Raw genomic sequence first — 69,060 nt, 5'->3', positions numbered from 1 at the left:
ATCCCCATGGAAAAGAAATGCAAAAAAGCCAAATGGCTGTCTGGGGAGGCCTTACAAATAGCTGTGAAAAGAAGAGAAGCGAAAAGCAAAGGAGAAAAGGAAAGATATAAACATCTGAATGCAGAGTTCCAAAGAATAGCAAGAAGAGATAAGAAAGCTTTCTTTAGCAATCAATGCAAAGAAATAGAGGAAAACAACAGAATGGGAAAGACTAGGGATCTCTTCAAGAAAATCAGAGATACCAAAGGAACATTTCATGCATAGATGAGCTCGATAAAGGACAGAAATGGTATGGACCTAACAGAAGCAGAAGATATTAAGAAGACATGGCAAGAATACACAGAAGAACTGTACAAAAAAGATCTTCATGACCCAGCTAATCACGATGGTGTGATCACTGACCTAGAGCCAGACATCCTGGAATGTGAAGTCAAGTGGGCCTTAGAAAGCATCACTACGAACAAAGCTAGTGGAGGTGATGGAATTCCAGTTGAGCTATTTCAAATCCTGAAAGATGATGCTGTGAAAGTGCTGCACTCAATATGCCAGCAAATTTGGAAAACTCAGCAGTGGCCACAGGACTGGAAAAGGTCAGTTTTCATTCTAATCCCAAAGAAAGGCAATGCCAGAGAATGCTCAAACTACCACACAATTGCACTCATCTCACACGCTAGTAAAGTAATGCTCAAAATGCTCCAAGCCAGGCTTCAGCAATATGTGAACCATGAACTTCCTGATGTTCAAGCTGGTTTTAGAAAAGGCAGAGGAACCAGAGATCAAATTGCCAACATCCGCTGGATCATGGAAAAAGCAAGAGAGTTCCAGAAAAACATCTATTTCTGCTTTATTGACTATGCCAAAGACTTTGACTGTGTGGATCACAATAAACTGGAAAATTCTGAAAGAGATGGGAATACCAGAACACCTGATCTGCCTCTTGAGAAATCTGTATGCAGGTCAGGAAGCAACAGTTAGAACTGGACATGGGACAACAGACTGGTTCCAAATAGGAAAAGGAGTTTGTCAAGGTTGTATATTGTCACCCTGTTTATTTAACTTATATGCAGAGTACATCATGAGAAACGCTGGACTGGAAGAAACACAAGCTGGAATCAAGATTGCTGGGAGAAATATCAATAACCTCAGATATGCAGATGACACCACCCTTATGGCAGAAAGTGAAGAGGAACTCAAGAGCCTCTTGATGAAAGTGAAAGAGGAGAGTGAAAAAGTGGGCTTAAAGCTCCACATTCAGAAAATGAAGATCATGGCATCCGGTCCCATCACTTCATGGGAAATAGATGGGGAACCAGTGGACACAGTGTCAGACTTTATTTTTCTGGGCTCCAAAATCACTGCAGATGGTGATTGCAGTCATGAAATTAAAAGACGCTTACTCCTTGGAAGGAAAGTTATGACCAACCTAGATAGCATATTGAAAAGCAGAGACATTACTTTGCCAACAAAGGTTCGTCTAGTCAAGGCTATGGTTTTTCCTGTGGTCATGTATGGATGTGAGAGTTGGACAGTGAAGAAGGCTGAGTGCCAAAGAATTGATGCTTTTGAACTGTGGTGTTGGAGAAGACTCTTGAGAGTCCCTTGGACTGCAAGGAGATCCAACCAGTCCATTCTGAAGGAGATCAACCCTGGGATTTCTTTGGAAGGAAGGATGGTAAAGCTGAAACTCCAGTATTTTGGCCACCTCATGCGAAGAGTTGACTCATTGGAAAAGACTCTGATGCTGGTAGGGATTGGGGGCAGGAGGAGAAGGGGACGACAGAGGATGAGATGGCTGGATGGCATCACTGACTCGATGGACATGAGTCTGAGTGAACTCCGGGAGTTGGTGATGGACAGGGAGGCCTGGTGTGCTACGATTCATGGGGTCACAAAGAGTCGGACACGACTGAGCGACTGATCTGATGTCATCTGAAGGTAACATATACAGATGACACCACCCTAATGGCAGAGAGCGAAGAGGAACTAAAGAGTCTCTTGATGAGGGTGAAAGAAGAGAGTGAAGAAGCTGGCTTAAAACTCAATATTCAAAAAACTAAGATCATGGCATCCATTCCCATCACTTCACAGCAAATAGATGGGGAAAAAGTGGAAACAGTGACAGATTTTGTTTTCTTGGGCTTCAAAATCACTGTGGACGGTGACTGCAGCCAGGAAATTAGAAGATGCTTTCTCCTTGGAAGAAAAGCTACGACAAACCTATACCCCATATTAAAAAGCAGACATATAACTTTGCAGACAAATGTCTGTATAATTAAAGCTATGGTTTTTCGAGTAGTCTTGTATGGATGTGAGAGTTGGACTATAAAGAAAGCTGTGCACTGAAGGATTGATGCTTTTTAACTATGGTATTGGAGAAGACACTCGAGAGTCCCTTGGACTGCAAGGAGATCCAACCAGTCCATCTTAAAGGACATCAGTCCTGAGTGTTCATTAGAAGGGCTGATGCTGAAGCTGAAGCCCCAACACTTTGGTCACCTGATGCAAAGAACCAACTCATTAGCAAAGCCCCTGAAGCTGGGAAAGATTGAAGGCAGGAGAAGGGGACGGGAGAGGATCAGATGGTTGGATGGCATCACCAACTTGATGGACGTGAGTTTGAGCAAGCTCTGGGAGATCGAGAAGGACAGGGAAGCCTGGAGTGCTGCAGTCCCTGGGGTCACAAAGAGTTGGACATGAGTTAGTGACTGAACGACAACAAAGATAACAGTGACTACAAGAAGTTCATTTCTCTCTTAAAGAAGAAACCCAGGGTTACGTGACCCTGAAGTGGTATCAGGACTCCAGCTGCCCTCAAGGATCAGGGTGTCTCCTTGCTTCTTCCTCAGCAGTGGCTTCTATCTGCAAGGTCACCTTGTCGTCTAAGGTGGCTGCAGGAGTGCCAGCCACCATCTCATGTCATCATCTCTGCTTTGGTGAGCGGAGAAGGTGAAAGTGGAATGGGAGAAGTAGGACTCTTCCTGGTTACCTGGTCCAGTATTATGGAACCTTCCCTGAGGCACCTCCCAATACTTTCCTGCTCTATCTCACTCTCACACTTAGCTGAGAGGCAGACAGAGGTCACCCAATTGAAAGAGTTTGTTGAGAAACAAGCCACTTGACAGGGTCAGCTGTGGGCTGGACACAGATGAGGGAGAACAATGGGAAGCAACTGCTCTGCACGCGGGGTAGAGGCCAAGTTGCGGGCGGGAGGCCCCGTGGAGCTGAGCGGGCCTCACGCAGAGCACTCCCCGGTCAAAGGGCACATCAGGTTTGCCCCCGTGGAGCTGAGCGGGCCTCATGCAGAGCACTCCCCAAAGGGCACATCAGGTTTGCACGCTGGAATTTCTGGGTGGCTTGGGGAGTGGACAGAAATGGCCAGCCCATGAGGCTCGCTCCCAGCAGAGGGGGTGCAGAGACTCCGGAGCCTGGAGACAGCTGTCAGGCAGGTGACGTGGCCCTCAGGGCAGGGCGGCACAGAGCAGGAGGCCTGTCTGTGTGGACAGGCCCAGGGCGGGGAGGGGGGCCAGCGGCCCAGGCGCAGAGCCCAGGACCTCATTCCGGGAGGGGCCTGTGGAGGAGGCCAGCTCTGTGCCAGGAGCTGCCACAGCCTGGGGGAGTGTCTCTTCCTGTTGCCTGTGGGCACTGGGGGCTCACTGGCTGCTGAGCACGGGCCCTCCCAGCCGACGACCCTGTCTCCCTCGCTTGGCCGGAGCCTTTTCATCTTGTCAACACGAGCTCCTGTGTCAGGGCCTTGGGCCCGCGGAGGAGGCTGCTCCCTTGGCTTTCTGGGTGCAGGCCCCTCCCCACCCTGCCTGACCAGCGGTGGTTCTGTCCTTGAGCCTGGCCACTGTTGCACCGTCACCAAGCCCTGACCTGCTGTGATGAGGTCTGCACACAGGACAGGGACACAGCTCACGGGCCGTGGGCTCCTCTTCCAGGAGGTTCCCTGGTGTCCCCGATGGGCTGCCCTGGCGGGAAAGGGCGGGCTCTGGGGACTGGGGGCACGCGGACACTTATGGGGCCCTGGCTCCTTCAGTGCTGAGCTAAGAGCTTAGAGGCATTTGTGAAGCTGTGCATTGACTGTGTTTAAGGTATTTTAACACGAAGGTGATTTTCTAGCAAATAAAGAGTTCGGAGAAAAGTAATGGGACAATTCACAACGATACATGTTCAGTAAAGTTCCTCACAGCTTTGCTCGTGACAGCAGACTTGGCATCGAGTTCAGGGATCGAGGCCGGGTAGGCAGACTGCACCCCAGCTGCGGGCCGGGCGACGCCAGACGTTCAGAAGCACGGGTCCCGCGGCGTGCTGTGGGAGAGGAGCAGGCCCGCGATTCCCTTCAGGCACCGGAGACGCGTGGACGTTGGCCCCACAGTGGGGACGACGGGCGACCTTTATCATCGTGTGTGTCGTCCTGTTTATTTACCTGTTTCCAATTTTTCCTAAAACGAAAATCCACTGCTTGCGTAATAAAAAATACTCGAAGGGATCAGAAAAAGAGTCCCATTGCTCATTTCCCTGAGACAAACCCGGTTGCCATGGAGACCCGGTGGTTGTCAAGGCAGCGATTGGCCAGTGCTGGAGGCGGGTGGGTGCTCGCCTGGAGCCCAAGCCGGTGCAGCCCTCAGACCGCACTGCGGACCCGAACAGCATGGACGGGGCGGACGTGTGGGCCAAGACTTTGGTGCAGCTGATGGCCCAGACGAAGCCCAAGGACATCTGGGAGCTGGTCCCCCAGGAGAACCTGGCCTCAGGGCACCTGGACAGCAGCGGTTTCCAGTACCAGCTTCGGGGGCTCTCGAGGTGCGGCTGGGGGGCCTCCTGTGGGGTCCCTGGAGGTGGGGTGGGGGGGGGCGAGTTTGCCTCGCCACCAGCCAGTGCTGGATGTGGCCTGGGCCTTGAGGGAGGCAGGAGCAGCGTGTGTCTGCCTGGCCTTGGCACCCAACAGGTGGGTGGGCGGGCCGGGAGCTCCCCGTCCCTTCTGGGCAGTGGGGGTGTTGGGGGAGCTGTGTGTCCGTTACCTGCAGCGCAGGCGAGCTGAGTCCCTGCCTGCTGGGCACCTCCAGGCCAGTCTGGGGGCCCAGCCCAGGGGCAGCTGGTGGGAGGGGGGATGGCTGCCCGCCTGTGGCAGACTTTGTTCACCGCAGCATCTCCTCGTTTCCATGGCAGCGCTAACAGCTGGAGCAGGGTGGGTCTCTGCCCTGCCCTGCAGAGGGCCTGAGCGGATGGACCCTCATGGAGGGCTTGGGCCCAAGAAGGAAGAGGCAGTCCTGGCCTGGGCTGTGGCCGAGCAGGGGCCACGTCGGGAGCCCCGGGGACCGTGGGTCCCCACGTGAGCCGTGCCCTCCCAGCGTCAGACAAGCAGCCACAGGCGACCGGCCGAGGGTCTCCCAGGGGCCAGCCGGGAGGGCGCTGGCGGGAGAGGGGGCTGTGTGGACCCCGTGGGCAGCTGTCCTTTGACACGGATGCCCCCGCTCCCCCGTGTCTGAAGCGCCGGGAGTCAGGAGTGCGGTGAGAGTCTGGCTTTCCCAGGTGTCAGGAAGTGACAGCATCGGAGGCTCCTTCCCACCCGTGACTGTCCCGGGAGGAGCCGCTGCTCACGGGCTGGACAAGCAGCCTGAGCACTGGTCGGTGTGTGGTTTTCACAGGCACAGACGTGCCAGCTGGTGGGACGGTCACTAGTGCAGACCCACGTCTCCACGTCCAGCCATGACGTGCCACGTAATTAACAAATAAAGGAGGAAGTTCAGTACCAAGGACACCACATGTGTCCAGGTGCTCCCCAGCCATGCGTGGCAGGAGGCTGCAGGTGGGGGTGTGGGGGGTGGAAAGCCCACCATCAGGGGAAGGCCCGGTGGATCAGCCCGAGGGTTACTCAGCCGGAGAGACGGGGACACAGGGCCTTGGCCCCCGGAGCAGCGCCGTTGCACGTGAGGGGTGGGCACGCAGTCCCGGTGCGCTGGCCCAGGGCCACAGGGCCACCCAGCCTCCCAGCCACCCCCCACGCCGAGTTCTCCCTGCACCCCTCATGGCCCCTCTCCCGGGGGACGGGCTCCCCAGGCCCTTTGTGCAGCCCCCTGCCCTATCCCCTGGGCACCACAGATGGCCCTCCCTCCCGCGGGGTCCTGGTGGTGTCTCCTAGGGGCGCTGAGACCCACGCCGCCGGGACAGAGCAGCAGCAGATGTAGCGCTGAGCCCAGAGGGGCCCAGGCAGCGCGCTTGGCCACCCGGGGCATGCTGGGGCCAAAGGATGGAAGGCGTCTGCTTGGGCTCCTCAGGCTGGGAGGCCGCGGGGGCGCACACACGTGGGGGGTACGCACGGGCTGGAGCCTCAAGGGTGCGTACGGGCTGTGGGGTCTCAGGGGCGCACACGAGCTGTGGGGTCTCGGGGGCGCACACGAGCTGTGGGGTCTCGGGGGCACGCACGGGCTGTGGGGCTTCAGGGGTGCTCACGGGCGGGGGCCTCGGGGGCGCGCACGGGCGGGGGCCTCGGGGGCGTGCAGGGCAGGCTCCGGCCGAGCCCCGCCCCCGGCCTCTCTCCTCCGCAGGCTCCAGTGCGGTCGCTGCCCGGGGGGCTGGGCCTCGGCCCACGTGCACGTGCTCTCCCACCTGTGGTGGGACGAGGCAGGCCGGCGCGGGCTGGTCAAGATGCGGGTCTGGGGCCAGCGGTGCCGGCTGTGCCCGCCCGGCGGGGCCGAGTGCCGCGTCAGCCTGCTGAGCGTGCGGCTCTTCCTGGGCAAGCTGGTGCGGTTCATCGAGCGCAAGTGCTACGCGGAGGGTCCCGGCTCCGACCAGGGCCCCGAGGTCTGCTTCGGCGAACGCTGTGAGGCCTGCGACCTGGGAGTCTGCTTCTTCCAGCAGCCGCCTGACCCCGCCTGGGGGCCCGAGGGCAGGAGCTCCGGCAGCATCAAGGGCAGGTTCACCCTGTACTCCAGCGGCGACGAGGCTGCCCCCGCCGCCAGCAGGCAGCTGCGTACGCTGGGCCGCGGGCTGCTGGTCGACCGCCCACGGGGCTGCACCCCCGACGCCATCGCCGTTCCCTTGTACGCAGCCGACTTCATCAGGAGCCCCATCGCCGAGGGCAGGGACTTCTGCAGCCAGGCCGAGGAGGTCGTCACCATCCCCTTCTCCCTCGGGCACAGGGCCCAGGGGCTGGCGGGTGAGTCAGCAGGCCGGCAGCACATCATCGGCAGGGGCTCCCTCTACCTGCCCGCCAACTCCAAGGTCACGTCCAAGGGTAGACGCTTCCCGGTGAACATCAAAGCCCCCGTCTTCCACGGCAAGGGGCTCCTGCTCAGCGGCGCGAAGGCAACCACAGGCTTCATCTACCAAGGGCTCGGCTGTGTCTCTGAACCCGACGAGGACGGGGATGAGGGCGAGGGCGAGGACGAGGGTGCCGACTGGGGCGCCCCATACAGCAGCACCAGGCTTGTCCCGGTTGGAAGCAGCCCGCGGCCCATGACCTACATCGTCGGCCTCATGGACAACGGGGAGGGCTCGGTCACCTTCCCCTCCTCCTTGACCGACGTGCTCCTGGAAGACGCTGACGCGTTCGACCTGGTGTACGGCTCCCTCACCTTCCCTTTCATGTTCGCCTACGAGGGCAGAGTGGCGGCCTCCTCTGCCAGTGGCCCCGAAGGCAAAGGGCAGGTGGCTGGCGGCGGCGGCCCCCCTGCCGAGGGCCGTGAGCGCCTCCCGGGGACCGACGTGGGCGGCTGGGTGCCCCTCGGCGAGGGCTCCGTCACCGTCCCCTTCTCTGTCTTCAGCATCATCCAAAGCAAGAGCTCCGGGCGCAAGGCCAGGGGCCCTCAAGGCGATGGCCTGGCGCCCCGGGGCTCGTCCAAGAAGCGGAAGCAGCCAGGACCCCGTGCGTCCAGGTTCCGCCCCCCGCCCCCCGGGGACGAGGGCTTCTGCTGGGCCGAGGGCTTCTGCTTTGACCCTTACGAAGAGGTCTGGATCTGGGTCTCGCTGGCCGTCTGCGTCCTCTGGATAATGTACCTGTGCAAGTTCAGCCCCGACCGCTCCCCGTGGGTATGAAGGGCGGTGCCTCCTGTCGCTCCCCTGGGGACCCCCTCCAGGGGGGCTGCCCGGGCGCCTGGTGAGCAGAGACCCCTGCCCCCGGCCGCCCCGACAGCACTGCTTCCATGTTGCATCTCCGCGGTGAGTCCTGGTGTCATGGAAACTCATGCCATGGCCACCCCCCGAGCTGACCGCGTGTGTCCCAGGCACTCTGTATGTGTGTTACACGTCAATAAAACAAGAGTTAAGAGGCAGCAGCCACATAAGTCTCCCGCTGAGCTGAGGGTGTGCAGGAGAGGGTGGTGGGGCACAGGGGCCAGCCGACCCCTGGGGTCCTGGTCCCCCCAGTGACCCTTTCCTGCGGTGCCATTAGATCTCTGGACGTGACGCTCGGGCTGGTTCAGCACAAGCTGCGGAGGGTGGGAGACCAACACCACCTCCTCGGGAAGATGAAAGCCCCTCTGGGTGTGTTTGGAGACCACCCCCTCCCCAGGGCCCCAGGAGCTGAGGAGGCACCTTCCCCGAGGGAGGGGCAGAGGACCACCCAGCATTTTACCAGATTTTGTTCATGGTTCCTGGAACATTTTCATCCACGTGCTTTTCAAGAAGCGCCATCTGCTTGAGGTTCCCTGTGTCTACACCCTGGATTCCCATCTTCATGGCCCAGGATCCAGTTCTAAGGGGCAGGGGTGTTGGGCCATGTGGGTCCCAGGCATCAGGGGATGACCACGGGCAGCTGGGCGGGGTCACCCTGTCCCTCCCCTCACACAGATTGGCCCCAGGGCCCTGGGGTCCGAGACTTGGGTCCCCGGTCGGATGGGAGGTTTGGGAAGGCTTGCCTCATGGGGAGGGGTAGGTGGCCAGACTCTCTGCTGCAGGGCCCTCTGTCCACAGGGCCCTCTGTCCACAGGGCCAGGGCGGATCTGGGAGATTAGACCTCAGGCTGACTCCAGGTAAGGAAGAAGGATGGGGAGGGGTCCCCACAGAGGGGCTGCCTGGACGGAGGGACGGGGGTGGGCTTTGACGTCAGCATCCTGCCCAACGGAACCCCACATGACACAAGGGCACAGAAGGCTCTGGGCCTCGAGGCTTGACACTCACACAGCCGAGCAGAGCCAGCCAGAGCACTGCAGCCAGGCTCCCCCTTTTCTGATACACTAACCACTGGATCAGGACACAACTCCAGAGTTCTGTCTACACCGGGTGAGACCTCACTCCTAGGGCAGGACCCGCCCTCCCATCCTTAGGGTCTGTCTATACCGGGTGAGACCTCACTCCTAGGGCAGGGCCCGCCCTTCCACCCTGAGTGTTCTGTACACCAGGTGAGACCTCACTCTTAGGGCAGTACCTGCCCTCCCACTCTGGGTGTTATGTCTACAACTGGGTGAGATCTCACTCCTAGGATATGACCCGCCCTCCCACCTTGAGTGTTCTGTCTACACTGGTGAGACCCCTCTCCTAGGGCAGGATGCACCACCCTCCTCCCTGGGAAGCAGCTGTTGGGGGGCTGTGGTGCCCATAGCGGTACCCTCTGTCTTCAGACCTATGGTCTCCCCTGGGGCAGCCCCCATTGAAGTGCTGGTCACCGCATGATTTCCAGCTTCTAGATAAATAGAAATTGCTTCTGAGATGCAAAGCTGTCCCTGGATGGCTCAGACCGACCACACAGGGCCGCAGTAGAGAACTTCAGGGCTGGCCACCGTCCCTGCAGACTCAACAAGCTTCCCTCTGGGCACCTGACTTAGAGGCTCGAGGCCCAGTCAGCCTTGGTCCTGAGGGTCTGTGGCCGCTGCCTCTGGACCACCCCCTCCAGAGCAGGGGGCTTACACCGGCGCCCGTTTTCTGGGGTCTCCCGATGGTCATCCAGGCCCCCAGGCCAGCAGTGACCTGCCCACCCTGACACCACTGGCCCGCGCTGTCCTCACGGTCCTGGGCCTGCTGGACCCACAGTGACGCGTGTGCCCCCCTGCCCTGCGGCCGCACGGGGACCTCCGCTCTGCCCTTCCCGCGGCTGCCGCCCCGGGGGGTGCAGAGAAGGGGGTGTGGTCCCCTTACAGCCCCTGGGCCTTCAGCGCCTCTCGCCCTGGGAACCGGCCAAGAGGGGTGTCCCCTCGGGCGTGACCGCTCAGGAGGACCGGAGCCGAGAGCGCGGGGACCCCAGGGCCCTCCAGCGGGGTTGGGGGGACGCAGCATCACGGAAGGCGGGGACCCAGCCCGCGCCGAGGTCCTCCGCATCCGCGGGCTCTCTGCAGCGCTACGGCCCCTCCCCAAGCCCGGGCGCCCCACCCCCGCCTTCTGCCCCCAGCGCCAGCCCCTCCCCCAGCGCCGGGCCCTCCCCCAGGTCGGCCGCCCCGCAAGCCCGGCCGCCGCGCGGTCCTGCGCGCCCTCTTGTGGCCGCTGGCGGGAAGCGCAGCCCTGTGATGCCGGGAAGGTACTTGTTCAGTCGTGTCTGACTCTGCGATCCCACGGACTGCAGCACGCCAGGCCTCCCTGTCCATCGCCACCTCCCGGAGTCCACCCAAACCCATGTCCCTTGAGTCGGTGATGCCATCCAACCATCTCATCTTCTGTCGTCCCCTTCTCCTCCTGTCCTCAATCTTTCCCAGCATCAGGGTCTTTTCCAATGAGTCAGTTCTTCGCAACAGGTGGCCAAAGTATTGGAGCTTCAGCTTCAACATCAGTCCTTCCAATGAATATTCAGGGTTGATTTCCTATAGGATGGACTGGTTAGATCTCCTTACAGTCCAAGGAACTCTCAAGAGTCCTCTCCAACACCACAGTTCAAAAGCATCCATTCTTTGGCGCCCAACTTTCTTTATAGTCCAACTCTCACATCCATACATGACAACTGGAAAAATCATAGCCTTGACAAGATGGACCTTTGTTGGCAAAGTAATGTCTCTGGTTTTTAGTATGCTGTCTAGGCTGGTCATAGCTTTTTTCCAAGGAGCAAGTGTCTTTTAATTTCATGGCTGCAGTTATCATCTGCAGTGATTTGGGAGCCCAGAAAAATAGTCTGTCACTGTTTCCACCTCCCCCCTTCTATTTCCCATGAATGATGGGACCGGATGCCATCATCTTAGTTTTTTGAATGTTGAGTTTTAAGCTAGCTTTTTCATTCTCTTCTTTCAACCTCATCAAGGTGAGTTCCACTATTCCTCTTTACTTTCTGCCATAAAGGTGGTTTCATCTGCATAACTGAGGTTATTGATATTTCTCCAAGCAGTCTTGATTCCAGCTTGTGCTTCATCCAGCTTGGAATTTCACATGATGTCCTCTGCATATACATTAAATAAGCAGAGTGACAATACACAGCCTTGATGCGCTCCTTTTCCTATTTGGAAGCAGTGTGTTGTTCCACGTCCGATTCTAACTGTTGCTTTGTGACCCACACACAGGTTTCTCAGGAGGCAGGCAAGATGGTCTGGTACTCCCGTCTCGTTAAGACTTTTTTCACAGTTTGCTGTGATCCACAGTGAAAGGCTTTAGTGTAGTCAATGACGCAGAAACAGATCTTTTTCTGGAATTCCCTTGCTTTCTCTGTGATCCAGTGGATGTTGGCAATATGATCTCTGTTTCCTCTGCCTTTTCTAAACCCAGCTTGTACATCTCGAAGTTCTTGGTTCACATACTGCTGAAGCCTAGATTGAAGGATTTTAAGCATTACCTTGCTAGCATGTGAAATGAGTGCAATTGTAAGATAGCTTGAACATTCTTTGGGGTTGACCTCCTTTGGGAATGTGATGAAAACTGACCTTTTCCAGTCCTGTGGCCACTGCTGAGTTTTCCAAATTTGCTGGCATATTGAGTGCAGCACTTTCACAGCATCAACTTTTAGGATTTGGAGTAACTCAGCTGGAATTCCAGAAGGCACTGCTGGTACTTGACTGTTCACTGTTCAGTCAGCAGGTTCCTTAAAACCCAACAAACTCCACCCATTGTTGGTATCACCAGCATTAATTTTCATGAATAATGTTGTTTTTTAGTTACATCTGACTCTTGTGACCCTGTGGATTGAAACCTGCAGGCTCTCAGCAAGAATACTGGAGTGGGTCGCCGTTTCCTCCTCCAGGGGATCTTCCTGACCCAGGGATTGAACCCGTGTCTCCTGCCTGGCAGGGGGATTTTTTACCACTGAACAAAGAGGTAAGCCCTCATGAATAATTAAATTTCAGTTAATTATTTAATAATTCATTCAGAATTCACTCCACTACTCTTGCCTGGAAAATCCCATGGACGGAGGAGCCTGGTGGGCTGCAGTCCATGGGGTTGCTGAGGGTTGGGCACGACTGAGCGACTTCCCTTTCACTTTTCACTTTTATGCACTGGAGAAGGAAATGGCAACCCATTCCAGTGTTCTTGCCTGGAGAATCCCAGGGATGGCGGAGCCTGGTGGGCTGCCGTCTCTGGGGTCCCACAGAGTCGGACACGACTGAAGCGACTCAGCAGCAGCAGAGAGAGGTCACAGGACACAGCAAGGGCACACAGAGCCCTCCTCTCCTCAGGCTGTGTGGGCAGGTTTGGAGGCCACACCCAGGCAGGGGGCTTGACCCGGCCGGCCCTGGTTAGCTGGTGACCAGGAGTGTCTGTGCCCCTCCTGAGGACGGGATTGGGTGGAGAGTGTGGGAGATCCTCCCATAGATGAGGGCTGGGGAGGGTGATCTGGGAGATCTCCTGTCTCAGGACCTGCCCTGCAGGTACCCGGTGGGTGGCTGGGCCCCACTGGCCGCTGGAAGATTAGAGGACAGACTTTGTGTCTGGGCCCCACCCCCTTAGCGTGTGCAGAGCAGCTGCATGAGCTCGCCCTCCTCAGGAGAGCCTTCCTTCCTGGGCCGATGGGCCACGAGGACCCTGACTCACTTCACGTGTGCGGACCTGGATGTGTAAACTCACCAACGTGTGATAGGATGCGCCGCTCTGTCTCAAAAACATTTGTGCATGAGCTTTGACTTCTAACATCGTAACCGTCCTCAGAGCTTCTGGAAGGTCTGTCTCTGGGGTTATAATCCTGAGCTTGGCTAGAATGACGTTTTCTCTTTCTTTCTTGGATTAACTATGGATTAATTTTCATCGACAGTTAGGAACACGTCTGTTTCATCGTCCACACGTTCTCATCAGCCAGGCAGTCTGGCACTGCTTTCTAGAAAGTCTAACAGCTCTGGTCAGAACTGAGCTGGTGAGCGTGGGGTCCCCTGCCACGCGGCCTTGAGTGGACTGGGCGGGACAGATGGCCTTTCCCAGGAAATAAGAGAAATTTTCTAGCCTCTGAGGGCTGGGCTTGCTCCCGGGGCCCTCACAAGAACCGCACGCTCGGTGCACGCGATTTGAACTGATCCGTCCCTTTTCACTACGAAAGTAACATGAATGACCCTAACTCCCAGGAAGGAGGGCTCAGAACCGCTTCCGCCGTGCACTCCCGGGCGCCGCTGGGGCATCTGCCGTTTTTATCCTCAGTCTCTTCTCTGGGTTATCATGCAGTATGCTTACCTCTAGATAAAACAAAATGGGATTTGGGGCGTAGTCTTGGAGATATTGGGGGTGCAGTTCCAGACACTGCGATAAAGTGGATCACATGAATTTTGTGGTTTGCTAGTGCAAATAAAAAGTGTGTGTACACCATAGTGTTGTCTAGTAAGTGTGCAATAACATTGTGCCTAAAAAAATGTACATACCTTAATTAAAAAGCACTTTTTTGCTAAAAAATGCTAACCAGCGTCTGAGCCTGGTGGAGGGTCTGGCCTTGATGTTGCTGGCTGCCGACTGATCAGGGTGGTGCTTGCTGAAGCCTGGGCTTTGGAACTGGACGGCAGTCAGCATTGCCTCCCTGACACCAATGCTTCCTCTGTAGAAAGAGAAACCGTTGTAACCGCTGACCCGCAGGAGAACTTCTTCCATGACTGGAGTCCGTCCTCTCCAATCCCTGCTGTTCTGTCTGCAGAGCACAGGCACAGCAGATTTTCCGTAATCCTTGAGGCCCTAGGATTTCCAGGTGGCAAATGAGCACTGGCTTCAACTTCCCGTCACGAGCTGTATTAGCCCCTAACGAGAGGCCGCCTGTCCTTTGAAGGCTGAAGCCAGGCCTCGTCTTCTCCTCACTGTGAGAGTCCTAGATGGTGTCTTCCTCCAGTGGAAGGCTGTTGCCGCCACATTAAAAATCTGTCGTTCACGTGCCGCCCTCCCGAAGTCTCAGCTGGAGCTTCCGGAGAACACGCTGCAGTCCCTACGGCTGCGCTCGCTGCTTGCCTTTCCCTTCTCTGTCATGGAGACGCTTCTTTCCTTTCACCTCGTGAACCAGCTTCTGCTGCTTCACACTTCCCTCCTGCAGCTTCCTCGCGTCTCTCAGCTCTCGCAGACTCGAGGAGAGCTGGGGCCTTCTCGAGATTAGGCTTTGGTCAAGGGTGCTGCCGTCCAGGACGGTGCAAAGACTTGGCGACCGAACAGCAACAGAGCGAACGCTGTGGCTGGTCCGACCTGTCCAGACCGCCGCACCTTCCTCCAGACGCTCGCCTGCTCGCGCAGCAGCGCTTTCGGTTGCCTCTGTGCTCACAGCACGGCCACCCCTCTGGTGCAGGACGCCTCATTCTCACCATGTCTCGGGTTTCCATGTGCCTTCCTCACTGAGCCTCTCCGTGTCCAAGTTCCGATGTGAAGTGGAGAATTGTGACTCCCTTTCAGTTAAGCACGTGGAGGTTTTTCGGGCTGGTTGATTGGCCTGGTTTCAATATTGTTTGGTCTCAGGGGAAAGGGAATCCCAGGGAGGGGGAGAGAGCGGGGGATGGCCGGGTTGGGGAGTCAGAGCATACGCAGTTTGTGGACTGAGGTCGCCTCTGATACGGATGCAGTTTGTAACGGAATTATGTTACTATTACAAACAACTAAAATACTGATAGGAAGGATCCCGGCCCCGGACCACCATGACTGGTGTAACAGGGACGAAGCAGGCACACTCGCAAGGATGACCGAAATGCGACGCACACAGAGTGAGCCCATGCTGCTGGCAAATGGCCCCGACAGACTTGCTGGGTGCAGGGTCCCCACAAACCCTCACTCTGTAAAAACTGCAACACCTGTGAAGCACAGAAAGTGAACTCTGCCACTTACTCTCAAGAGGACACGTCTGTTCACCAAGTAGCCGAGTCTGCCTGCCTGGTCTCCTGGGGTTTTTCACTCCCATCCCAGCACGAGCCCCACCTGGAGCCCGGCTGGCTGCAGGGGACATAGAGGAGGAGGGCATGTGTGTCCTTCAAGCCCAAGTAAACCAGGAGCGAGACCCCCGAGATGCTTACTTTAGGAGAGGAGGAGAGCAGGGAGCACACGGAGGGAAGCTGGCGCCGGGACCCCCTGGCGCCGCCACAGCCCCGGTACTTCAGCGCCTCCTCCCTTTCTCCTCCCGTGCCCACCCTGGGCAATGCTCCAGGGAGCAGACCACCCTCTTGAGGGTCCCCCGGGACTCAAGGACATGTGAGCCCTGGGGAGCCTGTGCACATGGCCCGCGGGACCCAGGGAGGCTCTGCTGGGCTAGGTCCCTCTCCTTGCCGGGTGTGTAGGGTGGGAGCTCCCTCCATACGGGACGTGGGGGCCTGACGTTCCTGGGGCTCTGCCTGCCCTCAGGCCCCCTGTGGGGGTTGGTGGGGGGCTTGGGGCCCGCACACCACACATCTGGCTGCTGCAGCTCCGTCCCCTGACCTCAGTGGAGGGTCCACTGGCGCTGCCCGCCTCCTGGGGTCCAGGTGGGCAGACTGCCAACCTAGCCTGAGGCCACAGCTGAGCCTGTGGAGGGGTCCTGGGGGCCCGGGGCAGGAGCTGGAGCTGGAGAAGGGGGCAGGTGGCAGGCGGGGAGATCCTGTGATCTCTGCGCTGTGGCCGCAGCCCCCAGAGGCGCCCTGGCCCCCCCACTCCCAGGGCGTCGCCTGCAGAGGCCCCGGCAGCCCTGGCCTCGCCCTTGCCGGCCGCAGGCCCCTGCTCGGGGTAGGAGGGCGGGGGCGGGGAGAGCCGCGGCCGAGCCCCTGGGGGTCAGGAGCAGACGCAGCTGCTGCCCCCGTGGGGTGGACTCGGGGAGGGCCACCAGGGGGCGGCCTCGGCCTGCGTTGAGCCGCCGGGGCGGGGCTCGGCGACGCCCCCTCCCCTCAGTGTGTCCCTGGGCCGGGGGTGTGGGCTGCTCCCGCTCGGGGCGCGGGGCGGGCCCACTCCTGAGAGGCTGGGGTCTCTGACTGCCGGGCCCTCGGCCGCCCCGGGCGCACCTCACGGGGGTCGGGGGTCGGCGGGGAGACTGGGCAGCGACTGGCGGCCGCAGGCCCCGCCCACCCCGCCCGGCTTCCAGCTCCTTGCTGTGGACCCGGGCTCCCGCCCCCCAGCCCGGCAGGAATCACTCACGGCGGCTGCCAGAACTTCCCAGGTTTGGGCAGTGCCAGGCTCTTTATTTCTGCTAATTTTCCTTTAGTTTTTGAAAGGAGTCTCGTCCAACCAAAACAGGGCGCCGCTTAACCACCGGAAGCCGTTGCACTGTCTTGATTGCGCGGCCCGGGGGCCCTGGACCCCTCGCCTTGTCATTTATCTCTGTTGGCCTTCTGGCTGTTCCTCGCCGGGTGATTCTGTAGGCAGTTATTCACGGCGTGTCTTAAGCCTCTGTCAGTTGCCGTCTCACAAAGGTCAGAGCCTCGCGGCAGCGTGACTCCCAGTGTGTGTCCCGGCAGCACAAGGCCCTCCCGGAAGCAGATGCTGGGAGGAGTTTGGGGGGCTCGGGGGGGGCTCGGGGGAGGGGAGGCTCAGGATTTGTTGGGGACACACCTGGAGAGGGCTCGAGACAGCAGAGTTGGGCAGGAGGGGGGCCCTGGGGCTGCCTCGGAAAGGCACCTCTCGCTCCAGAGCCACGGGCTCGTCTCTGCCCGCGTGCTCACTGCCCTCCGCCTCGCGGCGCCTTGTCGGACAAGCCCCTCAGGGTTTTTCCAGGTGGTAGCCGGGGCTTAGGCGTTCTCTTCCGTTATTCTGCCCTCTGTTCCATGGTGGGATGATTCCAATTCCTCTCCCTTCTGGCTCTCTTGCCTTTATCTGAAGTTAAGCCCATCACTGAAGTTTTTATTTCAGACGGTGTGCTGTTCCCGTGGCGACCTTCCTTGTGTCTGGCTCTGCTGGGGCCTTTGGAGGTTGCCTCCGTCCACTGTCTTCTTGGGGGCGCAGAGGGGTAAGGCCCCTCCCGTCAGGATGAGGCTCTGCTAACAGAACCCGGGGAGGCACGAGACACCCTTGGTGGGGACCCTGCGACAGCGCCTGCGGCCTCAGGATGACCTGGGCCGGCTCTGGGGGCCTCTCCAGCGATGCCCTGCTTTTTAAGGCATCATTCTGCGAGTGTCTTTCAAAGCTGCTGCCGTGAGAAGCCCAGCCTGCACACATTGGCTGGGAGGGATTGGAGAAGACATGGCCGCTGGTGGGGGACTTGCGGGGGGGACGCGCTGAAGCCTCAGCGCAGGGGGGGCCTCAGCGCAGGGGTGGGGCCTTAGCGCAGGGGGGGCCTCAGCACAGGGAGAGCCTCAGCGCAGGGGGGCCTCAGCGCAGGGGGGGCCTCAGCGCAGGGAGAGCCTCAGCGCAGGGGGGCCTCAGTGCCCGGGGGGGGGCCTCAGCGCAGGGGGGACCTTAGTGCAGGGCTGGGCCTGGGGCAAATTGCAGTGCTGGATTCACACACGCTGGCGTTGACCGACTAGATCCTCTGAGGGCGAGGGCGATGTGCCCACGTGGGCCTGAGAAGCAGAGTCAGCCCCTCCCATGGGGTCTGTGAAGGCCTGTCCGTCCCATGGCGGCCGGGGGTCCTGACCGGGCCGCTGCCCATCATCCCGGCCACTCTGCTCTCTGCCTTCTTGTCACAGACGGTGCTGCACCGAGTGGGGCTCCTTTGCTAGAGGCCCCTGAGCCCCCCCCCGTGTAGCACCCCGGTTCCCCCACCCTAGTCGAAACTAACCTGAGAGAGTCCTGGCGGGGAGGGCAGGGCTTTGTTCTGGGGTCCATGAGCAGGGAGGTGGGCTGTGTCTTTACACAGACATCCCCACACCTGGTGTTCGGAGTCTCAGCCCTGTTTGATCAAGTTCCAGCCTCTCTGCTCTTCCCTGTCTCCGGTCCTCAGGTCCCCCGTGAAGGGCTCTGTTGCATCTCTTGGCGGGTGGGGGGCAGGCAGGCCCTCGAGACAGGGGAGGAGGGGTCTGTGCAGGTGGAGAGGGGTCCCCTGTGCTCGTGCTGCGGGAGGGGGCTGGGCTGAACCCGAGGGGTGGGTGCGGGGGGCTTGCCCGCCTGCCTGAGGGTCTCTGGCCCGTTGTATCCTCTCCTGTTTGTGTGTAGGAATAATCACTGTTGTTTATGGATTTTATGAAGTGAAGTGAAAGTTGCTCAGTCGTGTCTGACTCTTTGCAACCCCATGGACTAGTCCATGGAATTCTCCAGGTCAGAATACTGGAGTGGGTAGTCTCTCCCTTCTCCAGGGCATCTTCCTGACCCAGGAATGGAACCCAGGTCTCCCTCATTGCAGGCGGATTCTTTACCAGCTGAGCCACCAGGGAAGCCCAGGGGTTTTCTGAGACGTGCTTCTAATCGATTGCCCGTGAAGGGTGAAGTGTGGTGACACAGGCCCTGCCACCACTGTGCCCGCAGCCCTGTGGCCTCCCGGGAGGGGTGTCCAGGAGCTGAATCAGACTGGCGCTGCCTCCCCTGTGTCCTGGGCAGGCATGCGCACCTGCGGGCGGCCCCACGGCCCTGCTCAGCCGCCCTCGGTGACCGCCCAGGTGGGCGATCCCAGCCCGCCCACCCTCCTGGCCTCACGCCCGGGCCTCCCCTGCTCCTCGGGGCCTCTGCAGCCACTCAGGAAATTCTCTCCCAGTCATTTCCACCCTGTGTTCTAACGGGTTTCCCCACCGGAGGCTACAGAGGATATGGCTACTTGGTACAGCTGTTTCTGTAACAATCAGCACATACTTAAAGACTTTAAAGAGCTCAGATGAACTTCCTTCCAGCTCTGGAGTGGGTCTGCAGCTGAAATTGAGGTGTCCTCAGGGCCGTTTCCAGATTCCAGGGGCCATGAACCCTTTGCTGTGGTCCCTCTGGTCTGTTTCCAACTCTCATCTTCTCTGACTCTGACCTTCCCACGTCTGAGAGGGGGTTAGCAGTCAGGTAGGAAGGCCAGAGGTCCCAAGCAGCAGGAGGAAATAAACTGCAAGGGGAAGACTCTTTTCTTTCCCTCCTCTATACAGAATTAAAGAAGGCTTCTTTTAATTCTGTGTTGTCATGACAACAGTTGATTCTGCCGGAACTTAGCCTTGAGCTGCTAATGCCTCAGTAAACCAATGCATTTTTCTTGTATATGTCTGTTAGTTGCTCAATCGTGTTTGACTTTTTGCCCGCCAGGGTCCTCTGTCTATGGAATTTCCCAGGCAAGAATAGTGGAGTGGATTGTCATTTCCTTCTCCAGGGGATCTTCCTGACCCAGGAATTGAACCCAGCTCTCCTGCATTGCAGGCAGATGCTTTACCTTCTGCGCCTAAGCTATGTTAGTGAGACTATGTATTTGCTTTGGAATCTGCCTTTAATCAAATCGGTTCTGCCTAAGACTAACCTTTTTCTCAAGCCTTGAGTTGATAGTGGCTCAGCAAACCAATGCGTGTTACTCATGGAAATGTTAAACGATGTTAATGGAACTAAGTATTTGCTTGGAAATCCACCTTTCTTCAAGACACATGTCAGTTGTCTTATGGCTGAAGATGACTCTGCTTGTGCCGTTCTATCTCAAAATGCACGTTGTGGGAGAGGGACCCTGGGCAACTGTTTCAGTATTGAGCTGTTTCATGTATCTGACTAGCAGCTTGCTGCTGTTGCTGCTGCTAAGTCGCTTCAGTCGTGGCTGACTCTCTGCAACCCCATAGACGGCAGTCCACCAGGCTTCCCCGTCCCTGGGATTCTCCAGACAAGAACACTGGAGTGGGTTGCCATGCCTTGCTAAAAACTAGCAAGGGGGCACTCTTTCTGTCCCCTTCTGATGACTATCTCAGAAGCTGTCCCTTTTATACTTCAACAAAACTTTGCTACACAAAAGCTCCGAGTTATGAAACCTTGTCTCTGGCCCCAGATCCAAACTGTCTTCTCTGGAGGTCACCAGTCCTGGCTCAGCTCATGGCTCGTGGCCGCAACCTTTCACCTCCCACTTTTTCCCAGCTTTCAGTTCAGTTCAGTTCAGTCGCTCAGTCGTGTCCGACTCTTTGCGACCCCATGAATCGCAGCACGCCAGGCTTCCCTGTCCATCACCAACTCCCAGAGTTCACTCAGACTCACGTCCATCGAGTCAGTGATGCCATCCAGCCATCTCATCCTCTGTCGTCCCCTTCTCCTCCTGCCCCCAATCCCTCCCAGCATCAGAGTCTTTTCCAATGAGCTTTATTGAGATATAATTAATATAACAGGTTGTGTAAGCTTGCGGTGGTGATTTGATGCATGCACATGTCATGAAATGATTCCACAATAAGGTTAGCGACCATCTCCATCACCTCACATAGGTACCTTTTTTTTTTTTTTTGTGGGGATAACATTTAAGACCCACTCTCTCCACAGCTTCCAAGCACGTGGTGCCTTCCTATAACTAGAGCCCCCAGGCTGGGCGTCAGTCCCAGAGGTTCTGAACTTAGAGCCAGAATTTGTCCTTGACCAGCATGTCCCTGCTCCCCCGCCCCCAGCAGCGGGTAACCATCAAGTCTCTGCACCCTTTCCCACCCTGCCCACGTGTCAGTGAGGCCACAGGGCTTCTGTCTTTCTCTAGCTGGCTTTGTTGTAGTTGTGCAGTCACTCAGTTGCGTCCGACTCTTTGCGACCCCATGGATGGCAGCACTGCAGGCCTCCCTGTCCCTCACCGTCTCCTGGAGTTTGCTGAGACTCGTGTGCACTGTGTCGGTGGTGCTGTCCAATCATCTCTCCCTCTGTCAGGCTTGTTTCAGTTTGATGTTGTCAAGGCCCAGCCCTGTCATCACAAACGGCAGGGTTTCCTGCTCACGGCTGACGAGTTTGTACGTATATATGCCGCGTCCTTGCTGCCCATCCATCCGTCTGCAGACCCTTCGCTGTTTTGTGATGATGCTGTGGTGCACACAGGCGCCGGCGTCCCTCTGAACCAGTCAGCTGCCTCCTCCTACAAGGACCCGGCTGCTGACGCTGGTCCTTCCGGAATGATGCCCTGTCTCAAGACCCCTAACTTAACTCCCTCTGAGAAGTCACTGGGTGTGAAGGTCACAGGCTCACAGGTTCTGGGATCAGGAGGTGGACACTGAGGAGGGCAGCGTCTCGCTGACCACGGTACGGGTCAGGTGGCCCCGAGCACTCTGCACAAAGTCTCTGTCTCCCCAGGAGGAGAAAAGTCTGCTTACAGTGCTGGGTTGCATCCTAGACCACGGCCTGCTCTCTGCGGGGACCACTCGGCTGCAGCCCAGTCTTGTCACTCACTGCTCCCTGAGTGGGGCCGGGGGGGGCTGACTCCCCGCTCTGACCCCGCAGACTCTCATCCTCTGCACAAGGGTGGGGCCTGCGTCTTCCTCACCCGGACGTGTCCACAGATGCCCCTCGGGGCCTGGCCGATCCGTAACCCCCCTCCCACATCTCCCCTGCCCAGTCCTGCCAACCTCTTGCCTTCTAGGGCCCCATGTCAAGCACCCTGGACCCCACTCTGATGGCCCCCCGTCTGCCCCTGGGGCCTGCTGCCAAGGCCCTGGGACCCATTCCCTCCCAGGAGTGGGGGCCCCTCAAGGGCTCCCCCTGGACTGGGATCCAAGAGGGAGTGCTGGCGGGGGAGGGCCACGTGGGTTGGTGGCTGCTGTGGGTTCGGGGTGGCTGGATGGAGCCCATCAGTCAGAGGCCGACCTCCCTCCTCCTGCCTGGGCAGAGGGGCCCACGGACCGCTCAACTGTGCCAAGCGTGGGTCAGGGTCCCCCAGGGAGGAGACCAGCAGACCCCAGTGGACAACACTCGAGACCGGGGACCCCAGAACCTTGGGTGGGAGAAGTCTGTTGCCCCCACCAGGACCCAGCATGCACCTCCCTGGGGGCAGCGTGTCCCTTCAGACGGGCAGCCTCCCTGCCCTAAGCCTTTTCTATTGGGATGAAATTCATGTTCAGTAAAGTGCGCACCCCCAGGGCCCAGCTGAGGACCGTGTGTCGTGTAACCTCCACCCAAACAAGACCTGGAGTGTCCCCACCCCACGTGGCCCCCAGGCTTCTTGGTGCTGGGTCCCTGCCCAGAGGGGACCAGGGTCCCACTTCCGCCGGGAATGGCTGTGCCCCTTCTGGGATGTCACCAATGGCACCTGCAGGATGGGCACGTCTTCGTCACCTCCCTGCCTCCTTTCACCACACCTGCTGGTTTCGAGGCTCACCTGCATTGATACACATATGAACAGCTTGGTCTTTGTTATCTCTACTATTTTACTATCGGATGTACCACGACTTGTTTATCCATCTTCTGTTCTGGGGCAGCTCTGGTGATACCAGTTCAGGACCTTTTGTTGTTCCAGAAAGCCAGGGACATTTCAAAGATTAATGCAGTTCCATCAAAAAGAACCTGGTTTGAAAAGGATCTCACTGGTCAAATCTGTGAGAATTTGAGCATCCGGAAGAGGGATGCTCAGGGTTGATTGACTGCACGCAGTTTATGTAAATCCACGAATCTGTGGTGATACTCAAACGAGAGAAAGCATGAGAAGGCATATAGTGCAGAAGTGAAGCCAACTCTTTCTTTTGATTACTGGTGTCATAAGGGACAATGTAACACTGCCCTGCTTTCTGCTCCCACTAGAGTCAGTCTAAGTAAATCACTCCAGTCATGAGGAAGGCCCACTTGGAAAAGGGACGCTGTCTAATGAACATGGAAGGGGGACAGATTAGCAAGTCCCCAGTGTCAGGTGCTGGAAGTGAGCCCTGGGACAAGGTAGGGGTTTGTGATCGGACCCTCAGAGGGGTGAGTACTGGGGACCTGCGCTCCAGGCATTGTGAGGGGTGTGTCTCCTGGACGCTGGCGGGTGTAGGCTCAGTCTCACTCAGAGGGCGCCCAGGTGCTGGTTTTGGTGGCAGGCCATCCAGCCTCTGTGTTTAGGTCAAGCCCCTTGCTCCCTTAGAGACAGTTTCTGTCTTTGAGGAATGAGACAGGACGGGCGAGCAGAGCAGTGAGTGCACTCGGCCAGGGTACTGTCCCCAGGGCTGGTTTTCCCGAGAGCTGCGGGAGGGGACCTATTTGATGTGAGTCTCGGTCACACAAACCTGCTCTCACAGGAACCGGGGACAGTCGAAAAGGGACTTGGCATTAGCTGGTGTTCAAGAGTCTTTATACTTTTCTGTTAAGTACAGTAACTTAATTTTGGCTAGTCTGGGAAATGCTCTTATTTTTAAAGATGAATGCTGAGGAAAGAGGCATGGTAAGCACCAGCCACCTCTGGGAGGCCTTCCTCCTGAAATTGGCCCTGCTCTTGGTTTGCCAGGTCCCAGCATCACCGCCCCATCCAGGGGACCCTCCTCCAGGAAGCCCCCAGGGTGCCACCCAGGGATCTAAGTCAAAGACCAGCCCCGTGTGAGTGCTTCTCTTCCCAAGTCGACAGCCCCTCAAACCCTCACCCGCATTCCCGGGTCCAAACAGCTCTGAAAAGCACAAGTTTTCTTTGTAACTCACATGGCAGCAAGACCCTGTCATGTTCTACTGAGAGGAAGTGGTAGAAAGATGACCATGTTATCAGGGGGTTTCTGGGCTGAGGGTTGTGGTCCTGCCAGAACAGGGTATGCTCCGAGTCCCCCCCAGGCCGGGCAAGGAGCCCAGGGACGAGGACCAAACCCAGGGACGAGGACCAGCCCAGCAGAGGGAGGCCCCAGCCCTGGAGCTGTGCCTGGCAGTCCCTCAGCTCCCGGACCCAACTCAGCTCTGGAGGACGAGCAGCTGTGGACTCAGGGCCACAGTGACTATTCAGAGTGTGTGGTTCTGCTCAACATCGTTGAATCCGGCAAACCCTTCCATGGTTTAGCAGACCAAAGCTCAGTTAGCTAGCGGGCCTTGTCCCGTTGTGTTCAGATAAGTCAGAGCCGAGCAGCCATGCTGCTTTGGAGAGAGCTGACCGCCCAGTGCAGGGGCCCGGCTCTCTGAGGGTGGCAGGAACTGCACAGAACCCCTGCAGCGGGCGTCGGCCCCCACACGATGGCAGACGAGCCCTCACTCCGGGCCACCCCCGCAGTCCAGGCAGCCCAGGGGACCCCCAGCCCTTGGGCCGCATGGCCTTCCTCAGCTGCTCCAGGTCCTGGGGGAGGGAGAGGCCTTGTGGACGGAAGAGACTCTCTGTGTCTCCTCCAGGCTCTGCTCCCATTTTTCTGTGTCTCAAAATCTCCTCCAGAAAAAAAAGAGTAGGTGTTTGAAATCCAGCCCCTAAATATGCTCTGCACACATGGAAAATTGCAAAAGGGCAGGGCGAGAGGAGGGCTCGGTCCAGAGCGCCCAGGTGTGGCCCCGCCCCCTTCCTCGGTCGCCGCCCCCTTCCTCCGTCGCCGCCCCCTTCTTCCGTCCCCTGCATGAAGCACCGTCTGGTCTCGGGTGTAGCTCAGCTTTGGGGACAAAGATCAGTGGCGGAGAGGCTGCGGCTGGTGAAGAGCCTTGTCTCCATGCCACCCTGGCTTCTGCCACGAGGAGGAAGGTCAGCGGGTCACTGCAGCGGGGCGGGCCCTGAGGACGGGGTTCCGCGCCAACACGCCCGTCCCCCAGACGGTCCAAGCAGACGTCTCTGTTTATCCGTGTTGACAGCGCGGAGCTCTAAGCACATCATCAGATGAAATTACCCTGGAGCAGCTTGGGGCTTTTCACGTCTTAGTGACGGGCTTCTATTCTCCAGCTATTTTTAGGGCCATTAATCACCACATTCCCCGCGTGTTCATCAGTGGAATGTCCTGAGTCACGAGCTCTGATGGACAGCTTGCAGGGTGGCCCAGGAACGTGCGTCTGCAGGTTGGTGTTGCGCCGGGCCTTCTGTGGGCCCTCTCCACGGCCATTTGGCTGAGTCACGCACCTGTATTTGTGTCTGATTCCGGACCTTTTCTGCTGGATATCCACTTGTGGTCCAGTCTACTGAGGACAGCTCTGGAAATGCCGTGGATGTCACGTGGCCATTTGTGTTGGCGTTTTTTCCTTTGGTTAAGTCTCTGGAGAAGCTCCGACAACCCCTCCCTGTCCTTGCCAACTGGATCGGGGGTCAGAACAAAACAGAACCCAAACCCAACTGTTGTAGAGTCCAAATCTGTACTGTTCACTACACAACAGCCCAATAATTGGGGAGATGAGTTGTGGCACAGAACAGCGACTTTACTCAGAAAGCCAGCAGACGGAGACAAGGTGGACCAGAGTCCCCAAGAGCGTCTCGGCGGACTTAGAATTCAGGACCCTTTTATTCTGAAAGGGGAGGGCGTTTGGCTGCTTGTGGTGGGCTTCTTGCTATGGGACTCCTTTGTTCTCGCAGCTGCCCACATAGGTCAGGTCACGATGTTCCTGTAAACCTCCAACAGGAAGATGTTATCCTCTGTTCTGCAACTCTTTATCTCTGTATGAATGAGAAAGTATTATGCCTGTAAAGGTCGGAGGCTTGAGAGTGGGCTGACCTGTGTATTTCAAGCTGTGGCCAACATTGCTAACTCATAGCGAAGGCGCCGGAACACAAAGGTTAAAGACCTGAGGTGGAGTCGGATCTGTCCTCCCCGTTATATTATCTGCAGAGACAGCACAGCCGGGCCCCAGCCCCCTCCCGGGAGTCCTGCCCTGCCAGCGAGGTGCCCTGGTGGCTCCCACTGTGGGCATCCGGTTGGCTCCCGGTCCTCCTGTCTTAGCCTGGCCTCTGCTGCGGGCTCAAGCCCCCTTCTCATCCGGGGTCCCGGGGAAGTCACAGCCCCCGCTGGGGGGACAGGCAGGGGTGACACTGAAACACTGAGTCCCAGCCCTACCAGCCTCTGCGGCCTCCGGAGACTGTGCCTCCAAACCCAAGTGAGGAAGAGGCTGTGTCGCTTCCTGAGATGATGTGGTGGTGAGTGAGGACTTTGAAGGGACTTGGGGAGCACACGGCTTTACACAGCTTCACGTCGGGCACTGTCCTTAGGCTGAGCTTTTGCAGACATTTTGATCAAAGATGAATTAAATTGTGTTCAAATTTGCCCAAGTCCCCACAGTCCGGAGATTTCTTTCTAACTTACTGGAAGTTAGTAGCATCATGTTCACTTTTAGTGTGTGTACATTTTACAGGTATGAATAAAAATGGTCACAAAACATCCACTCATCTGAGATTTTATTGGGCACTTACATCATGCTAGAGACACAAAACCACGTGGGGGCTGGGCGGCCACAAGGGCGGTGCGGGGCCGCAGGGAGCTGTGCTCTCAGGCCGCCAGCTGGTCCCCGGTGCGCAGGGCGGGGGTGCCCAGCGGGGCTGGCCGCGGGGGCGCCTCCTGGGAGCTCTGCAGCATCTGGTTCCTTCTCTCCAGCTGCCGAGCCCACTCGTCGCGGAGCCTGGGGGAGGCCGTTTGGGCTCAGTGAGGACCCAGCACACCGGGCTGCCCGAGGCCCGTGCCCGGTGCCGGCCCCGTCTCATCTCCTAGGGCCACGCCTGCCCACCAGGAAGGGCCCCGTAGGCTCCTCCCAGAAGGGAAAGTGCAGCCGGGGGCAGGCAGGCCCCTGCAGGACCAGAGGCCAGGACGCAGTGCCCTGACTGGCCTGCCCCACCCAGCACCACAGGTGGGCCCTCAGGAGCTCGCTTCCCGGGTCAGGGGTCTGTGGTTGGGACCACAGCACGACTCCCAGTGGTGACCCGGGGGAGACAGGCCCGCCGAGGGGTCAGGCCCCCGTAGACTGAACATGCCCTTGGGCCCCATGTGAGCAAGGGGTTTGGGTTGGAGGGAGCGGGCTGGGATGGGAGCCTGGCCTGGACCCGCCTCCGGGACTGCGGGGCAAACTGGTGGGAAGCGCCCACACAGGGAGGAGGGCGCCTCCCCCGAGCCAGTGGAGAGGCCAGGACAGCCCTGACCGCCTGGGGATGAGGGCGGAGCTGCTGCTGCCCAGGGGCGGGGCTGGGGGTGGGCTGAGGCCATGTCACCAGCACGTCTCCCCTGACAGGTGAGGCTGTCAGCCCCGCCCAGGGCCTCAGTCACCGGTGAGGCAGTGCTGACCCGCAGCCTGCTCCTGGGACCTTCTCTCATGGGCTGAGACCCAGAATGTCCTGGGCCTGATGGCACATGAAGGACAGGGAGGAGGCCACGGAGACCCAGCAGGGATCCTGGGCCAGGAGCCCTTCAAATGAGGGTTCTGTGCCAGGACCTCCCCCCCAGGAGGCCAGGGGAGGACAGTGGCCAGCTCTGGGGGCCACACGGTGTGGACAGGAGGCGCCGCAGCCGCACATCTGTGCCGAGTGGCCAGAAGCACTGGATGGGGGGGCAGCATGGCAACCAGACCTCTGGCCCCTGGCAGGGTCAGTACCCAGGCTGAGCCCTCCACAGTAGCCAAGAATCCGCCTTTCTAGCCTAGCTCGCAGGGCAGCAGCTGCTGGTGCTATTTGGGGACTAAGGTTGGGGCCACTTTGGAGGTTTCTGGCCATCTGAGACTTTGTCTTGGTGCAAATTATGTGCTAACATTCCCTCTTAACTGTCCACTTCGCAGGGTCACCTAGGACACTCCCCTTAGCACCCACGGGCCCCTGCGTCCACTCAGGAAGAAGGTGGGGTTGGCTTTGAGTCTGTAAGTCAAGCACGTGTGTGACAAGGAGCAGGATGGACTTGCTGATTGGTTGCATCCAGCGGGAGCAAATGTCAGAAAACAGATGAAATCAGATGAACTCTGCAGGGCAACTTCCTACAGGGCCCTCAGGAGATTGGGAATGAAGGGATGGGGTGATGGAGGGATGGGTGATAGAGGGAGGGGGTGATGGAAGGAAGGGGTGATGGAGGGATAAGGTGACGGAGGGATAAGGTGATGGAGGGAAGGGGTAATGGAGGGAAGGGGTGATGGAGGGATAAGGGGATGGAGGGAAGGGGTGATGGAGGGAAGGGATGATGGAGGGAAGGGGTGATGGAGGGAAGGGATGATGGAGGGAAGGGGTGATGGAAGGATATGTTGATGGAGGGATGGGGTGATGGAGGGAAGGGGTGATGGAGGGAAGGGATGATGGAGGGAAGGGTTGATGGAGGGAAGGGATGATGGAGGGAAGGGGTGATGGAAGGATATGTTGATGGAGGGATGGGGTGATGGAGGGAAGGGGTGATGGAGGGATAAGGTGACGGACGGATGGGGTGATGGAGGGATAAGGTGATGGAGGGACGGGCGAGGGATGGATGGGGTGTTCTTCTCTACCACTACTGAACAGTGATGTGATGCTGAAGCTGAGTTGGCATGGCTGATGTTCAGTGGTTCATACCCACTCCTCAGGTGACACTGATCTGAGGGTGGGAAGTGGGTGGTGGCGGGGTCTCTAGACTGCATCCTGAAGGCTGGCAGCCCCGGTACAGGTGTGTCTCTGTGCCCTCAGGTTGCTGGCACCGAGCTCACCTGTCCAGGGCGCTCCTGCGGATCCTCATGTCCTCCTTTTGCAGTTGTTCCGTGTGAAGCTTGATTTTTTTCTCCCAAAACATCTTTAGCACGTCGGCATCATAGGTTACCCTTCCGTGGTACTTCATGGTGTAGCTTTTGCTCATGTTCTGGATAAAGGAGAATGTGCAGATCTGTCATGCTGTGCTGTGCTGGTTTGAGAGCTTACCGATAAGAAGGCGGCTCCACCCCAGACGTTTCCCTCACCCCCTTGCACCTTCCTGGGGGTCAGACTGTCAGGGGGCTCACAGAGCATTCAGACCAGTGGGCTTGCCGCCTTCTGGACTGGTTTCCTAGATTAGGGGAAGTAGCAGTTGATGGTAAATCCCATTTGGGGCCTTTGGGCATTTGGAAACTTAAGTGACAGCAACTCTTCTCTGCTTCTCATGTGGGTGATCCCAGGTGGAGATGGCTGGGGGGTGTGTGGTGCCCACACAGCAGCGGCCCTGCCTGAGCCCCGAGTGGCTGCTCTGTGCGTCTGACCCCAGGACGGCAAAGCACGATGGAAGTGACTAAGGCTAAGTGAGGTCACCAGGGGCCCTGACCCGGAGGACCGGTGTCCCTACAGGGGGGTGGTCGGGACACAGACCACAGAGGGACACCCCGCGAGGACCTGGGACCCACCAACGGGTGAGGCCTCAAGGGAAGCCGCCCTGCCCACACCGGGTCTTGAGTTTCGCCTCCAGGATGGCACACGTCACCTTCTGTTCCAAGTCTGTGGTGCCTCCCAGCTCGTCACTGTGCTCACCGTGTCTCCAGCGTCCTGATGTCCGCCCTGCACACCCACCCCTACACGCCTTGTTCTGATGCCCTGGTGCTGGGTCTGGGCCTCCTGGTGCACTTTTGAAATACACACTGAACAATGCGGGACCCTCACCCTCTCCTTGGGGAACCCACGCTCTGGGCCACAATCCACCTGCCCTCCTCACCCAGGACGGGGTGCCAGACAGCCAGGGACGGCCCTGCACCTCAGGACCCCTGGAATCCCACAGGCCTGCCCACCCTCCGCCTGCCTCCCCTGGGCCTTCCCACGGAAACCACGCTCCCTCTGCCCCGCCGCCCTCCCCTGGGGACGGTGAGGGACAGACTGTCCGACGAGTCACAGCCTCATGTGCTGGACTTGCTGCATCACGTGCTTCCTATCAAGGCCCCTCATTCCAGGATGCAAGGTGGACACTGGTCCAAAGAAGCCTCACGGGAGATTCCAGACCCCCTGTGGACCCCTGAGACCAGGCAAGGTCATTCCAAAGGCACCCCTGGCATAATTAGGAACTGAGATCAAGGTAAGATCCCGGGGACAGAAAGCGAGGTTTTTCATCTGGAACTGGCTGTTGTTAAAACCTCCGACCGTGGGGACTGCAGGACCAACCAGGCTCCCTCCCAGCAGAGGAGGAGCAGGTCGGGGGCAGCAGTGGATGAAGCCCCCCCACCCAATGGTGGCTTCTCTGCTACTCCGTGCTTCTAACCACGCCATGAAGAAGGGGCCCAGTGCGGCCTGCCTCTGCAGCTCAACTCTTAAGGCACGTGTGGGCTTTCAAACCCCCGAAGCTGGTCAGACTTGACCTTGAGAATTCAGTCTCAAGCACAGGTGTTTGTCCTGAGCTCACGTTTGTGGTGTGGGTTGTATGGTTCCCGTGGTTGGCGTGGCTGGGAGAATCCGCCCCCAGCAGGACCCTGACCCTGCTGAACCGGCTGCCGTTTGTCACGGGGTTTCTCGAGGGGCCAGAAGGAAACTGTCACCCTGGGCTCAGGCCCACATGCCAGATGCTCTTGTCTGAAAGGATGGAGAGACGACTTTGGTTAGAGAAAGTCTGCATCTGCGTTTGGTGGGAAGATGGTGAGATGCACAATCTGGGACCTTTGTTAGAAGCTGTGGGTACAGGATGCCTGGCCTCTGGTCCTCCAGGCAGGCAGGTCATTTGTCTGCGTCCGGGTGAGGGGTCGGCTGAGCAGAGCTGTGTAAGTGCTCGGCTCCTCGAGGCCAAGGGCCAGGCCACGTGTGGGACTGAGGCCACGGGTGTGGAGACTAGTGGAGCCCCTGTGCAGAAGAGCCTCCCTGAGCCCCCAGTAGCCTCAGAGTACAGGGTCGGGTTTCAGCACCATGCCCGGGCAGCCTGAGGTGCGAAAGGAGCTCCCGTGTGTGTTGCACGCTGCATGTGTGTGTGTGGGTGTGAGGGCCGGGGAGCCACCTCTGGGGCCTGCACACTGGCTGACCCTTGGGACACAGGGCTGGCTGTGGGCACAGCTGTGGGCAGCTGCAGCCAGAGCCGGGAATCTGAAGGCCACAAGCCCTGGAGGAAGACCAGCCCAGGCCCACGTGTGCACAGCGGGAGCCAGGGGAGGCTGGCTCAAGGCCTGAAGATCTTCCTGTGGAAGCAGGTAGGGGCCGAGTTCCCTGTTACTTGGGGGCCGGGGCGCAGGGCAGGAGCAGGGGTGCCGGCGCGGGAACCAGGAGAAGAGAGGGAAACGACCCGCCGCCCGCTTCGGGGTCCAAGAGCGCTCGGGAGACCAGCCCTCTGCACTCGGGCACAGGGGGCTTATGAGAACTAAAGGAGAAGCTGCAGGCTGGCCGCAGACCCGTTAGAAACAGCTCTAAGGCTCTGGAGCTGCCTGCTTGCTGGATCGGCGTTTGCAAGGCCGTGTGACTAACCCCAGTGCCCCGAGCCCAAGCCTGCACCTGCTGGGGTGTGATGGAGGAGCAGGGAGACATTCGCAGGCGAGAAGGGCAGGGGGCGGAGCCGGCAGGGTCGAGGGCTGGGAGGGCGGCCGTCCCGACCCGCGGGGGACGGGGTGGGGGACAGGCTAGATTTGGGGGCAAGAGCAGCCCAGCCGGGGCCAGGCTCCACTGTGACGGTGAAACTGCAGGATGCCCTGGGCCCCAGGGGAGACCCCTCCTCACTCACGGACTCCGTGTGGCCACCCCCCTCGGCCTGGGGGCAGCCCCTTCCGAGCCCCCAGGGATGAGCCCTGCTCCGCAGTCAGGTCTGCACCGTGAGGACCCCACCCCTTCTGACCGCCCAGCAGGGCCGGTGTCCCTGCAGGAGGTTGGAGGCTGCGCACGTGTGAGCTGTGTGGGAGGCGGCAGTAACAGCTCCGAAACCAGCAGTGCTGGGGGCCCAGATGGTGCAGAAGGAGGACCCTGAGCTCACCTCCTCCCACAGACACTCAGAGCAACATCAGTGAGAGTGGCCAGAAAACTAGCAGAAAGGGGGACCCAGGACTGAAGACATAACAGACCCACAGCCAGACAGGCAGCCGTGGTGGGGACACAGCGTATGGAGAGCTGCAGCCTGCGGCCAGCAACTCACCAGTGGGCTGGAGTTCACAGTCGCAGAGGTTCCCCCAAGGAGCAGGTTGGTCTGAGCCCCTCGTCGAGCTCCTCAGCTTGGGGTTCCTGCAGCAGGAAGGCGAGCTCCCAGAATGTCTGGCTTCCTTTCAGGAGAGCTGGAGGGCTGCGGGAACAGACTCTGCTTGCCAGGCTGGGGAGACCCGGGGTCGGGTGGCAGTCTGCAGGAGCCAGGGTCAGACCCCCGGCTGATCCTGGGGTGCCTCTGGGGAGGCGGGGCCCCGTGGACAGCCCTGGGGCACAGATGCTGGCAGCAGCCCCTGTGGGAGGCTTGTGCTGCCAAGTGGGCACCAGCGCTGGCCGGCACCGCGTTGGAGCCCTCTCCTGGCCTCCGATGCCAGCGGCTTAGCCAGCACGAGCTGTCCGCACCCGTCCTCTCCTGCCCACCACTGGCTGGGCACCATGCGCTTGGGGAGCTAGCCCTGCCCACAGCAAGTCCAGGGGCCAGCGCCAGCCCTGGGGGCTCCTCTGCCCCCACATGTGGCTGCTCTCGGTCCATCCTGAGTGCCCCCAGGTCAGCACGTGGGGGGCTGGCCTTGGCCGCCAGTGGGCCGGCCACTGTCCCATGCCCCACTGGGGCCACACAGCTCACTGCTCAGAGGCCTGCCCTGCCCTTCAGGGAGTCTGCCGCAGTCAGCCCCCCATGACAGGAGGGTCCTTGCAGCCCACAGAGGGGCCCTCCAGCAGCATGGAGCTCTGGGGACTGGATGGGGCATGCCGTGGGCCCCCAAGGACATCTCTCACCTAAGGCCTCTCATCCAAGACTGGGAAGAGTAACCAAATAGCCCAACACATAGAAACGAACACAGAGAGTTAGGCAAAAGCAGGGCGCAGAGGACCTCAGGGAAAGAACTAAACAAGGTAAGGGTCAGCCGTCTACCTAGTAAGGAGCTCATGGTTACGCTCACAAAGATGCTCATGGACGCAGAAGAAGGATAAACAGTGAGAACTTCAACAGGGAGATGATGTAAAGAGGAACCAAACAGAGCTGAAGAAAACAGTTGCTGGAAAAACCACCAACACGAGAAGGAATCAACCGATTCGATCATTCCAACAGCAGAGGAAGGGGTCTGTGATCTGGAAGACGGAGTGGTGGAATCATTGGAGCTGAACAGAAAAAGGAAAAAAAGAGTAAAAAATGAGGCTAGTTTAAGAGACTTCTATAACAACATCACATACAGGGGTCCCAGAATGAGAAAAGAGGGGAAAAGGAGCAGAAAACTTCTTTGAAGAAATAGTTGCTGAAAACTTCCCTGACTTGGGGAAGGAAAAGGACAGCCAGGTCCAGGAAGCACAGAGAGCCCTAAACAAGGACAACTCAAAGAGGCTGGCATCAGCACATTATAATTAAAGTGGCCAAACTAAAGATAAAGATAGAATCTTAAAAGCGGCAAGAGAAAACCAGCTAGTTACCTACAAGGAAATGCCCATAAGACCATTAGCTGACCTTTCAGCAGAAACTTTGCCAGAAAGAAGTGATGCTATATATACTAAGTGATGAAGAAGTGATGCTATATATATTAAGTGATGAAGAAGTGACACTATATATATTAAGTGATGGAGAAGTGACGCTATATATACTAAGTGATGAAGAAGTGACGCTATATATACTAAGTGATGGAGAAGTGACGCTATATATACTAAGTGATGGAGAAGTGACGCTATACATACTAAGTGATGGAGAAGTGACGCTATACATACTAAGTGATGGAGAAGTGACGCTATACATACTAAGTGATGGAGAAGTGACGCTATACATACTAAGTGATGGAGAAGTGACGCTATACATACTAAGTGATGAAGAAGTGATGCTGTATATACTAAGTGATGAAGAAGTGATGCTATACATACTAAGTGATGAAGAAGTGATGCTATACATACTAAGTGATGAAGAAGTGATGCTGTACATACTAAGTGATGAAGAAGTGATGCTGTACATACTAAGTGATGAAGAAGTGATGCTGCACATACTAAGTGATGAAGAAGTGATGCTGCACATACTAAGTGATGAAGAAGTGATGCTGCACATACTAAGTGATGAAGAAGTGATGCTGCACATACTAAGTGATGAAGAAGTGATGCTGCACATACTAAGTGATGAAGAAGTGACGCTATATATACTAAGTGATGAAAGGGAGCCTAAACCAAGATTACTCGAGCCGGCGAGGCCATCGCTCAGATCTGAAGGGCAGAGAAAAAGCTTTACAGACGAACAAAAGCCGAAAGATTTCAGCACCACTAAACTGGCCTTACAAGAAATGTTAAAGGGACTTCTCCCTTTAAGTATGAAAGAAAAAGAAAAAAGACTCAGTGGTAAAGGCAAACATTGAGTGAGAGTAATGGAACAGCAACTTATAAATCTAGTAGGAAGTTTAAAGACAAAAGTGTTAATGTCATCTATGTCCATCATAAGTGGTTATGGTGTAAAATGAGATGTCAGCAAGCTAAACGTGTGGGGGGTAATAACGTAGGGTGGTTAGAATGCATTTGAACTTGAGGTCATCAAATTAAGTAGTCACGTATTTCTACCGGTTGTTATATATGAACCTCATGATAACCACACATCAAAAGCCTGTAACAGACACACAAAGAAGAGAAAGGAATTCAAACATGACATTAAATAGTCATGAGGTCACAAGGGAAGGAAGCAAAAGAAGCAGCAGCAAAAAGAACTGCAAAAGCTATCGGAAAACAACTAACAAAATGGCAATAAGCACATACCTATCAATAGTCACTTTAAATGTCAGTGAACTAAATGCTCCAGACATAGAGTGGCTGAATGGATGGAAAAATAAGACCCACGTATGCCGCCTGCCAGATGCTCACTTGCGCTATAAAGACACACACAGACTAAAGGTGAGGGGATGGGGAAAGGTATTGCGTGCAGACGGAAATGAAAGGAAATCTATTATATCAGACAAAACAGACCTTAAAGCAAAAACTGCAACAAGGCATGGAGAAGGCAATGGCACCCCACTCCAGTGTTCTTGCCCGGAGAATCCCATGGACGGAGGAGCCTGGTAGGCTGCAGTCCATGGGGTCGTGAACAGTCGGACACGACTGAGCGACTTCACTTTCACTTTTCACTTTTCACTTTCATGCATTGGAGAAGGAAATGGCAACCCACTCCAGTGTTCTTGCCTGGAGAATCCCAGGGTCGGGGGAGCCTGGTGGGCTGCCGTCTATAGGGTCCCACAGAGTTGGACACAACGGAAGCGACTTAGCAGCAGCAGCAACAAAACATAAAAAAAGTATATTACATGATGAAGGGGCCAATCCAGTAAGAAGTTATAACAATTGTAAATATGTTTGCACCCAACATGCTGTTGCTGCTGCTAAGTTGCTTCAGTCGTGTCCGACTCTGTGCACCAATAAAATGGATAGCTTAGAAGAAATGGGTAAATTCATAGTGTTAATAACATACAATCTCCCAAGACTGAATCAGGAAGAATTAGATCAGGCTGACTACCGGTAATGAAATGGAATCAGCAGCAATAACAAACAAACCAACCACAAAAACTGCTGACAAATGAAAGTCCAGGGCCAGATGGCTTTACAGATAAATTCTACAAAACATTAAAGAGTTGACACCTGTATGTCTCAAACTAGTCCAGAAGATTAAAGAGGCAAGAATGCTTCTTAATTCATAATATGATGAAGTCAGCCTCACCCTGATACTAAACAGACCCCACACAAAAGAAATGGGTCAATATCCCCTCTGGGAATGGTGAGGACTCCGAGGAGAGCATGGCCCATGGCCAGCCTGCCCGCCACTGCCCTGGGGCCTCAGTCTCTCCTGGTCGCAGCCCAGCTGCACACACGAGCGTGGCCCTGGGCCTCTGTGTCCGGCACACACGAGCATGGCCCGGGGCCTCTGCAGGAGTGACTTCCACACGTTCACGTCCAGGGTAAGCAGAGCCTCGGCCTGCCTGGATGCAGGGCCACTTCATCAGCCTGGCCTTTTCCTTTCGCCGGCCTGCTGACCTGAGTCCAGAGGGAGTGGGCTTGGTGGAGGAACCGCTCCTTGTGAAGGCTGGCCTGGGCTCCAGCAGGCTGCAGGAGGAGGGGGCCGCCTTCCATTGTGAAGGCCCTTGGTCTCTGGATGTGGGCACGCCTGGTGTGCATCTCCCCGAGCCCTGCGCTGCCCTGGGAATGCCGGCCGTCTTGGGGCTCAGGGAGCAAACAAGGGGGCTGTCTCCCCTCCCGGGACAGCCCTCCACTCTTGAAGTTTAGCCTGTGAGCCTTTGCCTAGCCCCCCTCAAAGATGCATCACCCTGCTGGGGGCTCCAGAAGGTTCTGGAACCAGGCCCAGGCAGCCAAGGACAGGGACCAGGAGCATCTTCCAAGTGCTTCTTGTGACGTCACAGGGGTATTGCTGCCGGTCGGGAGGCAGGAGCGAGGCCAGCCTGTGAGGGCCGTAGAGGTGGGATCTGAGGGGGCGGGCGGGTGACCACTTTGTGGGGGCCCTGTAGACCAAAGAGGCTTAGAGAGGCAGCAGTTTGTCCCCAAGGGCCGAGTCCTCCAGAGTCAGGGCAGCCAGTGATTACGTGGCAAAAGCTTGGGCTGACGACATGGGAGGGCTGGGGGTGCTGAGCGTGGGGGCATCCACTCCACAGATGGCCTCTCCTCCGGGAGGACGGGGCTGGGCGCTGCGCTCATTCAGACCCGGGGGGAACCTGGCACTTTAAGGGGAGCTCGGCTGCTCCTCTCTCTGGGGCTTCCCAGAGACATGGGGTCTCAGAGCTCTCACCCCAGGGAAGCCCAGCTCAGCAGGGCAGCCCTCCAAGTTCTCACAGAGCAGGAATGCAAGCAGACGGACAGACAGACAGACAGAAAGAAGAGGCCACCAGAAAGCAGCGGGTGGTGGACACAGACCCACCGCAGTCGGCCCTGGGGTGGGAAGCAGGGTTAGGGAGGCCGGGGACGGGGTGTCCGGAATTCTGAGTGGGAAAGGCTGCGGACAAAGGTAAATAGACCCCAGCAGACGCACATGTGACCCAGCTCCCACACGTGCCCACGGCGGGCTCACCCGCATCAGCCGGGGCTTCCTCTGCGGTCCTTCCCGGCTGCTCAGGCTACTCCTGCGGGCGGGCGTCCTCCTGTGTCCCCAGCGCCCGGGCTGAGTCTGCCCCTCCCCTTTATACCGGCGCGGTGACCCGGGGCCTGGCGCTCGCTCAGCACTGGGAAAGACGAGCTGCCTTCCGTCCGGTGGCCCCTGGAGGCGCGATGGGCCCCGAGGGCAGTGGGGAGTGTGCCCGCACTGGCTCCTGCAGGGATCGAGTCAGCACCGCTTTCTCCTCTGGTGGCCTGCTCCTGGGACCCCTGGAGGCTGAGGTTTAAAAGAAACAGCTGTCATCAAACCCCCTTTATCCTAAGATGTGTGAGCGAAAGTCTCCAAACAGTACAGGATTAGCTCTTAGTAAAGCAGCCAGGCGTAAGTAGCATTTTTCTTTTTTAAAACACTTTTGTTTTATATTGGAATATAGTTGATTTATAGCTGTGATGGTTATTTGTAGTTTCTGCTGTATAGCAAAGTGATTCAGTTATACACATACATATATCCATTCTTTCTCAGATTTTTTTCCCATGTAGGTTAGATCAGAATATTGAGTAGAGTTCCCTGTGCTTTACGGTAGGTTGTGTCTAACGGAGTGTATCTGCTAATCCACAATTTCTAATTTATCCTCCCTTCCCCCAGCTCTCCCCTTTGATAAACATAAGTTTGTTTTCTATGTCTGTCAATCTGTTGCTGTTTTGTAAATAAATTCGTTTGGATCACTTTAAAAGATTCCACATATAAGTGATACCATATTCGTCTTTCTGTATTTGACTTCCTTCATTTAAGGTGATAATCTCTAGGTCCATGATGTTGCTGCGAATGGCATTATTTCATTCTCTTTGGATCCACTTTCTAGAGTAATGAAAATAAAAACAAAAACAAATAAATGGGACCAATTATACTTAAAAGCTTCTGCACAGCAAAGGAAACCATAAACAGAATGAAACAGCAGGATGGGAGAAAGTATTTGCAAATGATGCGACTGAAAAGGGATTAGTCTCCAAAGCACACAGCAGCTCAGGCAAGCGCAACATCAAAAAACCGAACAACCCACAACAAATGGGAGGAGAACCTGAACGGACACTTCTCCAAAGCCCGGGTTTGGCGGAGGTGGCAGTGGCGGAGGGCCCCCCAGACCTGTATATGTTTTCTGTTTTGAAAGGACCCTGTTTGAAGGTAGAAAATGGCTGCAGTCAGCCGTGTCATGTGGTTTGAATTAATGTAACACAGGGAGCTTTTCCAGGTGGCGGTGGAAGCGTCGCGGATGCGCAGAACAGAGTCTGCATCCTGGGCAAGCAGACATCTCCTCCTCCTCATTTTCCACCCGAAACTGGCCCGTCCTCTGACGGGTGTGTCTGCCTGCTCTGAAGGGCACAGGCTGTTCTTCAGAGATCGCCGCTGCCGCGTTTCCGAAGCCTGCTGTTCCACAGTCAGTGTTAGCCATGGAAGGAGCCTCCGTGGAAGGGGAAGCTTCCTCTGTTAAGCAAGATTGCAAAGAGAGATGCGATACTAAGCACCTGTTTTCCTACAGATTCCCCGTGGTGCCTTTGAAAATCTGAAGGAAGAACCATCTAATCCAGGGCGGGAGGAAGCCCTGGACTCAGGACTTGCTGGCGAGGGTGAGACCTGAGCACTCTGGAGCGGCTTCACCCTGTGTCCCTGAGGGTCACTGTGACCCCACGCATTCGTGGCTGAGTCACAGGAGCCTCACCTGTGGACGTCACCTGTGGACGTCATGGTTGCCAGCCGCTGGGGTACAGTGCAGATTCCTGCACAAAGGTAGCCGGAGTGTTCTGCGTGGTCCTTTGGCATCTGGACCCTCGCCCGTGTCTGAATGCCCCAGAGGCAGAAATGCCCCACAGCACATTCCCCCACAGCAGGAATGTGGCAGCAAACCCGTCCTGGGGATGGACAGGGTTCCAAGTCCCCTTCTTTCTACCTCTCCCCAAAACCTGGAGTGGAAAAATCCCATCCCTTCTTAAAAAAGTGGAATTCAAAAAACAAAGCCTTACCTGCTGCTTAAATTCTCTGGGTGATTGCTTTTTTTCTGCTTGTAATTCCAAGCTAGACCCCAAATATTTCTTTGTAAGATGAGATCATTTCAACCTGCACATGCTGATGAGACCTGTCTGCTCCTGGCCAGGGTGACAAGGAATTCGTGGTGGAGCAGGGGCTTGGCCATGTCCTAAAACACGTCTGTCCTAAGGCCACATCTTCACCTGAGTTTTCAACAAGACTCAGTACCGGTCGCTAAGGCTCTGCTTCCTCCTGGGTCCTGGCAGCCACGGCCCACCCCTGAGCCAGCAGCTGACCCTAACCCTCCACGCACACTGCCTTGGCGACGGTGGGGGCAGGGCGTTCACTGTCTTAGTTGGGAAGTTTCCTGGCGCACGTGTGTCAAAAGCTAACAAGCTGTACACTTTAAACGTGGGCTACTTATGTCAACAGTATCCCAAGAAACCTGTTAGAAAACAACAGAAAACGTCCATGGGAGCGGATCCAAGAGGTAAGTGGATGAGTGGAAGCCTGAGCCCAGCATCGATGGGCACGGCGGGGGCTTCTGAGTTCATAGGGAAGAGAGAGAGGGACAGAAAGAGAGAGAGGCAGGCAGACAGACGGCTCACGCACAGGGACTTTCACACACTCTAATGACCAAACCCAGTTCCCCTGGAAAATGAACAAGATTACTGTCTTTATTATTATTTCACTTTCGAAGTCTACTGGTTTTGTAATTTTCCATTCCACTTCATTAAAAGGCGTTACGTGATAAAAGGCTGGGAAACCCCAGCTCCCCAGGCTGAATCAGACTTGAGGCAGGACTGTGTTCAGACGGGAGTCCTTTCTCTAAGCTGGCCGCAACCCACACTTATGAGAGGGCGGGCAGGCGCGGGGCGCTCGGGTTTGTGGGTCCACTGCGGGCGCCCAGGGCCTGGGTCCGGCTTCTCCAGAGGTGACTGGACTGCAACCACCTTCTCCCGAGCCAGCCTCCCCGAGTAGCCGCTGTCCACGCTGGAGCAAGGACCCCAATGGTCTGACCCTGGGGCAGGGACCTCAGCATCCCAGCCTGGTCTACAAGCCGAAGGCGAAGGGAGGGCCTGGGTCACAGACTGAGGGGAGAGGGGCTGGGGGCAGAGCTTACCTGCTGAGCGTCCCCGGGCAGGGGAGCCAGGTCTCCACTCACCTGGGTTGCTATTTGAGGACGAGCAGGGCCCAGACCACAGGGTACCACTGCTCCAGGTCCCTGGAGAGGGCCTGCCCCTGCCTCAGCTTGCTGGACGCTGGTGATGTCCAGCAAGCGTCCTGACGACAGGGGGTCACGGGGGTGACTTACGGTGGCACACTGGGGAGGCAGGTGCTTTCCTGCCAGCTCACAGGGCCCAGCAGTGAAAGGACGGGAGCCGGGAACCACTTCACCGTGGACCTGCATTTCACCTGTTAGAGCAGGTGAGCCGACTGCTCAAACTGCATGGGCTCCCCAGGAGCCGGTTAACGGGGCGGGGCGGGGGCGCACACCTGGCCTTGTTTTTCACCAGCCACGCGGAGCTGCACTAGTTTTGTTTTTCAGGTGAAATTTCATTTTTTAAAATGTACTTTATTGAAGTATAGTTGATTTATAATGTTGTATTAATTTCTGCTGTACAGCAGTGACTCAGTTGTATACATAAACATTCTTTTTCATATTCTTTTCCATTATGGTTTAATCACAGGATGTTGAATGTCATTCCCTATGCTACACAGTAGGACCTGGTTGCCAACTCATTCATTATGTATATAATTGCATCTACTAATTCCACACTCCCACTGCGTCCCTCCGCAGCACCACCATGGGCGGCTGCGAGTCTGCTCTTCATGTCCAACAGTCCGTGTCCATTTCACAGACCAGTTCATCTGTGTCATGTCTTAGATTCCACCATCAGCTCAGTTCAGTCCAGTTCAGGCGCTCAGTCATGTCCGACTCTTTGCAGCACCATGGACGGCAGCACACCAGGCCTCCCTGTCCATCAGCAACTCCTGGAGTTCACTCAGACTCACGTCCATTGAGTTGGTGATGCCATCCAGCCATCTCATCCTCTGTCGTCCCCTTCTCCTCCTGCCCCCGATCCCTCCCAGCATCAGGGTCTTTTCCAATGAGTCAGTTCTTTGCATCAGTTAGCCAAAATATTGGAGCTTCAGCTTCGGCATCAGCCCTTCCAATGAATATTCAGGACTGATCTCCTTTAGGATGGACTGGTTGGATCTCCTTGCAGTCCAAGGGACTCTCAAGAGTCTTCTCCAACACCACAGTTCAAAAGCATCAATTCTTCAATGCTCAGCCTTCTTTATGGTCCAACTCTCACATCCATACGTGACTACTAGAAAAACCGTAGATTTGATTATATGGACCTTTGTTGGAAAGTAATGTCTCTACTTTTCAATATGCTGTCTAGGTTTGTCATAGCTTTTCTTCCAAGGAGCAAGCGTCTTTTAATTTCATGGCTGCAGTCACCATCTTCAGTGATTTCGGACCCCAAGAAAATAGTCTCCCACTGTTTGCATTGCTTCACCATCTATTTGCCATGAAATGATGGGACCAGATGCCATGATCTTAGCTTTTTTGAATGTTGAGTTTTAAGCCAGTGTTTTCACTCTCCTCTTTCACTTTCATCAAGAGGCTCTTTAGTTCCTCTTCACTTTCTGCCACAAGGGTAGTGTCATCTTCATATCTGAGGTTATATATATTTCTCCCAGCAGTCTTGATTCCAGCGTGGGCTTCATGAAGCCTGGCATTTCGCGTGATGTACTCTCCATGTAAGTTAAATAAGCAGGGTGGCGATACGCAGCCTTGACGTCCATGTCCTGGCTGCTGTAAGCAGCCCTGCAGTGAGCATTGGGGTGCGTGTGTCTTTCTGAATCATGGTTTTGTCTGGGTATGCGCCCGGGGGTGGCACTGCTGGGTCATACGGCAGCTCTACTTTTACTTTTCTGAGGAACCTCCATACCGTTTCCATAGTGACCACACCAGTTTAGAAGCTGCGTTAGCTAAGTGACAGAATGTTACCCTCTCTCCCTGATTTGTGTTCAGTGGTCCTGAAAACAGACACAGACACACGTGTACACTTGAAGGGGGCCCTCGTCACAGGCTTTTGGGACTAGAAGGGCTTGTAGGACCAGAGCGCCCTCACTCACCAAGGTTTTCACGAGCCTTCTTACAGCGTGGATCTGATTTGGGCCTGAGGGTCTGCATTTCTGAGGCCCTGGGGGTGCTGCTGCTGGGGTCACAGTTTGAGGATGGAGACTGTAACTGACTCCTCCATGCTGGTACGGGCTTTCACAAAGGCAGAGCACTCGTGGGCAAGGGGCTCTCACGAGGAATCGTGGGCTCCTGGGTTCACCTGGGCAGAGGTGGACAGGCTGGGCAGCCCATCCCGTGGGGCTGGAGTCAGTCCAGCCCCTCCCTTCTGTGGTAGAAGCACCTGCATGGGTGGTAGGGGTTGGCCACCATCCAGCCCCAGTGGCCTCTGTGACAAGGGCGCTCTCCCACTTTTCAAGCTCAGGGTCCTGCCGGCAAAATTGTCATCATGTCTGAACCCGGGTCCATGGTCCAGATGTCTGTGGCCCCCAGATTCCTGTGTTGAAATCCTTACCCCAAGGGCAACAGTGTCAGGAGGAGGGCCCTCCAGGAGGAGGTGGGATCTTAGGTGGAGCCTCATATTGGGATCAGTGAGAAGGCAATGGCACCCCACTCCAGGACTCTTGCCTGGAAAATCCCATGGACGGAGGAGCCTGGAGGGCTGCAGTCCATGGGGTTGCTGAGGGTCAGACACGACTGAGCGACCTCACTTTCACTTTTCACTTTCATGCATTGGAGAAGGAAATGGAAACCCACTCCAGTGTTCTTGCCTGCAGAATCCCAGGGACGGGGGAGCCTGGTGGGCTGCCATCTCTGGGGTCGCACAGAGTCAGACATGACTGAAGCGACTTAGCAGCAGTAGCCCCATAGCAGAGACCCCTCCAGGGAGCTCCCTCCTCCCTTACGTGAGGAACCAGTGGAGGCTGACGGTCCTCAACCAGGAGGTGGTAGCAGAGACCCCTCCAGGGAGCTCCCTCCTCCCTCACGTGAGGAACCAATGGAGGCTGACGGTCCTCAAGCAGGAGGTGGTAGCAGAGACCCCTCCAGGGAGCTCCCCCCTCCCTCACGTGAGGAACCCGTGGCGGCTGACGGTCCTCAAGCAGGAGGTGGGCTGGCACTTGGTCTTGGACTTGGTCTGTGGTGCTTTCATTACTGCAGCTCCCAAGGACCAGGACCCTGAGTGGCACATGGGCAGTCTCTGCAGATGGAGAGGATCAACAGGCTCGTTATCATGTTGCTACACTGAGCACTGGGCTCCACAATCACCACAGGTGGTGGCTGCAGCCGTGAAATTAAAAGACGCTCACTCCTTGGAAGAAAAGTTATGACCAACCTAGATAGCATATTCAAAAGCAGGGAAATTACTTTGCCAACAAAGGTCCATCTAGTCATGGCTATGGTTTTCCCAGTAGTCATGTATGGATGTGAGAGTTGGACTATAAAGAAAGCTGAGTGCTGAAGAATGGATGCTTTTGAACTGTGGTGTTGGAGAAGACTCTTGAGAGTCCCTTGGACTGCAAGGAGATCCAACCTGTCCATCCTAAAGGAGATCGTCCTGAATATTCATTGGAAGGACTGATGCTGAAGCTCCAATACTTTAGCCACCTGATGTGAAGACCTGACTCATTGGAAAAGACCCTGATGCTGGGAAAGATTGAGGACAGGAGGAGAAGGGGATGACAGAGGATGAGATGGTTGGATGGCATCACCAACTCAATGGACATGAGTTTGGGTAAACTCTGAGAGTTGGTGATGGACAGGGAGGCCTGGCGTGCTGCAGTCCGTGGGGTCACAAAGACTCGGACACAACTGAGTGACTGAACTGCACTGAACACCGAGTACAGACAAACTAGAGGGGTGCTGAACGATGGAAACCAGTGCTGATCAGACCCTCAAAATCAACCCGTTTCAAACTAACAGCCCTACTTTAAAGGCATGGATGATGTTCTGCTGAAACTAAATTCTGATGTTGAGTTTAATCACCAGTGTGTCTTCTGGCTTCTTTATGTCTTATTGTGTCTGCCTGGATATTATGATTTCAGATACACAAATCATCATTCAAGTCTGTCTCATTATCATCAGTGCTATTTACCATTTTTAATAGCTTGTTCATTTTACCAGTGGATACATCCTACTCGTGGGGCAGTCAGCCGAGTGATGCACCCCAGATTCTGCGCTGAAGGGTGAAGACATCCGCTCCAAGGAGACTTTGCTGTCCTGTTTACTGCTCTGAGACCCATGACGCTGGTTCCTTCCTGACCCACCTGTCTTACCAGTTCTCAACCGGGTGTGTTTATGGGGAATGCTGCTACTCCAGGCTAGAAGGCCCCTTCTCAGGCCGTCCTGGAGTGAGCAAGGTGGGGTGAGAGCCGGGAGGACTGCCCCAGGTGCTGGGTGCTGCTGTTTGGCGCCGGGTTGGGGATATATCACCAAGGTCAGGAAGCTGAGCAGGAAGTGGGGCACTCATCCAGGTGGACGTCCAGCTCCCATGCGCTCAGATGAACTTGTCAATGACAGCAAAGCTCCTGCCTGAGTGCCACTGCGCTCTGCTCCACGTGTTCACTAGACACACATCCGTCAGCTACTGCTGTGTGACAACCACTCCCCACTTCCGCAGGCTTGCAGACAGGGCCACCTCCCAACTTCCTTCCCCACTTCCTCCACCTGGACCCCTGAGCCCGCATCTCATGTCGCCCCAAGCAGCTCAGTCCCCCCATTTGCTCCTTTTCAGTTTCCTTTGAGGCTGAGCTGTGTTGGGACCAGACTGATCTGGTTTGTGGGAGTGTTTTCTGCTGTGATTTCCAAGAGCGTTTTTGGCTCTGAGCTCCAGGCCTCTGCCCTGCTGGGATGGCTGAAGCAAATTTAAGGATTTACTTTTATCAGGTTTGTGACGTGGGGACTGGAGCAGGGGGGCTTTCAGAGCTTGTCACGTGCATTTCTAGGGGATCTGGATTTTGTCCAAAAAGAGATTGAAGATCCAACCAGCTGGTCATGGGTGTTACCCTGAGGTCTGGTTCTGGGCGTTTAGCTCTGCCCATCCCCAGGACTCACACACATAAGACGCGCATCTCCCTTCCAGAATGTCCCTCCTGATGAGAGAAAAGGAGACTCGTGCGTGTCGACTCGGAGGAGGAGTAGGGGTGGGGGGCGGCCTCCCATGTCACAGGCTTCGCTGGGTGAGCCCCAGGCGATAGCAGCGCTCTCCCAGGCACACAGCCAGCTGCGTCCTTCCTGGCCCGGGACGACCCTGTGGATGGCAGACACCTCTGGGTGTGGACCTCAGAGATGGAGGAGGGTGAGTCCATTTTCATCGTAAACTTTTGGTCACAAAATTGCTTAACAGGCATGCGTGTTACTTTCCTGAGATAAAAACTACCTAAGAAGTGGGAATTCTAGAACAAAATCCCACACTTTGGAATATGCTGCAAATGTCTTGGAAGACACCGTGAAGTGTGACCTTGGCAGGTGACCCGTGTTTCCTCCTCCCCCCTGGTCTCTCTCCCCCGTCTCTCTTTTTCATTCTGTCTGGCTGAGGAGGAAAAATCTATCACTTTGCCCCTTGTGTCCTCACGTGACAGGGCACGTCCTCCCTTGCCGCTCCAAGCTCTTACACACGCCAAGACCCACGTGGTGTTTGACGGGCTCCCGCTTCAGAATTCACCTGGCATTGTTGGGTGTTTGGGTGATTTCAGTCTTCCGCCCCTCGTTGTTGCCCTGCCAGTGTGTGTTCTCAACTCTCCTCTTGCCTCCCGGCTATTTTAGTTTTTGGCAGAGTCCTTCAGATGGACTTGGTCTTGTGGGGATGAAGATGTTTTGGGACCAGACGCCTCAGGAGAGACCCCAGCAGACACCACCAGGGGAGGAGAGCTGGGGTCTTGGTGCAGCCATGGCAGGAAGTAAGGCTGAAACCAAGCAGCTGAGAGGAGAGAATCGGGACCTTTGGGGTAAATTGTTGAGATGTTGGTTGCCGTCTTCCATCCACCTGATGATTTAAACAGTAGAGTAAATGAACACATGGGTTGCCTCATTTAGAGGGACGGGAAGATGGGAAGGTGGCTGGGTTTTGGTTCTGAACCCATGTGGGTCTGGCTGTTGGCTCTTATGCTGAACTCAGGGCTCATAGTTAACAATCATTGTGTCCTGTTCTGATCGGGCGCCACCCTTTCAATCTGGGAAAGGCAGGGCCCATGGCCCCATGCGAGGGGCATCCCTGGGTGTGATGTCCCCGCTCTGAGTGCCCGGCCGGCCTCCTGGTCCCACCCTGGCCCAGACCCCTCTGCTTCTTATGAGCACACAGCCTGTTCACCGCTAAGTCCTTCACAGCCTGGCCACTACTGCGAATGGTTGCCACCTGTCAGCTCCCCTCTTTTATCACTGGGCAGCTCGTGCCTGTCCTTGGGTGCCCAGCAAGCTGACCATGAATGTGCACCTGTCTAAGGTTGGTACAGCCTTTAGTGGTGGGGAGGGGCTGACAGGTCAGTTACAGGAGCACAGATTCAAGTGCGGGGCCAGGCTCAAGACAGTTGTCTCCTTTGGACCAGAAGGGCTGGCCCTGTTCCTCAGGGGAGACCAGTGTCCTTTACCGTTGCAGCGTCTTCTGATCTGAGGGGACTTGGACCCTCTGCTGCCTCTTGGGGGCTGGAGAGGACCAGCAGGAGGCTGGGTCTGGGGTCTGTCTGCCCTGTGTCCCCCTGGGAGGGCGGTGGGGTCAGTCCCTGCTTGGGGTGCCACTGGCTGATGAGCCTCAGTGCCTGGTTTTACTTTAAAGGAACATGAAAAAGTCAGAGGCTGACACTGCCCTCCACTCTCTTGTGTAAGTGGGGTTCACGCTCACCATTGTTTTTCCTTGGGGGGAGACACAGGCAGCCCTGGGAGCTGACCGGCTGGTGTCCAGTCATGGGCAAGCACAGCCATTAGCGCCAGCCGATGCCTGGCCCGGCCGTCCTGACCACCTGAATTGGCCAGCATGTCCCATGAGCCCTTCAAGTGCATGAAGACCCCCCAGACTGCTGCCTGTGTTGGCTGCGTCCTGACTCAGGGAAAGAGTGAAGGGATTTTAGGCCTTGCACGTCCTTCCAAGATGGAGTAAAAGCAACCAGTTCACTCTCACACTGAAAACAACCACAAATAAGGGAAAAGTGTGAAACTAGTTTTATACACTGGGCACCAAGTAGTGAGAGGCAGTGGCCTCTGGGAGATGGAGAAAAACGAGGTGAGACCTACAGTTGGCACAGCTCTTCTCTTTGCCCCCCAAGAGACTGCAGGCCCTGGAGGAGGGGGTACTAACACTCACCTGGGGGAGCCGAGATGCTCAGACACCTGCAGAGGTTCCTCTGGAGTCTCTAGTGGAATGTTGACTGACATGTGCAGGTGAGGAAAGAAGTGTCAGAAGGATGAGTGCAAACGACTCTGAGACTCGCCTTGCCTGAGACTCACCTGGCCTGAGCATGTTTCCCACTGTCACTGGCCAGGATCATATTGGATAAAGAATCAGCAGCTTATGAGAAACTATAAATGAAGACATGAGCTGGTGAAAAGTAAAACATGGGGAAAGATACACTGGGCTGACACTAACCAAACAAAACCTGGACTTGCTCTGTTGACATCAGACTCCCCAGTAGAGACCATGACAGTCACTGAATACTCACCTATCAACAGCAGAAAACTCATTTCCAAGTGCACATGTGACATTTACAAAGACAGATTCTCTCTTGATTCATAAAACAAGTCTAAATAAGTAGAAAAAAGATCAAATCACACAAAGTATGTTCCATGACCACGATGGAACTAAATTAGAAATCAATATCACAAACTTATTGGAAAAATTCCAAAATTACTTGGAGACCAATAACACATTTATAACAACACGTGAGTCCAAGGAAAAATCATAAGGAAAATTAGAAAGTATTCCGAGCTAAACAAAATTGGAAATCAACACATCAAAGTCTGTGGAATGCCACTAATGCAGTACTTAGTGGGATTTACAGCACTAAACACCAGTTTGGAACTAAGGAAACTCTCAAATCAATGACCTTGGCTTCCACCTTAGAAAAAGGAAAAGGCATATTAAATACAAAGTAAGCAGAAAAAAGGAATAACAAAGACCTATAGGGAAAATCAATGAAGTAGAAAATAGAAAACAATAGAGAAAAATTAATGAAAATCAGGTTCTTTGAGATCAATGCAGTTGATAAATACTTTGTCAACAAAGGTCCATCTAGTCAAGGCTATGGCTTTTCCAGTAGTCAGGGTATGGATGTGAGAGTTGGTCCATAAAGAAAGCTGAGCACCGAAGAATTGATGCCTTTGAACTGTGGTGTTGGAGAAGACTCTTCAGAGTCCCTTGGACTGCAAGGAGATCCAACCAGTCCATCCTAAAGGAAATCAGTCCTGAATATTCATTAGAAGGACTGATGCTGAAGCTGAAGCTCTGATACTTTGGCCTCCTGATACAAAGAGCTGGCGCATTTGAAAAGACCCTGATGCTGGGAAAGATTGAAGGCGGGAGGAGAAGGGGACGACCGAGGATGAAATGGTTGGATGGCATCACTGACTCAATGGACATGAGTTTGAGTGAACTCTGAGAGTTGGTGATGGACAGGGATGCAGTCCATGGGGTTGCAAAGAGTCGGACATGACTGGGCGACTGAACCGAACTTAACTGAAAGAGAGGAAAGAGGAAAGAGTATCAGAGAGACAGACATCACTACAGACGCTACAGATAGGAAAGAAATGTTACGATCAACGGAGATTCTACAGCTTGGACGAAACGGGCAAAATCCTTGAACGACACAAACATGGACGAGGTGTCTTGCTCACGTGTAACCCTCCTTGATGGCTTGGTGGGTTGATTTCATTTCCTGTAGACTGAGTGTGTGGTTGTGACCGTGTGATTTCATGTGAGTGTGAGGCGAGAGCAGGGCAGCACCCCGCCACCCCACCGCAGGCTGTGATTCAGACCCAGTGCCTCCCCTGCTTGCTCAGCTCTCAGCTGAGAGTTGGTTTATCTCAGACCTGGTCCTTGGAATATTCTAGTGTACTGACCTGGGTTTGGGGCCATGTAGATTCTCCTCATGTGCAAACTGGCTTCCCTGCGGCTGAGGTGAGCTGGGATATTTTTGCTTTTGTTTGTGTTTAAGCAAAAGTACAAGTGCATCTGATGCTGGGAAAGATTGAAGGCAGGAGGAGAAGGGGACGACGGAGGATGAGCTGGTTGGATGGCATCACCAACTCAATGGACACGCTTTTGAGTAAAGTCTAGGACATGGGGATCAGACAGGGGAGCCTGGCGTGCTGCAGTCCATGGAGTCGCCAAGAGCTGGACGTGACTGAGTGACTTGGCATGTGCACGCACACAAGTGAACACACTTAGCTTCTGTCCAGGTTCTGACTTCCAGCAGAAGCTGATGAGCCCCGGCAGGAGGGCGAGGGGACTGGAAAAGGGGTCCCTTCTGTGAGCGGAGTGTCAGGCGGGAGCAGCCCAGGTGCCCCGGGTGAGTCCTCCCCCACATCCTGCCCCTCTAGGGAGCACTGTGGGAGCTAAGACCTGGTTGCCTGGAGGCCACGGGCATCTGGTGTGTGTGTGTGTGTGTGTTTAGTTGCTCAGTCGTGTCTGACTCTTTGCCACCCTTTGGACTGTAGCCCGCCAGGCTCCTCTGTCCACGAGATTCTCAGGCAAGAACACTGGAGTGGGCTGCCGTGTGCTCCTCTACTGGGCACCTGGACTTGCTTCCAGCCCAGGTATGCAGTAGGGGAAAGCATGGCACTCTTGTGGGCTCGGGGAAGGGACCCGGGCCCAGCTGTTCCCGCCTACTGTCTGGTCACAGACCACGGGGTGGCTGTGGGCTGGGCACACCCTGTTTCTGCTGGGATGGCAGCTAGGCCAGGCCCTGGCTCCCAAGATGCCAATCTTGTACCATGCAGTGCCCATCCATGCCACCCTGCCATGGGTGCCATGACTGCGTGTGGACAGACAGCAGGCGTTCAGTGACCTCTTGTCGCTGGCCTCACAGTCTCGGCTCCGATCTGCTGCCTGCACTGAGGCCCCGTGCTGGGGTGACAGTGGAGACCCCGTGTCTGCAAGGTGTGAGGGGCCCCATCACCCTCTCCCAGCCGCCCACCTCGCTTTTCAACCTGCGTAGCAGGTGTGCCATCTGTGGTGCTTCCTGGGAGTCAAGTTTTCCTTCAGAAGCTCACCTTGCGCTCCCGGCCCCGCTGGGCCCCCCCAGACCCCTGGCCCTGCAACCTTCCACCCCTGCGGCCCCCCCCGGACCACATCCCCCCACCCCTTGGCCTGGCCTTCTCCCGGGAAGTGGCTCTCTGATCTCAGTTCCCATTTCTCAGGCAGTGTCAGATCTCCCACTGAGGGCTGGTTGGGAGGGGGCTCTGGCCCCCGCCCCCCACACCCTGGCTTTGCGCCGTGACCCTGGGTAGGGGAGGAAACTGCATCCTTACAGAAATGGTGCATGGTGGACTCTGGGGACGGGGTTGCCCGCAGGCCCAGGTGGGCTGTCACGACACTTCTGGCCCTGGGTGGCAGGTCCCGGAGTCCCAGCCTGTGTGTGTGGTGGGCTCTGGGGACAGGGCTGCCTGCAGGCCCGGGTGGGCTGTCACGACACTTCTGGCCCTGGGTGGCAGGTCCCGGAGTCCCAGCCTGTGTGTGTGGTGGGCTCTGGGGACAGGGCTGCCTGCAGGCCCGGGTGGGCTGTCGCCACACTCCTGGCTCTGGGCGCCTGGCTAGGACCTGCACTTCTGGGCCAGGGGTCAGGTTAGCGCCGGCCCTACTCGGCCTCCCTGCGCACCCTGGTCTGATGTTTCCCACTCAGTTCAGCAGGGCAGGTGGGCGGGAGTGGTCTGTTGTCTCCTCTCAGCTGCTCCTGGGCCAACACCATGGCCTCCATGTTGGGGCCAGAGCACTGGGGCCAGGGAGAGGGTCTGGGGGGCCCCTGACCCTTCCGGATGCCCTGCGGCCATGGCGGAGTGTGCTGGGAGCCCTCAGAGACCGTCTAGGCCCACCTCTCCTGGACCCTGAGCCGAGTGAGGCCCCGGGTCCCTGGGCTTTGATGTCCAGAATGGAGGTTTCTCAGAAAACCCCAGGCTTTGGAGGTGGGGGCCCATTGGCAGTGGACCAGACATCCTACTCAGGAGCACAGTGGCCCGTGGAAGCAGTGGTGACCAGGCATCCCCCTCGGGAGCACAGTGGCCCGCGGAAGCAGTGGTGACCAGGCCTCCCTCTCTGGAGCACGGTGGCCCGCGGAAGCAGTGGTGACCAGGCGCCCCCCTCGGGAGCACGTGGACCCCCCCGGCAGCAGTGGTGACCAGGCGTCCCTCTCAGGAGCACAGTGGCCTGCGGAAGCAGTGGTGACCAGGCGTCCCTCTTAGGAGCACAGTGGCCCGTGGAAGCAGTGGTGACCAGGCGTCCCTCTCTGGAGCACGGTGGGCCCGCGGAAGCAGTGGTGACCAGGCGTCCCTCTCTGGAGCATGGTGGCCCCTCCGGCAGCAATGGTGACCAGGCGTCCCCCTCGGGAGCACGTGGACCCCCCCGGCAGCAGGAGTGACCAGGCGTCCCCCTCAGGAGCATGTGGGCCCCTGGCAGCAGGGGTGACCAGGTGTCCCCCTTGGGAGCATGGTGGCCCCGTGATAGCAGCAGCTGCGTTAGGCTCTCAGCCTGGGGCCCTGGCAGCCTCTCCTCTGGCGGGTCCCCCATGAGGGCCGTGCCTTGACCAGGCCAGCTGGCTTCATCTGGGAATGTCTGGAGTCACGCGCAGGCCACTCTGTGACTCAGGACAGCCACATTTGCCCCTGGTGGGGGACAGGGTGGCACAGGCTGCCCAGTCTGAGGAGCTGCTGACTCCAGAGTGGGTTTGCAGTGGGCGCATCCCACAGCCTCCGACTCCAGCAGGTGGATGGTACCGGCCACTGTGGGACATTCAGCCTCCACCCCGCCAAGCGGATGGTCAGCCCCAGGTCTGCGCCTGGGCACGGGGTAGGACCCTGGCCGCCGTGTGAGACGCTGTGATTAGCTAGCTTTTTCTCACCCAGTGCCTGGTTTAATGGCAGAAGCAAATATTTTGGTTGAAGCTCAGAGTGAGGCAGAGAAATTCATCTTGAAGTCATGCTGCAGAAAGCCACCCACACCGAGGGACGTTTGGAGGAAAACACGGCTCATGGAAACATTCCCAAGCGAGTGCTGAAACCACTTCAAAAAATGCATTCATGTTATTTTTAGAGTTTGTGCTGACAACTGTTTTATGTGAGCAGAGAGGGAACGCCATAGACATTAACAAAATGCTGTTTATTTTAGGTTTTTATTGCTTTTCTGCTCAAAAGAACACCATGAACTGAAGGAGTAACATGTTACTTGTCCCTGGAATGCTGTAAGTTTTCTTGTGACGTCAGAAGCTATTTTGGTTAATGAGATTCCCAGCTTGTCTCCAAGGAGAGGTGACTCCTCCAGGGCCTCCCGTGAGAGTCTTGCCTGCTGCCCAGCCCCCGCACCCAGAATCTGCAGACTTCCCACTTGGCTCCTCAGGGACACGAGCTTGTTCCCCGAGTGCTGCGTGTGCAGTGTCTGGATCTCCAAACTGGATGTATATTTCTCTGGAGAGGATCTGGTTCCTGCAGGGGCTCTGGGCCTGAAATGAGAACCAGGCCTGTGGCCCTCGGCCCCAAGGTGGCTACAGACTCTCCAGTGGGATGAGAAAAACAGCCCCACATCAGACTCAGAGGCCGAGGGACGCTCTCTGGAGGGGTTCTCAGCCCCCTGGCCACGTTCCTGGTCTAGAAGGTGGGGGGCTCCCTTGGTCTCAAGTTATTGTGTCAGATCATGAAGTCAAGGCAATCAAGAAGCCCGAGGGGCCCCCAGCCCAGTGGCTCCTCCAGGCTCTGCCTTCAGGGCACCAGAGCAAGGCTGAGGCAGGTGCCTTGGTGGATTAGATCCCCTGGCTCTTGATTGAACTGTGTGTGTGTGTGTCTGTGCGTGAGTGTGCTTGTGTTTATGCTACTATTAGACTCAGAGCAAAAATCCAAATGAGGGAAAACAATGGGAAATTGCTAAAGTGCACCTAGGTCCTTCCCTCGCCCCACAGGCGTCTCCACGGGCTGACGGCCCAGACGGCCAGGTGCTGGGGCACAGAGCTGCAGCCGCTTGCTGAGGGGGCAGCCCTTGAGGGCTGACCTGGTCCGGCCCCTGGGAGCCTGAGAAGAGGAGAGCCCGTCTGGACCCTCAGGGCCCATATCACCCGTGTGGCCGGCTCACTGGGCTGGGAGGCGGGGGGCCTGGGAGGTATGGACTGGTGCTGGTGTGGGCTCTGGGAGCTGCGTGTGTGCGCGTGCACGTGATGTGAGCATGCCCCCTGCGTCCTTCAGCCTCGTTCCTGTCACCTGCACCCGGGGTCTGGTGTTGCTGCCCTCAGACTGTTCAGACCCCGAATGTGCACCCAGGGATGGGGAGGTGCACTCCCCGCTCCGACGGGAGGCTGGCGGCTCCCTCTTCATGGTGTATGGATGGGGCCGGTAGTCGGAAGGAAAGCAGAGTTGAGAGAGCAGTTTTGCTGAAAATTTTCAACTTGTTTAGAAGCAGGAAATGACGACTTGGGGGAAACCAGGTATCGCGGTATCCGAGCCTCAAGTGAGAGTGAAGCATTTCATCACACACAGCACGACACCCACCCCCATGTGTACATGTGTGTGAGACAACACAGGCGGTCCCTCCCAGTCCTCGCCTGTGTACAGGTGTGTGTGAGACAGCACGGGCCGTCCCTCCAGGTCCTCGGCAATGTGTACATGTGTGTGTGAGACAGCACGGGCGGTCCATCCCGGTCCTCGCCTGTGTACATGTGTGTGTGAGACAACACAGCTGGCTCCTCCCAGTCCTCGTCTGTGTACACGTGTGTGTGAGACAACACAGCTGGTCCGTCCCAGTCCTCACCTGTGTACATGTGTGTGTGAGACAGCATGGGCGGTCCCTCCCGGTCCTCGCCTGTGTACATGTGTGTGTGAGACAGCACGGGCCGTCCCTCCAGGTCCTCGGCAATGTGTATGTGTGTGTGTGAGACAGCATGGGCAGTCCGTCCCGGTCCTCGCCTGTGTACACGTGTGTGTGAGACAACACGGACGCTGTGTCCTGGTCCTCGCCTGTGTACACGTGTGTGTGAGACAGCACAGGCAGTCCTTCCAGGTCCTCCTGGGGCAGCAGCACCCAGGCGGGGCTGGGGGCTGTGGTGGCAGGTGTCGTGCAGACAGTTTAACCCCAGCTCCACGTGGTCCACCTCAGCCCTGGGACGAGTGGGGTGGCCGTCCTGGGAGGGAGGCTCTCTAACAGCCTTGGACTCTGATTACAGGCCCCCCAGGGGCTTTGACTGCCCCCAGCAGCCCCACTCAGCCCCCTGGGATCCCACCCGTGGGTCTCCTGTGGGTGGCATGGTCTGAACAGCTGCAGTCCATGCTTCCATTTTCAAAAGAAAGAAAAAATCTCAGTCATTGTCACATCTTCGTGGGTGTCTGACTTTCTGAATAATCCACTGGATCAAACGAGAAATCACAGGAAAATTGGAAAACAAAGTGAAGTGAATAGAAATGAAATGCAACATTTCAACAAGTACAGGATGAAGTTAAAGTAGTTTTAGAGGGAAATTTCTGTACCACATTTTTATGTTTGAAAAGAGAAAAATCAGAATCAATGACGCAACTTCAACCAGAAGAGGCTGGAAAAATTGAGTACATTTATCTTGAACTGAGTAGAAGGAAGAAAATAATAAAGCCAATATATTGATTATATTTAGAAAACAAGTAAACGGTAAAATCAGAGATAGACAAAGAATTAAAAAAATCAATGATCACAAATGCTGGTTGTTTGAAAAAGTCACACAAGTCGCTGCACTTGCAGTGGAATAACCAAGGCAGAGCCTGTTGATTTTACCCCAACTGCGAACTTCCTGCCTTCTTGTGGCTTCTTTGTCTGTGGCTGTGGGGTATCTTTTCTGGTGGGTTTCAGTGATTTTTGTCAATGGCTGCTCAGCAGGTAGTTGTGATTTTGCTGCTTTCACGGAGGCAGTGAGCTCACATCCTTCTGTATCACTGTCTTGGCTCCATTCTCCCAAACTTGCTGTGAAGAGGGGGCCCTGGGGGACTGCGGTGTCTCTGAAGGGCACGATGGAAACTGGACTCAGCTGCCGCTGCAGGAAGGCTCTCCTGCTGCCACAGACAGACGTGAGGGTTCTCTGCAGTCACTCTGTCCTGAAGGACCTGCGTGTCCTTGGCCTGATTTACCTTCCTCACATGATGGTAGCTTGTTGTCAGCACGAAGGCCACCTTCAGAATCCTCCTCTCCCTCAGGTGCTGCCCCCAGGCCCCTCCCATGGGTGCTGCCCTCATCTACCCGTCCTTCCATCTGTCTCTCCACCCATCCATCCTTCCATCCTTCCTTCCATCCTTCCTTCCATCCATCTGTCTCTCCATCCATCTCTCCATCCATCCATCCATCCATCCTTCCTTCCTTCCATCCATCCATCCTTCCTTCCATCCATCCATCCATCATCCCATTTGTGGATCCATCCATCTCTCTATCTAGCAATTATGATTATTTACATGCCCTTTTTGGTCATAAGTGACTGTCTTTCTCGGTTAAGTGCTGGGTGATAGAATGGATGATTGATCTAACACGCTTACTATGGGTAATTCCCCTCAAAGAGCACATTGAAAACTTCTTAAAAACAAAATCACCTCAGCAGTTTGGCCAAAGATAACAGACAAATGTGCTGATTTTGGGGGAAATTAGACCCCCTGCCGAGGGCCAGTGCCAGCACGGAGTACTGCACAGATGAGGTGGAAAATACGATTAGAGTGGAAAACACCTCCTCCTGGAGGAGGCTGCAGCTTCTCGCCTCACCCTTGCACTTCTTTTTTTTTTTTCCTTTTAATTTTCCAAGGCGACTTGTATTTTTACTCTAGGGAGTACAGACCACTATGGAAAGTATTGACAAATGCACTGCATTAAAATTAAGCACTTGTGTTCATACCCTGCCCCCATCAAAAAGAACTAAAGAAGGTATTCAAAGCAGCATCGCAGGTAAAAGGAAATGCGCAGTGCGGCGAGTCTCAGCGCCTCACAGCAGGCTCGAGCCTGGGAGGCGGCTCTGCTGCTGTTCCGTCACTAAGTCGTGTCGGACTCTGTGGCCCCACGACCGCAGCACACACTCAGGCTCCTCTGTCCTTCACTGTCTCCTGGACTTTGCTCAGGTTTGTGTCTACTCAGTCTCACCACTGCATTTCTATGCAGTTCTGGCGAGTTAGTGCCCAGGCCGGCCCCTGCCCTGGGACCAGTCCCGTCCATGCGGTGGACTTGCAGCTGAGCCTCCACGAGTACCGAGGCTATGTTCATCTCTGTTCAAAGCCCAGCCCTCAAGGGCGGTGCCTCTCGGTGAGGAAGGGGCCTCTGTGTGGCTGGAGGTGGTCCTTTCAAGAAAGCCTCCACCAGTGTCATAAACAGCAGCGGAAGGCTGCCTTTTACACACACTCCTGTCCTCAGAACGCGCCCTTGGCTTTTCCACCTTATTAGTCATGAATGAAAACACACGACAGTCTAGGATGAACAAAGTGAAGCTACAGAAACAAAAAGTAAAAGAATTAAGAAAACCAAGGTCAAAGGCAGTCTGGAATTTCCAAGCGTATATAAATTTTTTCTTTTCTATTGGTTGCTGCAGGAAACTGTGAAGCACATAAAAATCCACAGGAAGTTGGGAAGATGTCTCATCACCAGCCCAGCAGCAGTGCTGGTGCTTTTTAAAAAGCTGCTGTAGACTGACACACATATGAGGGATCTGACACACATATGAGGGATCACAGCGTAATATGCGCCTGGCGGGAGGCCAGCCTGGAGTGAGCCGATCCTACAGCAGGAAGATCCTGGGATTGCCCCAGGAAACGTGGTCCCGCATGCTGGGAGCTTCTGGTAGCCTCGGGCTGGGACCCCTGTGCCCCAACTGTGCAGGCGACTCTCCAGTGATGACATCCAAAGATAAATGAAGGGTCCAGGTGTCCATATCATCAGTCTGAACCTCCCTCCCAGGGCGGTGGTTCCCAGGAGGCTGCTGTCCCCTGCGCCCGTCCGGACCTGCCCACGCCCTTCTTGGCCCGGGGCCGGCCCGGCTGGAGAGGGTCTCCTGTGGTCTCTGTGGCTTGTCTCCCCAGTGCGCCCCCCAGTCTCTCTGTTGCCGATGGTTTGTCGTCAGGCTTGGCCGGTTTCACGTGGTCGGGTGCTTCTGCCTTTCCCTGAGTGCCCACTGAGTCTGACCACAGCTGGAGGAGCCCTTCTCCTCCCAGGAGCAACCACGGCTCCTTGCCTTTTCTTCTGGGACCTTATGGCTTTGTCTGGACACTCATGCCACGGGCACTCTGGCTGCTTTACTCTGCGGTCTGAGGGTGGCCCTGGTCTGATTTTGCTTCAGCGGCCGGCCAGGCTTCTCATTGGCATTTCTCCAAAACCTCTTGCTCTTCTTGCACTGAGTTCAAGCGCCACTTTGTCCTTCACTCGGCTGTGGGCAAGGGGTTAGCTTTCCCTGACTAGCTGTTACACGACTCTCATTTTTTTAGGATGAGTTCCAAATCTCCATCTGGTGTACTTTCTTTTTTCTGGAAGAGCATCTTTCACCTTTTTGTTTTGTAATGAGAATCTGCTGGTGATGATTTTTTTTGGCCTGAGAAGTTACTATTTCATTTGAGTTAAAAAACATTAAAAACTATTTCTGTCGTCTTGGCTGCACTCTGCGTTCGAGGTGGGCTTCTTGTTGCGGTGGCCTCTCTTGTTTCAGAACACGGCCCTCAGGCGTGTGGGCTGCGGTAGCTGTGCCCCCAGGCTCGAGAGCCCAGGCTCAGTAGCTGCGGTGCACGGGCTTCACTGCTCTGTGGATCTTCCAGGACCAAGGATGAAGCCCTGTGTCCCCGCCCTGGCAGATGAATTCTTAACTGCTGGACCTCCAGGGAAGTCCTCATCTTATTGTCGATGGGCAGACTGGCAGCGGTTTTCTCTCTATGCTGTAAACATCTGGCTTCTTTCCCAGAACCTCGGGCCACGTCTGTCTGTGGTGCGCCCTGATCTCCGCCTCCTCGTGGGTTCTGTGGGGAAGCCTCTGGGCTGTGAGGCTCAGGGGCTTTGTGGGCTTGTCTCCTTTCCGAGGGGTCGCACACCTGTGCCTAGGGCGGCTCAGCGCTGGGAAGCACTTCCCCTCATAGTTTGTTTGGTTTTATGATTGTCTGTAGTGAGAGACTAAGTCTCACTCTTGTTAAGGCATCTTAGCTAAACATGGAAGTTCCTATTCACTTTTTGAATGTCTTTTAAAATTTATAATGAGAAAAAATAAGCCGGCAGTGTATAGAGTGCTTAGTCTGTGAAGTTAAACAACAGTTTCACCTTCTTAATGTGGAAATTAGTGGTGTTTTACTTACAGAGCATCACGGCTTTGTTCTTACACAAGCTCCTGGATGGAATCAGGTGTGCAAGCACAAACGCTGCAGGCTGGGATTGTGTTTCCTTATCAGTTCACGTGTCCCAAGCACGTGCTCTTGGCAGATAAATGTTTCCTTGCATAGAAACAGAAACAGCAAAACATCAGCACGAGGTCGAACAAGCCCTTCTTCTCAAAGGCCACAGACACAGCTAGATTCTGAAGATGACTGACACAGGAGAACAGGTCAGCGCCTCGGCTTTGGAGCACGCGGAGAGCTGTCCACCATGGGGGTGGCGGCTGCAGCCCCTTCTTCAGGAACAGAGAGGTGATATTTCATAACCGCATCGTGGGTAAAGATGCCAAAGCTGAATGGCCAGTGAAACCCTGCGGGGTTGCTTGCTCTGTGTGAGCAACGGATCTCCCTGACTTGTGAATCGGATGCATCAGCTTGTCGCGTGTGCGGGCCGACACGCTGTTCCCCACGGTCCCAGCCTGCTCCCCGCCTGGGTGCCCTAGCTGAAGCAGGGGTGCTTGCTTTTTCTCGGTTGTTCCCCAAGGTTTTCTGGGTGACGTGAACTTGGTCGCAGGGCCTGGGCGCCCGTCAGATGCACATGGGCTGGTTTCCTGTCTTGTGCTGGTCTTGTCCCCCTGCAGCCAGGGGCAGAGACAGACCACGTGCTCCCGGACGTGGCCCTTAAACAGTCAGACCCTCCTGTTGACAGGAAGTTAGCATGTCATGGTAGCATGTTAACATGTCATGCCACGTCAACCTAGCATAAACACGGACTACATCCTGAAAACTCTTATCAAAGAGGAAGGAGTCATGAATCACAATTCTGGAAAGCTATTTTGGTTGACGTTGGGCTGGTATTACTCATTACTTGTGGGCGGATATCAGAGATGCAAAAATTCCATCTTCCCCTGAGGGCTGTACTACGTGTTTCCATCCCGTGGTGGGAATGTCTCAGGTACAAACACGTGCGTGCTAAGTCGCTCAGTGGTGTCTGGCTCTGTGTGACTCCGTGGACTGTAGCCCGCCAGACTCCTCCGTCCATGGGGTTCTCCAGGCAAGGACACTGCAGTGGCTGCATGCCCTCCTCCAGGGGTCTTCCTGACCTGGGGCTCAAGCCTGCATCTCTTATGTCTCTTGCATTTGCAGGTGGGTTCTTTACCAGCAGCGCCACCTGGAACCTGTGAAGCTTCAGGGCAGGCGCACGGTGGGGTGAGCCCAGGGTGACAGAAGGGTTTGGAAGAGAAGAGACTTCCAGGAGTTTCCGAGATGAAGGTAGCTTTCTGTTTCTGGAGGGACATGGACTCTGCTCAAAGGTCTGGCCTCGCGGCATCAGAGCGTTCGAGGAGGAGAAATGCTCTTTGGGGCGGCGATGGACACCGTCTGCCTTCACCGTGTCCTCGGTGAGAGCTGCTGATTTCCCTCCTTGGTGTCTGATGCTACCATAACTGTTTCTTAGTCTGTCTTCCACAGAACTGTTAACTTGTTTTCTTCAAGAGTCCTCGATAATTTGACTCACAATCGTTAAAACTTGCGTTTCCCACGGCAAATATGAGAAGCAGAGGACAGACAGAGGCTGGTGGTGCCGGTGTAAGTCAGCCACTGAATCTGGGCCCCTCACAAGCTTGCCGCCTGCCCGGAACCTGGGGCTGAATTACGAGCACCTGTGACTGAGCTGACCCATCACCTGCTGTCGTCCTGCAGTGCTCACGCCTAGTTTGTGAGTGCAAAGCAAAGACGCGATCAGGACGACCCTGCCGTCACGGCGACAAAGCAAAGCGGGGCTGGGGCTGCAGGGAGGCCTGCTGCTCTGGCACCTAGCATCACGTGCCCTCCTGGAGGGCAGCTAGCCGTCCTGTGGAGATTTCCCGTCATTTCTGGCTGTGCCCCAGCCCTCTGTGGCCTCTCCGTGGTCATCTGCACAGCGCTGGACCCGAGCACTGGCTCCTTGCGGCATCCAGCCCAGAGCTGCATGGCCAGTGCTTCCCTAGCGGCCACGCGAAGCTTAAGTCAGAAGCCAACCTGGTGTGACCCGGGCCCTCCTCCCGCGGCCCCAGCTCCAGCCTCCTCCAGGCCTGAGCGGCTGCGTCCAGAGGACTCCAGGTTGTGTGGACACGCGGGGTGTGGCGCCTGACCCCTTCTTCATGTGAGCCTGTGCCCAACCTGCCCCTGACACCAGGCCAGGGCCTGTCCTGCTTCTGTGCTGCTCTCTGGGGGCTTCAGCCCGGGTTTTGGTCAGCATGGTTGGGGGCTGCCAGGCTGGGCCTGGAGAAGCCGAGTCAGGGCCCTTCACTGCTCAGACAGGAGTGCCTGCTGAGCCCAGGGCAGAGGAAGGAGGCGAGCGGTAGGGAGTGTCTGAGAGCAGATGCTGGAGGGTGGGCAGGGAGGCCTGGGGTAGGAGAGGTCTGGGCTGCTCAGTCGTCTGGAGCGACAGGAGGAACCAGGAGGGAAGGGGCTCCTCACTGCAGGCCTGGGGGGCAGCAGTCAGTGCCCCGCTCCCCCTCGGCCTGCTCCCTCCTGGGTGGGTGCATGGACTGTGCTGTCTGCTCCATGCTGAGCTCTGTGAGGGACCCCAGCCGACCTCATCCCAGACCACACCCGGTCCTCCCCAAAGGTCACCCGGATGTGGCTAAAGGTGGCAGACTTGGGGGTTCTTGGGGGGCTTGTGGCTCAAGGAGGCAGACTGGATGGTGTCTCGGGGCCCATGGCTCCCCTTTTGGGAATTTCTAACACAAGCTTCCCTGGTGGTTCAGAGGGTAAAGCATTTGCCTGCAATGCAGGAGACCTGGGTTTGATCCCTGGGTTCGGAAGATGCTCTGGAGAAGGAAATGGCAACCCACTCCAGTATGCTGGCCTGGAGAATCCCATGGACTATATAGTCTGCAGGTTCGCAAAGAGTCGGACACGACTGAGTGACTTCACTTTCTTTTCTCTTTCTTTCTAACACACGTTCACTTCAGGTCTCGGACTTTTGTGCCACTGCGCTCTCATTTTTTTGAAAAAAGATCTCTGTCTACTCTCTCTGGCTTGCCTTGTCATTTTGGAAAGCTGGCTGTTTCTATCACTCCCTGTTTGTCACTTTGGTTCCAGGGGTGGATCTGGAGGGTCAGGGAGTGGCGGCAACAGGGCATCTGATTCTTGGCCCCGTGGGCTGGGGTGGCTGTGGGCTGGGGGCCGTGGGCTGGGCAGCCGTGGGCTGGGGTGGCCGTGGGCTGGGCGGCCATGGGCAGCACTTTTCTGGGTCAAATGTGCCAGTGTCCCTGCACAGTCTCTGGAGGCCACTCACAGGCGCCCTGCAGACAGTAGGTCAAGGCCCACATCTGTGAGCTCTTCCTGTGAGTCACAGGTCAAGGGCAGTCAGGCCCTCTGGCCAGGGCCTTGCGTGGGTGACAGGGAGGGGTGGGCTCTGATCCGAGGTCTGGGGCGAGTCCCCTCTGTCTGCAGGCTCCCCCAGCATGGGCACAGCTCAGCTCCTCACCGTCATGGGACTGAGATGGCTTCCTGGCTGTCCAGCCTCTGTCCCTTCAAACCAGCGATGGTGGGCAGAGTCCTTCTCACCACCCAGCGTCTCTGACCCCTTTCAGAGGGCAGAGAAAACAGTGCTCCTTGTCTGCTGGGGTCCGTGTCACAGGTCAGACCCTCTGGACCGTCTGGGACACAGTCCCAACCTCAGGTCTCTGGTCTTAGTCACTTCCTCAGCGTCCTTTGGCCCTGAGAGGGGACATATCCACAGGTCCAGGGATTGGGACGTGGAGTGGGCCTGTCGGCGGACCGGAAGCCCATAAACAGGGCAACATCCAGGGAATCCAACGCACAGCCACCGAGAGCATCTGGGGAGAAAACAGAGCAGCTCGCCGGTCACCTGCAGGTGGCTGGTTCCACCTACAGACCAGGTAACGAGCCGGAAAGGACGGCTTGTTCGTGCCAGGACCGGGGGCTCCTGGAGGCTTGGCCCTTCATCCCTCGGGGGGCTCAGCCGCTCTTCAGGGGTGGAGAGGGATGCGGACCTGGGGAGGACACAGGCCTCTTGGCTAAGCAGAAGGCTTGGGCGATGTGGGCAGGAGCTTGTTCTGCTGGGTCCTTAACGTCTGTGGCGGTGACGCAGGGTTTTTAAGCTTATGTCTATTACATGGTGCTAAGATCTCCGCCAACTGGCTGAACTGGCTAAACTGTTGCCCCTTCAGGATCAGGAGTCAGAGTCTGGGCTTCGGTCTTCTGGGTAAAGTTTACTGTGGGCTCTGGCTCTATCAGAAGCCACTCTGACTTCCATGGATGTCAGCGGAAAACAGAATTCACTTCACTGTGATTGAACATAAACCTTAGTCCACCATCTTCCAGCCATTTCGCGAAATAAGAGCCAATCCGTGTCACGTTTTGTAGAACAGTGACTGGTAATTATCCTTGGCTGAATAAATGGGTCCACTTTGTGCAGTGCATGCCTTCCTGCATCTAGATTTCATTCTCTCTCCCTCCGGATTTTTAGCCTAAAAGTCTTAAGTGAAGTCAGTCAGGTTTTGGAGAATGAGGAGCCACCAATGGCAGGGTTTTCAAGGTTTTGGGACAAAGCCCTTCTCAGGAGCTGTTGTTGTCAAACAAACAGGACGGGCGGTGGGGAAACAGAATGAGCCCTGACCTCCCAGGGGCAATGAGATTCTTGGAGTGCTTGCTTGTTGCTCGCTCATCTTAGACACTCTGGACGCAGAAAGTTCTGGGTGTGGGGCTGCCTGTCCCCACAGGGTGCGGGTCTTGGGCTGGTCCCTGTCTGGTGGGAGATGGAGTCTCCCTGGTCTGAATGGTGGGAAGCCGTCTGCTTGTGAGAGTGGGGGAGCAGCCAGTGTCTGGGGGCCTCGGTGGCCTGACGGGGAGAGGGGAGCAGTGACCGAAGGCCCATCCTCCTGCCTGTTACTGCCTGGCAGACCCAGGCTGCCTGGGAGCCGCCTGCCCTGCCTAAGGACGTGGCCTTTGGATGCTTTGTGAAGCCTCTCTTATACTTGACTAAACCCTTGCTGGCCTTATGATCTAGGCCACGGACTTCAATGTTAGTGCCTCTCCAGGTGGGCCCATCACACCCAGGTCCTCCCAGGTTGGGATGGAAGCTCTGAGAGTGAGCATTGTGCCCCATCATCTCAGATGCTCTCACAGGACCAAGGGAGCATCTGGAGTTCCACGGATGCCTGTCAGCTGATTGAGTCACAGTTTACAGGCGGCATTAGGCAGGTGTATCAGTCAGCGCTGAGGAAGCAACACCATGTGACAAGCTGCCCGGATACTCTGGCTCACAAGAGGCACTTATTCTCACGCTCGTGCAATGAATTTACCGCGTGTGTCTCACCCTCCTTGTCCTATGGCCACCTGGCCTTGCCCCTCCCCTGTGATGGAGCATAAGAGACAAAGCCACATGCGCATGTGTTAATGCATCTGTTCTTGGGACATCTGACAACATTTGATTGGCTGATGGAAATCTCATTGATGGGGCAGAAAACACATTGGAATCGTGCAGCTCGGGGAGCACACGCATGCCACATGACAAAGGGTGTGTGCACAAGTCTTCTCACAGAGGCAGACGGGACAGGACCAGAGACCCCATCTGTCTACTTGGGCAGGGAGGCAAAGGGGGCCAGGTCCAGCAAGCACCCTTGCTTCCTTCTGCTCTGGTTGCACCTGAGTTTTATATACACTGATCCCTGTAGCCCATCTTAGCAGAGTTGTGAGATGCTGATAAAAATCTGAGGATGAACAAACTTCAGGAGCCGGCTTCTGAAGCCCAGGCCTCTGACCTTGGAGCTTCTGTTAGAGCAGGAATCCTGATGCCTCGCTGTGTCCTTGGGATCCCGCTGGGTGCTGTGGGTGATGCCATGCTGACCGCAGCTGCTTCCTGCCCCTTCCCTTTCCAGGGGCAGCTACCCAGTTGGGGAGGGAGGGCTTGAGCCACAGCTCTGTACCTGCTTTTGTGAGGGGAATGTCCCAGGCCAGGGTTGACCAGGTGTCCTAGAGGGCAGGGCTGCTCCCTACCTCATTGTGCCCTGGGGCAGCCTCATCCACGAGGTTGGGAGGGTGACTGTTTCGGGACCACTGAGGTTGGTGCCTGATTGCTGAAGAAAGTCAGGTTTTCAAGAGTCTCCGGCTAAGTGCAGGAGATGCTCTGGGTCCTAGATGTGGTGTGAACTTCCTTCCTGTGCAGACCCTGATGGCCAGGAGCTCCGTGCTCAATTCCTGTATTTTATGACCTTATTATAGAACCTAATGTTTATCACCTTTGAAAGTCAGCCATTTGGAATATTCCGAGATGATGGATCCAGGAGTTTCCCAGCCTCCTCTCCTGTTCTCACTCCTGCCAGACCCAGCAGGATGGCCTCAACCTTCAGCCTCTGGCAGCCTCTTCTGTGAGGCCATCTAGGCGATGTGCCCCAGCCGTCACAGGGGATTTCTGCCCCAGGCACGTGGACCATTGGGATGACGTCTTCCTGAGAAGGCCCGGGCGGCCCTGGCCTGTGAGTGGCCTTAGCCCCATGGAGACTCCAGCAGAGCCCTGCCGGGCAGGAGGCCGTGCAGCCAGTGGATGCTCCCTGTGGTGCCCACAGCCCCGTGTGCCCAGCGAGGATGCCTGCTGTCCAGGATGACAGCCTCGTGTTAACAGTTAACTCAGACTTTGAACACGAGCTTGGTAAACGTTGTGCTGAGTCGGAAGGCCTGGAGACAAACATACAGGTTTTACCAGATGGCACGCTGGCATCGCAACGGTCCATAGATCTGAGTCTTCTTCTGTTGTTCACTGTGGTTCTCCCGGACCCCCAGACAGCACCTTAGTCTTCATTCTCTGCCAAGTCCTGCAAAGTGGACGTTAAGAGGTAGGTATTTAAAGTACTGAGCATTTGAAATGGTCACGTATTTTAGGAATAATATATTTTGTTACAACATATTTTTAGTCTCACTATTTTATTAACAGTATGACTTTGCATCCAATTTTCTAACAATGTATGATTTAAAAGTTTAAGTGGCAGAAATTGTTCCAATTTAACGTTTTATTCATCTGCAGGCTGAACATTTCAATCACTTCTCTGTGTGGCCGGGAGCCCCTGAAAATGCCTGTTGTGTGCACCTCGAGGGCCCCAGAGGCTCTCCTTCGGGGATGGGGTGAGGCTTGCTCCAGGCGGTGCAGCGCTTGCTTATGGAACCTCTGAAGCACATGGTGAGGGCTGATGTCAGTGCCTTCAGGTTTCCATAGTAACCCTGGCTCCCTGCATGGAACCCTCAGGCATGGACGTCGACCCCTGGACCCAGAGCCTCATCCAAGCAAAGGATGAGTGAGGAACATGGTTGGATCCGATGCCCCTCACCCTCCAGACCCGAGGGCGGCACCGAGGAGTGCTGCCCTGACAGGCTCTTCCCTGGCGGTCCTCTGGGGGCGCTCCTTCTTCTGCCGGGGTCCCACACGCCTCAGTGGGTGACGCAGTCCCTCCCATCGGCTGGTAAAGAATCCGCCTGCAATGCAGGAGACCCCAGTTTGATTCCTGGGTCAGGAAGATCCACTGGAGAAGGGGTAGGCTACCCATTTCAGTATTCTTGGGCTTCCCTTGTGGCTTTGCTGGTAAAGAATCCACCTGCAATGCAGGAGACCTGGGTTTGATCCCTGGGTTGGGGAGGTCCCCTGGAGAAGGGAAAGGCTACCCACTCCAGTATTCTGGCCTGGAGAATCCCATGGACTGTATAGTCTCTGGGGTCCAAGAGTTGGACATGGCTGATATAAGGTATATCAAGAACTATTTCCACTGTAGATTACATGAAAGAAACACTTTTATGTTGTAAAAATAAAGCTATCCTAAATTTAAATGGTAAAGAGCGTGTGTTGGTGGGAATGTAAATTGATGCAACCACTATGGAAAAAATTATGGCGGTCCCTCAAAATGTTAAAAACAGGATGACCTTAGGATCCAGCAACTTCACTTCTGGGTGTTTTTCTGAGGAAAACAAAAACACTAACTTGAAAAGACACATGCTTTCTTATACTCACTGTAGCGCTGTTCACAAGAGTGAAGATAAGGAGTGACCTGAGTGCCCACTGACAGGTGGAAGGATAAAGAAGCTGTCGCACACGAACACGGTAGAACATTACCAACCATGAAAAGAATCAGAGCTTACCACCTGTGACAACGTGGATGGACCTGGAGGGTGTTATGCTAAGTGAAGTATTAGACAGAGAAAGACAAATAGTCTATGATTTCACTTATATGTGGAATCTAAAAACACAGCAAGCAAACAGAAATGGAAACAGACCCACAGATTCAGAGAAGGTGCAGGGGGTCGCCCGAGGGGAGAAGCTGCGGCAACGAGTGGCGCGGGTCACAGACCAGAGGCTCAGCCCTCCAGGCATAAAGCAACCGAGCCGCGTGCAGGCACCAGCCTCGGAACAACCCCGTGTGAAGGCAGACGGCAACTCGCCGTGCCGCGTTAGTCACGTGATAATGTCCACGAGGGTCTACCCTCTCTCTTGTACACCTGAAGCTGATACAGCTCTGTAAGTCAAATGTACTTCAAAAATGGCCCAACAGTTTGGAAACAGTGATTCGTTTCTCCCCTTCCTGGGAGACTACTTGGCAAATAGTGTTTAGTTTCAAAAGAAGCTGGGTAATAAAATACGTGTTATTCATGCTTTCTAATATTTGTGCGACACCTGCCCTTCTTCACGCTCGGATGCGCACGACAGTGGGTTTCGACAACGTTCCCCCAACCCCTACCCCTGTCCTGTAAACCACTTGGCCCGTGGAGATGTCGTGGACTTAGTTTAGTTCACTCAGCTGTTCTGTTAACTTGGCCAAATCATTCTAAGATCTGTCTCTTGGGGGTGGGGGCTGGTTGGTGGAGACTGGCCTGTGGAGACTGACCATGGCTCCATCAGTCCCCCTCCCATCAGGAGGGGACAGGGGACCACATGACAGTTCATCCCGCCCCTGGGCTGTCTGTCAGTGTCCCCCACGGTGGACCCACGGATGGGTTGTGGAGTCCCTCTGGGATGTGGGGGCTCTGTGTCACTGTCTGCCCCCGACTTACTGCACACGAGGTGTAATAAGTGCACAGGGTGGAGGGCTTGTCTCCCTACACGGAATCTCCCTACATGGAGTATGAGCTTCAGCAACAGTACCTCCAATGAATATTCAGGACTGATTTCCTTCAGGATTCACTGGTTTGATCTCCTTGCAGTCCAAGGGTCTCTGAAGAGTCTTCTGCAACACCACAGTTCAAAAGCATCAATACTTTGGTGCTCAGCTTTCTTGCTGGTCCAACTCTCACATCCATACATGACCACTGGAAAAACCATAGCCTTGACTAGACAGACCTTTGTTGGCAAAACAATGTCTCTGCTTTATAATATGCTGTCTAGGTTGGCCGTAGCTTTTCTTTCAAGGAGCATGCGTCTTTTAATTTCATCACTGCAGTCACCACCTGCAGTGATTTTGGAGCCCCCCAAAATAAAATCTGTCACTGTTTCCACTGTTTCTCCATCTGTTTCCCATGAAGTGATGGGACTGGATGCCATGATCTTCGTTTTCTGAATGTTGAGCTTTAAGCCAACTTTTTCACTCTCCACTTTCACTTTCATCAAGAGGCTTTTGAGTTCCTCTTCACTTTCTGCCATAAGGGTGGTGTCATCTGCATATCTGAGGTTATTGATATTTCTCCCGGCAATCTTGATTCCAGCTTGTACTTCATTTAGCCCAGCATTTCACATGATATATTCTGCATATAAGTTAAATAAGCACGGTGACGATATACAGCCTTGATGTACTCCTTTCCAATTTGGAACCAGTTTGTTGTTCCACGTCCAGTTCTAACTGTTGCTTCTTGACCTGCATACAGGTTTCTCAGGATGCAGGTAAGGTGGTCTGGTGTTTCCATCTCTTTAAGAGTTTTCCACTGTTTGTTGTGATCCACAGAGTCAAAGGCTTTAGTGTAGTTGATGAAGCAGAAGTAGATATTTTTCTGGAATGCTCTTGCTTTTTCTATGATCCAATGAGTATAGGCAATTTGATCTCTGGTTCCTCTGCATTTTCTAAATCCAGCTTGAACATCTATGTGTTCTGGTTCACGTACTGTTGAAGCCTAGCTTTGAGAATTTTGAGCATTGTCTTGCTAGCGTGTGAGATGAGTGCAACTGTATGGTAGTCTGAGCATTCTTTGGCATTGCCTTTTTTGGGGATTGGAGTGAAAACTGTCCTTTTCCAGTCCTGTGGCCACTGCTGAGTTTTCTAAATTTGGTGGTATATTGAGTGCAGCACTTTAACAGCGTTATCTTTTAGGGTTTGAAATAGCTCATCTGGAATTCCATCACCTCCACTAGCTTTGTTCATTGTGATGCTTCCTAAGACCCACTTGAGTTCGCATTCCAGGATGTCTGGCTCTCGGTGAGTGATCACACTGTCGTGGTCATCTGGGTCATGAAGATCTTTTTGTATTGCTGTCAGGTTTAAGTTC

The 69,060-nt window shown here is 55.8% G+C and overlaps 2 protein-coding genes and 1 long non-coding RNA gene across 8 annotated transcripts; 2 read left to right on the top strand and 1 right to left on the bottom strand.

Moving 5' to 3' along the window:
* The first annotated feature begins 4,606 nt into the window (after positions 1 to 4,606).
* Positions 4,607 to 8,273, top strand: RTP5 (receptor transporter protein 5 (putative)). The gene is made up of 2 exons (XM_086394131.1): positions 4,607 to 4,803; positions 6,549 to 8,273. Exons 1-2 carry the CDS (start codon positions 4,652 to 4,654, stop codon positions 8,035 to 8,037), a joined length of 1,641 nt encoding a protein of 546 aa, XP_086250257.1. The 5' UTR covers positions 4,607 to 4,651; the 3' UTR covers positions 8,038 to 8,273.
* An 18,042-nt stretch (positions 8,274 to 26,315) lies between these two features.
* On the bottom strand, positions 26,316 to 39,853 carry FAM240C (family with sequence similarity 240 member C). 5 transcript variants are annotated; one of them, XM_086394127.1, is made up of 7 exons: positions 39,038 to 39,842; positions 37,774 to 38,501; positions 36,996 to 37,295; positions 31,929 to 32,072; positions 30,184 to 30,394; positions 28,582 to 28,730; positions 26,316 to 26,553 (listed from the first exon to the last, which is right to left on the bottom strand). In XM_086394127.1, exons 6-7 carry the CDS (start codon positions 28,725 to 28,727, stop codon positions 26,424 to 26,426), a joined length of 276 nt encoding a protein of 91 aa, XP_086250253.1. In that variant the 5' UTR covers positions 28,728 to 28,730; positions 30,184 to 30,394; positions 31,929 to 32,072; positions 36,996 to 37,295; positions 37,774 to 38,501; positions 39,038 to 39,842; the 3' UTR covers positions 26,316 to 26,423. The 5 variants fall into 5 exon arrangements, 4 of the variants coding, with proteins under 4 accessions (XP_086250253.1, XP_086250252.1, XP_086250254.1 ...); XM_086394126.1 differs by having other exon boundaries at positions 28,582 to 30,394; XM_086394128.1 differs by lacking the exon at positions 30,184 to 30,394.
* Positions 39,854 to 64,827: 24,974 nt separating this feature from the next.
* LOC147374763 (uncharacterized) lies at positions 64,828 to 67,237 on the top strand. 2 transcript variants are annotated; one of them, XR_015154308.1, is made up of 3 exons: positions 65,310 to 65,438; positions 65,627 to 66,130; positions 66,607 to 67,237. It is a non-coding gene; the product is annotated as an uncharacterized LOC147374763 (long non-coding RNA). The 2 variants fall into 2 exon arrangements; XR_015154307.1 differs by having other exon boundaries at positions 64,828 to 65,438; positions 65,627 to 67,237.
* The last annotated feature ends 1,823 nt before the right edge of the window (positions 67,238 to 69,060 follow it).

The sequence above is a fragment of the Bos grunniens genome, chromosome 3 (assembly GCF_055505025.1).
Source record: "Bos grunniens cultivar Pamir isolate PY7600 chromosome 3, Bosgru_T2T1.0, whole genome shotgun sequence".
Classification (NCBI taxonomy): domain Eukaryota; kingdom Metazoa; phylum Chordata; class Mammalia; order Artiodactyla; family Bovidae; genus Bos; species Bos grunniens.
This window is presented reverse-complemented; position numbering and strand designations above follow the sequence as displayed.

Excerpts from the sequence above, each read along its gene's own strand:
- RTP5 (XM_086394131.1), top strand. The coding sequence starts at position 4,652 with ATGGACGGGGCGGACGTGTGGGCCAAGACTTTGGTGCAGCTGATGGCC. Across the intron at positions 4,804-6,548 it reads CAGCTTCGGGGGCTCTCGAG|GCTCCAGTGCGGTCGCTGCC; the intron begins GTGCGGCTGGGG and ends TCTCCTCCGCAG.
- FAM240C (XM_086394126.1), bottom strand. The coding sequence starts at position 28,727 with ATGAGCAAAAGCTACACCATGAAGTACCACGGAAGGGTAACCTATGAT. Across the intron at positions 26,554-28,581 it reads CGCAGGAGCGCCCTGGACAG|GCTCCGCGACGAGTGGGCTC; the intron begins GTGAGCTCGGTG and ends GGCCTCCCCCAG.